Raw genomic sequence first — 51,955 nt, 5'->3', positions numbered from 1 at the left:
GCGTGCCAGACAACAAGAGGCACCCTGGAGAAAACAAATGCCTTTTTGCTCAAGAAATATTGTTAGCTGGAGGCTAAAAGGTCCAGGGTACCTCGGTGCTTTGGGAGACCCAGCAAGACAGCCTGGCCTCCTTGAAGCCCCAGTTCTAGCTACCAAGGTGAGCCCAAGCTTGGGAAAGGTCCACTTACAAGAAGGAGCTGGAAAGAATGAATCTGAGCATGGAATTCCCATGTAGGTTATCTGTAGTCCTTTGAAACGCTGATAAAACCCTTCATGAGCTACCTGTACTGCAGGCTGAGGGCACAGGTGATGCTGGAGCCCTTCTGTAGGTTTAGGGTAGGGTTGCAGTGTTACACCCACCAGAAGTGATGTAACAGCCCCACACAGACCACGTGAGCTGGAAGGAGAGAGTGCTGCCCTGTGGAGGGGCTCGTGAAGCCTCTGGAAGGGCAGCTGGTGCTTGGGTCCTTCAGATGGGGTTTTGGATAGCTCTGGCCTGGCTGTGCACGTGATGGGCGTTGTGCAGGGCACCAGAGATAGGTGCCATGAGTGGCTTTGATGCCCAGCTTGTCTGGGAAGCATCCTCACTCCCTGCTGCCTCCTGCGTGTCTCTGGAAGGAGAGTTGGGAACGGCTGTGGGACTGGCAGCAGAGGTACCCACCTCCTGGCGTGCCCACTTCAGCCAGCCCTTTGGGGGTGAGAGGGAGTGGTTTGGGGCTGGAGCCAACCCTGGGCATGTTGTGAAATGTCGTGTAGCAGCTCTGCTCAGGGCTCTGGATGTCCAGGAGAAATCCCCCATGGCTGAATATCCCTGAGACCTGCTTCCCCTTGGCAGCTGGGGAGCAGTCGGAGTGGTTCCTGGCCCTGAGCAGCTCCCAGCCCCGGTGCCACAGCCAGGGGGTGTGTATGTGTGTGTGTGTGTGTGTGTGGAGGGGACAGTGTCCCATGGAGGCCGTTCCCAGGCTGGGGCCAGCGCCCGGCCTCTCCTTCCAGCCGGGTTGCGGCGCTTCCGCCACCGTGTTCCGCAGCCGCCGGCCCCGGCAGCCGCAGGAAGGGCAGCGGGTCGTGGGAACCGGCCTGGGGACAGGCGGCCGAGCTGCTGCGGGAGGCGAAAGCGGCGCCCGGGGCCGCTGCCCCCGCTCCGGCGGGCCAGGGAACACGGAGTGACACGAGGGGCTGGGGTGCGCAGGGTGCACGTGCCACCGGCTCAGGGCATCCTGTGGGGACCCAGCCCACCGAAGTGTGGGTGCCCTGTTCCCTGCCCAGCCTCATCCATGACATTCCCAGGCTCCTGCTCAGGCAGATCTCTTTGTCTTCCAAGCATCAGCCCTGTTTAATATCTTCATCAACGACCTCGATGAGGGAATTGCATCCACCCTCAGCATCCACCCTCAGCATCCACCCTCAGCAAGTACCCGCTGAGCCAGAGCTGGGAGGAGTGGCTGACACGCAGGACACTGCGCTGCCGTCCAGAGAGACCTGGCCAGGCTGGAGAGCTGGGCAGGGAGAAACCAGATGGGGTTTGATAAAAGCCAGTGGAGAGTCTGGCACCTGGGAAGGAATAACTGCTGGAATCAGTACAGGCTGGGGGTGACCTGCTGGAGAGGAGCTCTGTGGAGAAGGACTTGGGGGTGCTGGTGGGTGACAGGGTGGCCATGAGCCAGCAGTGTGCCCTGGGGGCTGAGAGAGGCAATGGGATCCTGGAGGGCATCAGGAGGAGTGTGGGCAGCAGGTCACAGGAGGGGATCCTCCCCCTCTGCTCTGCCCTGGTCAGGCCCCACCTGGAGTGTTGTGTCCAGTGCTGGGCTCCCTGGGATAAAAAAGCCAGGGATCTCCTGGAGAGAGGCCAGATGAGGCTACAAAGATGAAGGGCCTGGAGCATCTCCCCTGTGAGGAAAGGCTGAGTGAGCTGGGGCTGTTCAGCCTGGGGAGAAGAAGACTAAGGGGGGACCTTATTAATGTTTATCAATATCTGAAGTATGGGATGCAGGGGGAACTGGCCAGCCCCTTTTCAGTGTCTGTGGGGACAGGACAAGGGGCAATGGCTGCAAATTGGAGCATAGGGAGTTCTGCACCAACATGGGGAAGAACTTTTCCCCAGTGAGGGTGAGGGAGCCCTGGGACAGGCTGCCCAGGGGGTGTGGAGTCTCCATCTCTGGAGATATTCCAGCCCCGTCTGGACACCGACCTGTGCAATATGAGCTGGGGAGCTGCTCTGGCAGGGGGTTGGACCCCATGGGCTCTGGAGGTCCCTCCCAACCCCTGTGATTCTATGATCCTCATTGTGATACCCAACAGCCAGCCACAGCTTGGATAAGTAGGAAGGTGTTTCCCACCCTTGCTCAGCCTCTTGTGTTGTTTTCTGAAGGCTCCTGATAGGCCCTTTGAATCGCTGCTCCAGCCATTGCTCCCACTGTCCGCACCGCTGTGAGCTGGTGCTGGTTGCTGTGTGAAGGGGCTACTCAGGACCCAGCGAAATGTCTTGTGCATTTGAGTATTTTCCACCTTTTTTTTTAAGCAAGGAGCCTCTCTGGAATGCTAAACATCCCCCTGAGCGCTTGGAAATGCCACTCTGGGCTCTGCCAGCGTTTCTCAAAGCGTTTTAAAAGCTATTTGCCAAGTTCTGCTTTCACTTGATCCAAAAAATGCCAGGTTATGGAGCTCCTCATCAGCCAAATCTCTCCCAGACCTTGCTAGTGCTGTCATCCTGCCTTAAGAACCCCAGGAATGTGGACACAGGAGTGCTCAGTCCTTGTCCCCAGGCACAACAGTGTTGTGTTTCCTTCCCCTCGTGGCCGTGTGTTGTTTTTTTGGGGGGGATATTCAGCTCAGCTGACGTCTCCCCCCTGTTTTGCTCAGTGTGTTTCCAGCTTACTTCTCTCTGTGGCTGGATGCATGCAGGGAGGGCAGTTTATTCAGGGTGGGAGTCTGGGGTTGCTCGGAAGCCGAAGGGAACAGCATTTCGGGGGGATGGGAGGGGGGGTGTTCAAAACAAAGGCAGAATGCAGGTACCTTTTTTCTGTTGGTGGCAGGGGAAAGAACAGCAGGTTTCTGACTGCCTTGGCTCCCCCTGCGCACCCTCAGCTGTGGGGTGGATGCAGCCACGGGATGGCAGTGTGCTCTCACGTTGTGGCACCGTCCGGCTGCGCTGCGGCTGGGTCCCTGGCCAGCTTCGCTGCGTGTCCTGCCTGTTGGGACCGTTGTCCCGCCTGTGGGACGGTGTCTGGTTGGCGTAGGGGGGGTTTCCAGGCGCTCCGGGGGTTTGTTGTTCTGCAGCGCTCCCAGTTCACTCCGTAGTTTCCCCAGCTTGAGTTGGTCGCTCAGGGCATCCGAACTGGGCTGGGCTGGAGCGAATGGAGGCGTGAGAGTGATGCTGAGGGGGCTGCACCCTGTCTGCCTCCCTGCCCGGCTTGGGGAGTGGGGGGACGGTGCAGGGTGGGGTGTCCCCAGGACCGAGCCATCTGCACCCAATGGCCACCCTGCTCCCGCTGCGCCCCAGCTCCTGGCAGCCTCTGTCACTGTCACTCCATCTGGGCACAGGAGTTCCCTGCTCCCTGTGTTCCCACCAGCGATGCCGTTTTCCTCCTGCTTGCAGGATTTATGTCCACTCCCACCTGATGGTCCCATGGCCGTGTAGGGGCACAGCTGCGGGGCTGGACAGCTCCTGGGGTTGGGGGGAGGTGTGTGTGGGTGTCTCACTGCTGCTGGCAGTGGAAATGGAGAGATCCTGCCAGCAAACCCCTGAAAGTTTGGGGGCACGTGTATTTTTAAGCATTTACATGCAAACCCAGGCAGTTCTCCTCTCCAGCCTCCTTTACCCACCCAGCGAAGTGCTGGAGAAGGACGCGGGGCTCCGTCCCCTGCAGCCCCACTAACTTTGGTGCCTGTCTTGCAGTGGGTTTAGGTGTTGCCCTGGAGCTGCCAGCTCTCCCCAGCAGCAGAGGTTTCCTCCCAGCACGACAGTTGGGGTCACTCTTTCCCAGCGAGCTGCTTTCTCCTGAGCACAAGGTGCACTTTCCAACAGGCCAGACTGAGCCCCGGTTGTGTCCTGCTAACGTGGCTCCGGATGGGATTCCAGGCCCTCAGGACTACGTGCTCTGGATGAACACAGGGTCAGTGATATCTTGCCTTTAAGTAACACAGCTGCACAGGAATGAGCTCTGTACGTGGTCTCAGAAGCTTGATAAAGGAGTGCTGGAGCTGCCTGGGCTTCTCTGGGTCTGGATCCAGCAAGAGAGCTGGGATCTGTTCATCGTCTGGCCGCTCCTGGCTGTCATCGGTGGGGAGGGAGTAATGTGGCTTAAGCTCCCAGAGTTATCCCTGGGTCTGGCACAGTGTTTGTCATGGTCACTGCAGCCCAAAACCTCTGTGGTCTTGGGACAGGGGGAGCTCTGATGTGGGGTGATGCTGGGACCCTGCTGTGATCCCCGTGCAGAGGGCTTATCCCATGTTTGGCTTTCTCCCCTGACCAACATGATTTCCAAACGGATCAGTGGAAAACAGAACCAGAAAGCAGCCAAAAAAAAGGTCACAGCTCTGTCCCTGGGCTGGCAGAAATGGGGGTGTCCCCCCAGCTTGCTTCCCAACCTGTTCCCTCGCTGCTTCCCCCACCCTGGGAGTCCCCACAACCCCTTCGTGGGGTGATCAGGGCACAGACCCCACCTCTAATTCCCCCTTGGCCTGCAGGCACCCTGGTGCAGCTGGGGAGAGGAGCTGCTGCCGCATCTGGGTCTGGCTTGCAGTGGACAAAGAGAGGTTTCCCCCTGACACCCCACCCCCCCTGGGCCGGGCTGAAGCCCACGGGCTCTTCCCTCCCAGCAAGGGGCCAGGGGTGGCCAGGCTGGAGCATCCTCAGGGGGTCTGGCCACGCTGCTGTCCCGTGTGAACACGGCCTCTCCCAGGGCACACGCGGCCACGTGGGAACGTCCTGTCCTGGCTGAGGGGGTGGGGGGAAACGCGGGGGTGGGAGTGAAGCGTGGCCCGGGGATGGGAACCGACTGCAACGAGGAGGGGTCTTAGGGACAAATGGAGTGGTGGCAAAAGAGCCCTCAGCTGGCTCTTCCCAGCCTTGCTGGAAAGCCCCACAGCAGCTGATGGGGGCTGGCATGGAGCAGGGCTGCCCTGGCTGGCGTGGCTGCGCCGAGACGGGGCTGGAGAGGCATGAGCTCCTCCTCCAGCCCTGCAGACCTGCCATCGGTGGGATGAAGCCACAGTGGCTTCTGTGGAGAGATGCATGGGGACCGGGAAGGTGGGAACATGGGTCCCCATCGGAGCGCAGGGATCAGCTGGGCCCTGTGATAGGGTGTGGCTGTGCCAGGGGATGTGCCAGCCTGGGGGCTGTGTCACAGGGGACGCGGTGTGTGCCGACGTGCGTGGCACTGGCAGGCTGCTCCCCTCGGCTTTGGGGCATGGCAGGGCATGCAAAGGGCCGTGTGTGCTGGGGCTAAGGTGTTTCTCCCTCTGGGTTTGCTCCTCTGGTGCGGGGTCAGCTCTGACTGGTGCTCCCATGGGATACAGTGCTTCAGGAAGCCTTTCATGCCGCAGTCCGTGTATTTCCATGGGGTGTATGGCATGCTGATCCTGGAAATGCCCTCCCCTGGCTTCTCCTTTGGCATTTACACCCCTGGGACAGGTGGAGTGATGGGTCACCCACTGCTGCCCTGCCTGTCCCATCCCTCTGCACTGACCCCACCCTTACATCCCCCTTCCTGCAGACGCCTGGACATCACCAGGCTCAGACCCACCCTTGCCCTGCACCCAGGGTGTTGGATAGGCTGTGGATAACCCTCCCCTTCCGATGGTGCCAGGTGAGCCAGGCACTGCTCCTTCTCCACACGATGTCCACTCCTTGGGGAGCTGGGAGGTGACATCCTGCTGGCCCCTCTGAGCTGAGTGGAATCGTTTGGTGCCTCTTCCCTGTGCTGGGGAATCGCCTGTCGTGTTACTCGTTAACCTGGTTGGTCAGGTAACCGTAGCGCTGGACTAAATACTGTTCAGCCCGGTGAACCCGAGCCTGGAGTCACCGGCTCCTCGCTCCTCTGAGGTGCTGCAGCTCCACAGGGGAGGAGGTTTGCCCCAGGAAGAGCTCAAACACAGCGGGAAGAGGAGGGTTTGCAGGAGGTGAAGGAGCCCTGGCACAGGAGCTTCCCAAAACCCAACCTTGGTTTGGGTTTGGACGTGGGCGGCTTTTGGGGCCGCTGCCACACGTGCCGGCCCTGCCCCGTGCCGGCAATGCCGCCGTTCCTTCCGCCTCGCCGAACGGCAGCCGGCCCGAGACAAGAGCCTGTTTAATTCAGCGAGTCATAAATTCATAATGCTGATTTACCACACAGGGCCATGAATATTTGATAGCGGCCGCTGGCCCGCCGCAGCGCGGCTCGTGGAGGAAAAGGGGGTGGCTGGCGGGGGGCTGGCACGGAGCAGGGCTGCCTGGGCTAGTGTGGCTGTGCCCGGACAGGGCTGGAGAGACACAGGCTCCTCCTCCTCTTCCTCTTCCAGCCCTGCAAACCTGCCATCGGTGGGATGAAGCCACGATGATGGCTTCTGTGTAGAGATACATGGGGGCCGGGCCGGCAGCTGGATGCTGTCAGGTTGAGGGAGGAATGAAGCAGGGAGCCGGGCACGAAGAGGGGAACCTTGGGAGATGGGGGTGGTGGGGGGAAATTCAGAGACTTTGCAGGGGCAGACGGGACTCGGGTGTCCCTGGGGTGTCCCGGGGGGTGATGGTGGGGGGCTGCCCTACGTGCAGTGCTCATTGGCGGCTCCGTTCAGCGCAGCGGTTGAGCGATTAGCGCCATGAACTCGGGAAGCCCCTTGACCCCCGACCCCGGCTCACTAATTGGCTGCTGGGAGGAACTGTTGTGCCGTTCCTTTGCGGAGGGGTAGGGAGGAAGGGAACCTTCTCCCCTAGAGCTGCCCACAGCTCAAGGAGAAGGCACAGCCGGGGGAGTTGAGCTGTGCAAAGACAGGATTTTGCAGCTCACTCCAAAAAAGCCTCTCCCTGCTTACAGATCTCCAGCGTTTTGCCCAGCGTAAGCAAAAGCTGTTGCAGGCAGCGGCCCCCCCGCAGCTCTTGCCGGGCCCCTGCTCCATGCTAGGGGGGCTGCTCTCTCCTGCCTTCCCTTCGCCCCTTGGGTGTGTGGTGGTGATGGAGGGAGCCAGGCACAAGGCGGTACCCCAGGAAACTCTGGGCTCACCCACACGCCAGCCCTGCTTCCCACCAAAGGAGGGAGGGGGCGCTGGTGTGTGGAGCCAGGGGCTGGGTGGCCATGGAAGCCCAATGGGATGTGGTGGCTGCAGCCGGGCTGCAGGTTGCCACCACGGGTGTGTGGGTGGTGGGACGGGGCTGCAGCAGGTCGGTGCTCCAGTGGGTCGGTGCCCCCCCTGGCTGGGGGCCGCGGCATGCGGCCGATAAGGTGTCCCTCACCCCCCGGAGCTGCGGTGGCAGCCGCTGGCTGAGTGCTTTGCCGCTCTCCCCACCGTGCTGAGACAAGCCAGGCCAGCCCCAGTGACAGGTCTCCCCTTTTACGGTAGCTTTTATCTGTCCCTGGGGAATGCGGCCCCAGCGCCAGCTCAGCCCGCGCCAGCACCTCCACCCGCCGTGCTGCCTTCCCTCCTGCTACCCCAAACTGCCCCAACCAGCTGCCTGCATCTGATCCGATGGCTCCTGGACCCGCCACTGCCACAGCCTGGGGAGGCAGTGGGAATTAAAGCCCCTTCCCAGCACTCTGGGGGTCCTGCCCCTCACCGGCTTCGCTGTGAGCATAGATGGTGCTCATCTGGTGGCGGTTTGCATCTCCGTGACCGGGAACGGCGGGGTGCCAGCGCGGTGCCCGTGCATCCCTGGGTGTTGCACCCCAAACCCCACAGCCTCTACCCTGCCCCTGAGGCTCCCCCAGCTCAGACACAAACTTCTCCCTCAGGACATGACTCCGGGTGCTCCCATGGTGCCGCTGTCATGGCTGAGGGGATCTGGGAGTGTGGCAGACAGGGGCACAATTTACATTTACAATTTGAATTTACAGTGACAGAATGTTGATGGGCTCCACGCTGGAGCCCGTGCATCCCCCTCCCCGGGGTTGGCTTCCTCCACTTGCAGCTGAGAAGGGACCAGACTGCCATGAACTGGTGCTGGCAGAGGGGCTTCCCATGACGGCGTTCACACCCTGTCACCTTCCCCCACTACAGTGAGCCCAAGACATGGGGCAACAGTGTAGGAGCACAGCATCCAAGCTGCTGGGGAGGGGTGAGCGAGATGGGGGTCAACTGGGAGGAACTGGGAAGATAGGGTCTGTGTGGTGGTTGCTGGGAAGCAGCTCAGAGGTGATGGAGGGTGACTGATGGGTGGGTGGACAGGTGTAGAGAACGGGCCCTTGTTGCTGTCACATCACTGGGAGGAGAGCAGGCACCTCCTGGAGAGGTGTCCTCCTCGGTCACCGCCCCAAATGGCTGCTGTGGGGCACCTCTGCTGGTGCAGCCTGATGCTCCCCCAGCACCCTGGCCGCCGTGGTCACAGGGTGGCTGTTGGGTGAAGCACTCTGTTAGCTCCCAACCCTCCCTTCTCCTCCTCCTCCTCTTCTTCCCACTGTTTCCAGAACACATCCCAGGCGCAGGGTCACCCAGGCCAGTCTCATGGGGATCTGGCAGATGGTCCCAGCTGGGACACCAGGAGCAGGGGTGGGGTGGGCTCTACCTGCCTGGTGGGTGCTGCCCAGGGTGGGCAGCAAGTGGTGGGACACACTCATCAGGGCTCCTTGGGGTGCAGGATCGAGCACACAGGGAGTGGCAGGCATTGGTTGCTGGGAGTTAGCAGGTGATGCAGGGCAGCGGGTGATGGATTGGGCAGGGGTGCTGGGGGAGATGTTGGGGGTGCAGGCAGTAGCAGCCACTTTGGGATTAGCAAAGAGTGCCAGGCTTTGCATGACGACTCTGCCGTTCAGTGTTCGCCTGTGGCTGCTCAGAGCTTCCAGGCACCCAAGTTACTCATTATTCTGATTAATTCGTCAGCGATTTTGACCAAATAAGTCAAGAAAGTGGAAAAATAGCTGAAGAGCTTCTTGCCCCTCACTGTCCTGCCCGGAGCGGGGCTGGGAGCCATCGTCACACTGCTGAGGCTGGTTGTCAGCCCCTCTGCTGATTTTGCTGGTCTTGGGGATGGGGGATAGAGGGAACCTGGGGCTGCTCACCCCAGGGACACGGAGAAACGTGTCTGGCCCCATCCAGCCTCCTCACCCTGCTCCTTAGGGGGGGTTCATTCTCCACCTCCCCACTCCAGGAGTTAAAAACCTTCCCTTCAGCCTGGCGTTGCTCATGGAAAGTTTATATATAGCCTTTTGTTTTTGCCAGCGTCCCCCTTGAGTTTAAATAGCTCTTCCCTGTCCCTGGTGGTGACCCCGGATGTATTTATAGAGAGCAATCAGATTTGTGCTCGGCATCGAGCAGCCCAAGCTCGTGTTGTGTCCCCGTTACCCCCACCTCTACCCCCAGGATGCTCTTACATCAGCCTGGCTTCACCTTCAGCCTTGCCCCTAAGGAGGACGCCTCAAGGGCTGGAGGGGGAGGGCGGGGGGGGCTGCACCATGCTGCAGGTGGGGTGGCTCACTGACTAGCTTTCAGGATTGCCATCAGTAGGCTTCAGAGTGAACGCTGGCTTGCAGGGCCCCGTTGCTGCCTCGGATCAGGCTGTCATTCCACGTTTCCCCATCGTGTTTGGGAAGACAGGCCCTGGCTGCGAGCGACCCCGCGGGGTGCTTTAACTCACTCCCCGCGGCTCATCGGGAGACTCCTGTCCCCTCTCCTTCCCAGCCAGGCAGCTCCCCCGGCGGGTGCCAGCTCCGCTCCCACCCTGGAGGTCCGGGCTGCTGGGCGGCCTCCCCTCCAATCTCAGCTCTTGACTATTTAAGGCAAATCTCCTCGCTGGACTTTTAAACAAAACCCGGGCTCCTCTCGCTCTCCTCGTTTTAAATAACTCGCCTGGCGTAAACACAGCGAGGCACAGGGCTATAAATCAGGCATTCCGGGACCTGCCTGGCAGGGCGTGCGCTCGGGGGGCTCGCCAGACCCCTCAGCTTCGTGGGGAGCAGCTTTTTGGTGCTGGAGGAGGGGGGTACGGGGGTGGGGGGGGGTGAGCGTACGCAAGGGAGCGATAAGAGGGCGAGGGGGGCTCTGGTGGGCCAGGCGTTCCCAAGGAGACTAATGAGATTACGGGGCGAGAGGCGCTGCTTGGGCTGCCGGCGTTTGGGGTAAAATCATTCCAGTTGCAGGAGAGTTTCCATCACAGCCCTTTGCTTGTCATTCCCCACCAAGGCTGGAATTTTCCAGGCCTTATTCCCTTCCTGAAGGTGAATTTTGCCTGGGAAGTTCATGCAGGTGACGGTCAGTGATGCAGTGGGTGTTTCACAGGGATTTTGGGGGGTGGAGGGGGAGTATTTAGACCGCAGGCACAAGCCCAGAGTGTCAGTCATGGCAACACAGGCACATCAGTTGAAGCCGTGGGCATGGGCAAGGTCTGGCCCTTGCTGCCATCGCTCCTCCGCGTCGACACGCCGTGGTCGAGGCAGAGCAGAAGGGATTCCAGCTTGTCCCGTGCTTCCCATGATAAAACTCCTTGTTTGCAGTGGTCTCAGGGCTGTGCCAAGCTCTAATCGTGAGCTGGAGGCTTTCATGCTGGGTGTCCAACATACCAACGGACGCGAATTCATCTAAACAGTCCAGTTTAAACAAGTCTGGGACTGAGAATTGGGAAGATAGATCGCCTTGGTTTGCTGCCAAGGCTTGGAACTCCGAGGGGTGAGACTTGGGGTGCCCTGGGTTGGGGACGGGTCACTAGCTGCGCCTCTTGGGAACCTTGGCTGAGCCAAGGAGCCCTCAAAAAATCCCACAGGTCCTGCAGGCTCCTTGGCTTTGCCCCTCTGAGCTGTGCTGAGCGTCCCCTGCATGGGGGTGGCACCCAAAAGGTTGTGGCACGGGGCTTTTCCCACCTGGGAGGGCAGGAGGGATGGTGGAGCCATGCCCTGCCAGCCCACTAGCGCTGTCCTCTGCCTGCCCTTCTCCACCCAAGCTCAGGCAGGATGGATGGAGCAGCCTCTTCTGAGGCAACGCTTCATTTAGCTCTCATCCTCCCCCAACTCGCTAATCCCTCTCGTTATCCACATGACCAAGGAGCAGCCTTCGAAATGCCGGCAGCGGCTTTCACACAGCAGGTTGCACCCTTGACCGGGAACTGTCATCTCCAGAAGCTGGGTGCAGGTCCTCCTTGACCAGAGGAGGCTGGAGGTAGCAGCAAGTCTCCTCCATGCCGTGCTTGGCAGGCTGGGCTCTCCCCCATGCAGGGTGTAACGATGGAGGTGTCCCAGGCTGCCCTCCATGGTGCTCTGTGCAGCCGGGCTTTACACTCGACTGGAGAACTGTGAGGAGGAGGAGGAAGGCTGCTCCACGGAGACATCTTCCCTACCCTTGAAGCCACCCAGGGGACTGGCCCAGGGGAACCTGTGGGAGCAGGCAATGTCCTGGGGAAGGACCTGGCAGATGGGAGCATAAAGGGCTTTTCCAGGCTGGTGGCTGTCATGGAGAAAGTGCCACCAGGTGGAGGCTGGAGTGACATCCCACATGTCCCCTCTCGCTCACTCGCTGGCTCTGACCGTGGTGCATCACGGCCTGTCAATGGCAGCAGCAGCGGTGGGGGAGCTGAGCCAGGCTGTGCCATGCTGTGCTGTGCCGGGCTGGGCCAGGCTGTGCTGTGCCGTGCCGTGCCATGCTGTGCTGTGCTGTGCTGTGCTGGGCTGGGCTGGGCTGGGCTGAGCTGGGCTGTGCTGGGCTGTGCTGGGCTGTGTTGGGCTGGGCTGGGCCAGGCCGTGCCATGCTGTGCTGTGCCGGGCTGGGCCAGGCCGTGCTGTGCTGTGCTATGCTGTGCTGTGCCGTGCCAGGCCAGGCCAGGCCAGGCCAGGCCATGCTGTGCTGTGCCATGCCATGCTGTGCTGTGCTGTACTGTGCTGTGCTGTGCCATGCCATGCTGTGCTGTACTGTGCGGTGCTATGCCATGCCAGGCCAGGCCAGGCCATGCTGTGCTGTGCTGTGCCATGCTGTGCTGTGCTGTGCCATGCTGTGCTGTGCCATGCTGTGCTGTGCTGTGCCGTGCCATGCTGTGCCATGCCATGCTGTGCCGTGTTGTAGCTGTGCTGTGCTGTGCCATGCCATGCTGTGCCGTGCTGTGCCATGCCATGCTGTGCTGTGCCGTGCCCTGCCATGCCGTGCTGTGCTGTGCCATGTTGTGCCATGCCATACTGTGCTGTGCCGTGCCATGCCGTGCTGTGCCATGCTGTGTTGTCCCATGCCATGCCATGCCGTGCTGTGCCATGCCATGCCAGGCCGTGCTGTGCCAGGCCATGCTGTGCCATGCTGTGCTGTGCCATGCCATGCCATGCCATGCTGTGCCATGCCATGCTGTGCTGTGCCATGCCATGCTAGGCCGTGCTGTGCCATGCTGTGCCATGCTGTGCCGTGCCGTGCCATGCCATGCTGTGCTGTGCTGTGCTGTGCCATGCCATGCCATGCCATGCCGTGCCATGCCATGCTGTGCTGTGCCATGCTGTGCTATGCCATGCCATGCCGTGCTGTGCCATGCCATGCTGCGCCGTGCCGTGCCTCCTGCGGTGGGATTGCTCGCTTGGATTTTTGGCTGTCTGTTTTCCAAGTCGGGAGGTCATGTGTATGTTGGTCCTGTTGCCAAGGATTCCTCCACAACAAGTCCTTTTGTTTTACTTGACAAGGTCTCCAGTGTGTGGAAGGGCTGGGTGGTAATAACTTCGGTACAAACGGGATGCTGCTTGTCCTGGGAGAGTTTGGGTCCTGCTTTCTGTGACGAGCAGGGAGCACGGCACGTGGAAGGTGGCCCTTCTTGACTGTCTAGATGCTTAATCATAGAATGCTTCGGGTTGGAAGGGACCTCAAAGCCCATCTAGCTCCAGCCCCCTGCCACAGGCAGGGACACCCCCCCAGCCCAGGGTGCCCCAAGCCCCATCCAACCCGGCCTTGAGCCCTGCCAGGGACCCCGGGGCTCCCACAGCCTCTCTGGGCACCCTGTGCTGGGGCCTCTCCCCCTCAGAGGGAAGAATTCCTTCCTCAGGTCTAACCTCCCCCTGCCCTCTGCCAGCCTGAAGCCATCGCCCCGTGTCCTGTCCCTGCACTCCCTGGTGACCAGCCCCTCTCCCACGGCCCTGTAGGACCCCTTTAAGGATTGGGGCACCGCAATGAGGTCCCCCCAGATCCTTGTCTTCTCCAGGCTGAGCCAGCCCAGCTCCCCCAGCCTGGCTTCACAAGAGAGGGGCTCCAGCTCCTGAGCATCTTTATGGCTCCTTTGGGCTCCCTCCAACAGCTCCATGTCCTTCCTGTTCTGGGGACCCCTGAGCTGGACACAGCGCTGTGGGGGAGTCTCATGAGAGTGGAACAGAGGGGCAGAATCCCCCCCAGACCTGCTGGACACACTGGTCTTGATGCATCCCAGGACACAGGTGGCCACCAGAGCTGCCAGCACACACTGGAGGCATGTCTACCCCCCACATGATCCCCAACGTCTGTTAGTGAGGTGTGAAGATAATTTAGCAGAGGATAAAGAGATCCCAGTCAGTAGAGGCCATGCTGGTGGTAAGAGGCGGATCTGCTGGGCAGGATAGGACATGGCTCCTCTCAAAACCTCGATCAATCAACCACAGAGGGTAGGAAGCAGCAGGATCTGGCCCGATGAGGGCATGTGTCACGGCACCCTGAGCCTTCTCTTTGCTAGCCAAAGTACCTCCATACAGCCTGCGTGGGACCACATCACCCTGGTAGCTCCCAGGGAAGAGGTGTCACGCTGGTCACATCACTGATGATGCCTGTCTGCACCATCCAGACCCCCTGAGAGCAGCACCACGGCCTCAGGTGCTCTGCTGGCATGGAGATGGACATGGAGGCACAGCCCCAGTGCTCCAGCGTTGGCCGCAGGGGCTGGGCGTGTCGCACCCCCTGCTTGGGGGTGTCTGCCTCTTGTTGAGGGCGATGCCAGTTGGGCACAGGATGAGTGCTGGAGCCGGGCTCGCACCCACGCTGTGCCTGGGACACACACCTCCCTGTGAGGTTCCCACTGGCTTCTTCCCCCATAATTAATAAGCCCGGATAGCGCGAACGACACATTAATTATGAAGCGAGAGAGAGAAGAGCCCGCTGTTTAAGCACCGAGCAAGCCCTTGGGAGGGCACTGCCCTTCTTTCCCTCCTGCATTTCACCTCCAAGGCAAAACCTCCCGGCAGTTTTGGGGCTCACTGAGGGGCCACCTTCATTGCCCAGGAGAAGAGATGGTGGGAGCCCTCCCTGCAGCAGCGCCTTCTCCCATGGGGGTGTTGCTGGCACGCTGTGGCTTCAACCCAGCAGAGGACAGCGCTGGGGTTTATTGTTCCCACTCCTGGCTCTGAACAGGCTTTTCAGCAGAACATATATATATATATATATATTCTTTTTTTTTAACTCAGATTTCCTAAACACAAGCTGTCCTCACCCCGTTTTGGTCGGAAGCCCACTCGGTGGGTTCACATCACGGGGTGAGGCGAGCGTCCTCAGAGCTCAGCTCGGCCGGCGCTGCCAGGAGCCGCTCCGAGATGCCCATAAAAGCAGCTTTGCAGCGTTGCAGTGTGTCTGAGCAGCCATGGGTGCACACCTCCGAGCCCTTGTCTGTCTCACTCAGCTTCAGCTCGTCCTCCTGGGGGAAGGCAGAGCCGGAGAAGACGAGCGGTGACGTATGGAAAGGAATTAAAGTTTGAAAGCGCTCGCTGCCGTCCCCCGAGCAGCTACTCTGGGTGTGTGATGGTGGAGAGAGAGCCAGACCTGCTGTTCCTCCCCCAACCCTGCTCGTCTCTGCCCAGTGCCCACCACGCTCTGCCCAGTGCCCGCCGTGCCACCCCAAAGCCTGTGCAGCTGGGATGGAGGGATTCACATCCCGCTGTTCAGTACCCACGTAGCCGTTCCCAGTCCCAGTTCTACTGGGGACATCGTGGGTTTTGGAGGGGAAAGGGACCAGTAGCACCTTGCCAACCTGATTGCTTTGGGGCAGGAGGGTGTCCTGGCCACTGAGGTGGGTGGCCTCCTGCTCTCCTGCCTTTGAGCATTGTCCCGTTGCTCCAGAGCCTCTTACAATGACCTTGCCTCTCAGTGCCCTGCACCCCAGGTGCAGCGATGTGTCCTGCAGCTCTTGCAGTTAAGTCCTGGGACCAGCAGGCATCTGGATGGCTCCACTGGGAAGGAACTGGGTCTGCCACCAGAACCTTTGTGGTGTTTAGGACTGGTGTAGCCATGTGTTGTATGGCACATCGCATGGAGGAGGTTGGGAGCTGCTCTTCAGCCTGGCCTTGGCAAAGCGCCGTCCCCGCTGTTTGGGGACAGGTGGTCCAAAGGAGGAATGGGTTGGCAGGCTTTGTGCTGGGCAGAGGTGGGGAGGGGGAGGTGGGGCAACCACAGTAGGGGATGGCAAATGGCATGGGTTGGAAGGGACCCCAAGGATCACAGAGTTCCAACCCCTTGCCACAGGCAGGGCCACCAGCCTCCAGGCCTGGAGCTACATAAGGTTGCCCGAAGGGTCACCAAGGAGCTGGGTTGAGGTAGTGTGGTCAAAAGGAGGTTGAAAGGGGATCCATTAGCAGCTTCCAACTCCAGATGGGTAGTTACAGTGATGGTGGAGCTGGGTGTTAGGGAAGACTCGCTACCTGCAGGGTGCTGCAGCCGTGGGGTGGACACCCAGAGAGGTGGGGTTGCTCTATCCTTGGGGGGTCCCAAGCCAGACCTGATCCAGTGCTGGTGAAGGTCTGTTGGATGAGAGACTGCAGAGGTTCCCTCCCACCATTGCTGTGTGATGCTAGAACATCCAGATGATTAGATGCCGGTCTGTAGGAAAAGAAGCACCTCAGCAGTGAACTCTCCTCCTGCCCATGGCCAGAAAGGTCTCCAAGAGCTCACCCGGGGGGCTGTAAAGAGCCTTCGGTGATGCCAGCCCCCGGGCTGTGGCCCATCCCTCCCACAGCGGCGCTGGCCACCCCCCAGTGCTGCAGGGTCAGCTGGAATTCATGGTTTGTCCATGTCCCAAGGTCAGCAGTCTCCTTCCAGCCGGTGCTGCTGGAATAATTAAGTGGAAAGACTTCAAGGGCATGAGACGAGTGCAGCTGGAAAGGGTGGAGAGGTGGAGAGAGATATCTCTGGGACAGGGTGAGGGAGAGCTGACGGGACTCCAGGGAGACGTGGGGCCTCCCAGGCAAGGACAGGAGGAGGAGAAGTTAGCAGCAGTGGTGAGTGGAGGAAATCCTTCCTTCACCATACCTGGGACGTGTTGGAAGTGGGACCAGAGGGAGCATCCTCTCTGCCCTGGGAGAAGCGTGGTGCCTTGGTGCTTCTCCAAGCAGTGAGAGACAGCAAAACAACCCAGCGCCTCGTCCGGAGCACGGCGCAGCCTGCGGTGGGGGTAGTGGGGACCCAAGGTACCCCCATGACAAGCCCTATGGTTTCCAAAAGGAAAATCATTGCCTCTCTACAGACAGACAAATGGGTCCTGGGGTCACAGAACCAACGGGCAGCAGATACAGGAGGTGGAGACCCAGCTAGGGAGAGGAAACGGTGCCGTTGTTACCCACGGCTGGCGTGCGGGCAGCTGCATCACGCTTCTGGCTGTCCTGGCGCCGCTGATCTGCTTGTTCCAGGGTGAGAAAGAGCCCTTGGAAAATGCAAAGCTGAGAAGCAGCACATAAAAACACTGGGCTGCTCCCAGGGCGGGGTGTGGGGGGGCTTCCTTTCAAGTCCCACCTCGATTTCTCAGCTGATGACAGCTGGTTTCTGTCTCAGGTCCCTGAGGAATCCCCTCCCCACGACCTCCCCCAGCTTCTACTGCTGTTCCTGGGTGAGGTCCCATCATTGACAGGCAGGACGGTGTGGTCAGAGCTGCTCACATAGCGTGTTGCAGCTGGGGATGTGCTGTTTCATCCCCACACATGAAGGAGCGCGGAGGAGACCTGGAAGTTGTTCTGGAGGTGAAGATGCTGATTTCCAGCCAGCAGCGACCTGGCTGGGACTCACAGCTCGGGGGTCACCCCAGCAATCTGCTTTCTGGGCCCTGCTGTGTGCTGGCAGCAGCACAGTTGGGTTTGGGTTGTTGTCACCATCTGCAAGGCAGGGTCAGGTCCATGTTGGAATGACCACGGGACACCACACAGCCTTGGGCATAGAAGTAATCTTTTGGCTTCTCATCAGCATGGATTTGGGTTTGCTGGCAGCTTATCCACCCCCATGGGAAAGGGCACGGGAGGTCACAGCATCACCTCTGTGTGGGGTTAGTGCAGGATGGGGGCTCTGGGGCAGACCTTGGCTGGGCTGCAGGGGTAGATGCTGCTGGGTGGTAGATACCTTGGTGTGAAAAGTGTTGGCATAAAAACATGTCACCATAGAACAGTCCAAGCTGGGGTGTCACACCGGCCCTGCGCTGGCGCAGCCCATGTAGGCTCAGGTAACATGCTGGCAGCTGAGCATCTCCACAGGGATGTGGAGACCACTCAAGCACCAACAAACCTCAGCCTGAAACTGCTGCAGAGGCAGTTGTGGTGGCCTGACCCACCTGCACGAGCCGGGAGCACCGGCTGCGGTACTTGCTCCACCTTTACACGCTCCCGGGGCAGGAGACACCTCCCTCCTGTGCAGTTGGTTGGACCATCAGCCATCACCATGGTGAAGCACATGCTGCATCAGCACAGCACTTTGGGAGGGGAGGTGCTGCTGGGGTGTGATGTTTGTGGGGATGCCAACGGGACTTGCGTGCTGTGGGATGCTGGGCCGTAGAGATGCTGCCGCCGCGCATGGCTCCGAGTGGGGGGGTCGGGCAAACGGGATGCTCCTCTCCCACCCAACAGCAACACGATGAGCCTGGCTGTGGAATGGGGTTGTCAGCCAGCAGCCTGGCAGCGCTGTGTCAGCCCTGCTGTCGTTTCAGCAGCATGATGGATGCAGCCACTCTTCCGCTCGCGGCGGGGGTTTTCCTGCTGTGGAAGCGCCGGGCGCGCTCCCTCCGTGGGTGCGTGCAGCGTGGCTTCCTTGGGGGGCTGACAAAAACCTGCCACTGCCTCTCACCTCCAACCCCTTTGCATCTCCCTCCTCTCACCTCAGGCTCTGCAGACCCCAAGTCTGGAGAAAGTAAAAGAAACCCAATCCCCAAAACACCCCCAAAACACTGAGAAGCCCCCGTAAGGTTGCGCTGGTTGTTGCTTAATTAGCACAGGAAGGGGCAGGTGCGCTCTGAGTCTGACTGGCGTGGCAAGTGATGTTGATTTTGGGGAGCTTGTCCTGCTCAGCCTGATGTCGTGGGTGAAGAAGGCTGTTGCTCTGGTGAGGCTCCAGCTATGCCGAGTGCTGTGGGAGGATCGGGGGCTCTCGCCGTGGTTTCACAGGGCCGGGTGTGAAAGGTCTCCAACAACCCGCCCCGTAGGACAACACTGTAAATAAACAACCCGGGGTTTGGGGGTTTTTTTAATTAAAAAGTGAGGTTTCCCCTCCCCTCCTTCCGGCAGGGCCTGGCAGGGGTCGGGCTCTCTGGCTCAGCGTCTCCTTACACACCCTTACGAAATGAAGCAGTTGCTCTGCTGCCGCCCGTCCGCGACTCCGAGGCACGGGCCCACTGTGCCACGAGCAACCAGCTGCTGCTGCTAAAAGCCCTAACCCAGAAAGCAAGGGAATGCTGAGCTGGTGCTCCCAGGAGGATGCCCATGTCTCCACCGCCCCGGCATCCCTCCCGCCCTGAAACAAGGCGCTTGCTTGACTGTGGGAACCAGCACGGCAACAGTGCTGGGCCTCACTGGTGCTGGACCCACCGCTCCGTGCGTGATGATGGGTCGCAAGTGGGGTTGGATGTGTTTGGGGTTAAATTCTTGGGAGGAGCCCAGCATAACCAGGTGTGAATGTTGGAGTGAGGGTGGCAATGAGCCCAGGTGTCAGCAGAGAAATCAGCTGGGGCTGCCCCCAGCCAGGCTCACCCCTGCACGTGAGGGAAACGTTCTCCCCAGGCTCGGAGCAGACGGGCTCGGAGCCGGTGGCTGACTGGGTTTGCTTCCCAAGTGACGCTCAGTGCAGGTGGGACCACCAGCTGTGCCCGAGCATCTCCAGCCAGGGCTGACCCCAGAGAGCCAAGGCCCAGGAGCATGCATTGCTTTGGCAGCTCATGGGGGCCACAGGACCACCAGGACAGGGTTGGGCTGATGCTTTCCCCCACTTTGGCCCAGCCTGGGTGCTGAAGGAGCAGTGAGGGCTGAGGGCGAGCGGCGCTCAAGCGAATGGGGCTCAGAACCCCTGACCATCTCCCACATGCCCAGCTGACCCCAAGCCCTTGGGATTCTCTGTTCCCGAGGGCATGGAGCAGTAGGATGAGGAGTGATGGTTTAAAACTCAGAAAGGGGAGATTTAGGTTGGATATTAGGAAAAAGCTCTTCCCTCTGAGGGTGGTGGATCCCTGGCCCAGGTTGCCAGGGGAAGGCCCCATCCCTGGGGACATTCAATGTCAGGGTGGATGGGGCTCTGAGCGACCTGCTCTAGTGCAGATGTCCCTGCTCACTGCAGGGTGGCACCAGATGGGCTCTGAAGGTCCCTGCCCACCTCACACATTTGGGGATTCTGTGACTTGACAAGTTTGCCTCACATGGTGACCAAGCCGTGGGACGCAGCGTTGCCCGAACTGCCTCATACCCCACTTTCTGCTCCCCTTACACATCCCAACTGCAAGCTGCCCTTTGGCACCACGGCGTGGGGTGAGGCAGGACCCACTTCATCCCCTCCAATGGCCACGGTGGAGATGGGGACGGGTCGGGCTGCTCCATGGGCACGGGTGGGATCTCTCGGTGGGTTGATGGGCGGCTGCATTAGGGAGCTGGGGGCCCTGCCAGATCCTGGCTCCCACCCACACCAACCTCCTGGCCTGCTTGGTTAGGGTGAGCTTGGTGAGGGCAAGAAGATGGATGTGCCTCACTCCTGCTCCTCCTCCCAGGCTGGAGAGTGGGGCTGTGCTGCCGGCACCCACTGGCTCCCTGCAGGGAGGAACTGGGCTGCTGCCCCACAGAACCCCGGGGGGTGCTGTCCGGGAGGATTTGGGGGACACTCTCCCGGAGCCTTGGGCTTACAGGACCTGTGTCCTGAGCTCCCAGGGCTGCTGTTCCCAGGGCTTTTGAGGGGTGTTGCTGAGTTGCCATCCCAGGCTAGTGGGGCTGCAATCGCGGGGCGCTGGGACCCCTGCGGGGTTCAGTAAGGCACCGTGTGTATCCCCGCACCCCGGGGGATCCCGGGCAGGAGCGGCCCCGGTCCCGCTGTGGGCGGAGATACCGGCGGCCCCTTTAAGAAAGCCGAAGCCCGAAAGTTCATCAAAGTTGAGGAAGTTTTTTCGTGGAAAGGAGCGGGGGGGGGGGGGGGGGGGGGAGAGGGAAAAGAGAGGAAAATAACTCCAGCCCAACAACAACAAAAAAAAAAGCATCCCCGCACCCCCCCGGGGGGAGGCGGGACGGGCCGGGATTGGCGGCGGGCGGCCCGGGGGCGGCCCCGGCCAAGCGGGGCGGGGGCGGGCGGGTCCCGGCCCCGCTGCTCGGTGCGCGGCGGCGGCACCGGGAGCGGCGGCGGCGGGGGCTGGGGCGCGTCGGCCCCGCAGCTGCGGCTCGTTGCGCTCCGCTCGGCCCCGCTCCGCCCCGCTCCGCTCCCGGCCCTTAACAGCGGCGCGGTCCGGTCCGGGAACTCCGCATGTGAACCGGGAGGGCAGCGCTCCCCCGCACCACCGCCCCCCCCGCACCGCCCCCGCGCACCGGCACCCCACCGGACACCCGCGGAGCTCCGGAGCTACCGGCATCACCCCCTCCTTCGTCCCCCGGCCGGCACCTCTTCCCACTGCCCCGGCACCTCACCATGAGCAACCTCAACAAGGACACCGAGCACACCAACGGCAGCGGCAACGTCGAGGAGGAGGTGCGGGGACGGGGCGGAGGGGACGCGGGCACCCGGCGGCGGGACGGGGCGGCTGCGGCGGCGGGGAGCCGGGCGCAGTGCGGTGCCGTGCTCGGGGAACCGGGGCGTCGGGGTTGGACCCTCGGGGGACCGGAGGCGGGATGCCGGGGCTCGGGCCGGCCGGTGGGAGCCGCGCTACGGGGCCGTCGGAGAGCCGGAGCTCCGCCACCTCGGGCGAGGCGCTGGGAGCGGCTCTGTGGGGGTTGAAGGAGCCCCGCGGGACGCCTCGGATGGGGGAGACCGGGACCGGGAAGGCTCGGCCCCGGCTGGGAGTGTCCCCACACCCGTCAGCCCGGCACACTCGCAGCCCGGTGGGGCGGGGCACCTGCAGGTCCCCCCAGGTTTGGGGCGGGGTGGGGGGTGCTGTCCTTAAGCCCCCATGGCAAGGGGACACCGGGCTCCCGTCTGGGCACTGCTGTGCCTGTGTGGGGTGCGCTTTGACCACAGAAGCAGAGACCTTGACCCACTCCCCATGTGTGGGCAGCCGGGCTGGGGCTGGAGGGTTGTAGCTGCCTCTCCATCCATCCCCTTCCCTTGGTGGCCATGGCAAGCTGGAGCCTAGATGTTAGGGGGGCTACCAAGGGTTGGTCATCTGTGGCCACATGCTGGGGCTGAGCTCCCAGCCCCCTGTGTGTCACAGCAGCTGGCTGGGCGTTAGCATCGCCGCTGGCTCGGCGTGTCCCTCGTTGCGCCCCTCGAGCGGGCGTTGGCGCAGTGGGTCACCAGCCACCCTCCATCTTGGAGGCAGCCCTGGAAGCCACCTGGCCTGGGTAGCTCTTTGCTGCAGTCCTCCGCACCCGGCCCTCGGGACCGGGGAGGTGCTCTGCCCCCTCCCCTCGCTCTCCTCCAGCGCCGTGCGCTCGCACCGCCGCAACATGGCGCCGGGCTTGCTCCGCCACCCGCTGGGGCTGGACGGTCCCCATGCACCAGCTGTCTTGGGGCCATCACACCTGCTGGTCTTCCAGTTTGATGTGGGGACCTGGGTAACGGGGTGGAATGGATTGGTGGGCGGTGGACGTGGTGTGTCCCTTCCCTGTGTGGAGCCAGGCTTAGGCGATGCGATGGGACTGGGATGCGATGCCGCTGGTGACACGTCCCAGCCTCGCTGGGTAGCACTGGAGTGGGTGGGTGGGTGAGGGATGGGGCACCCCAGGCCCTGTGCTGCTTCCTTGGGGTGGGGAGCCTCGGTACCAGGGGGTTTCGCGGGCTGCGCACGCGTGTGCGCGAGACTCAATGCGGCTCCTTGATCCAATTACTCACTGGCCTGCAAAGCTCCCGGGGCCGGTGCCGCATCCCGGCCGTGCTGCTCCAGCTGGGCTGGTGGCTGCTGGCCGGGCGAGCTCTCGGCACCAGGGCTGAGCTGTCCTGTCCCCCGCTGCTGGGTGGTGGCTTGGCCATGTGGGCACTGGAAGCGCTTGTTTTGGGAGCCCTTTGGGGAAGCTGGTTCTGCCCACAATGGTGCTGGAGTTCCCGATGGCATCCCTGGGGATTGAACGGAAGCGGCCCCTTCCTCCCCATCAAGCTGGGCCTGTGGGAGGGGACGTGACGCTGCAGTCCCTCCTGTCAGTGTCACTGGGCACGTTTGTTGTCCTGCACCCAGGGGTGCAGCAAAGGACCGACCACCCTCAGGGTGGCTGAGGATGCTTGGGTGGCGGTGGGCTGGTACCAGTGCAGGGGGTGTTCCCATCCCTGGGAATGGGGGTTGCTGTTGGATAGCCCTCCCTGTGCCAAGACCCGTAACGCTGTGGGTGGTGAGCTGCAGGTTGGGCTCCATGGTGGCAGCTCTGAGCCTGTGGAAGTCCCCCTGAAGAACTGCTTATCCTGTGTGTCCTCCTGGCTCATTGGGAGCCATTCCTCACTAGGGGAGCAGCTCATGAGAAGTGACCTCATGTTCAGGGTCCTACTGTGGTCTGGGCATCCTAATCCCACATCCCCCAGGCCCCCCAAAATCTTGCCCAGGGTGAGAAATAGGTTTGGTGTGAGGCAGGATCCTTGGGTGCTGACACACACAGGAGGGAGCGCTGGCGGATCTTCCCACACTGCGTGGAGAACGCCAGCAGATCCTGGTGCCACGGACACTCCAGTTCCCCCCCCCTCTCCCTACCCCCCCCCCCAGCCTCTCCCCGAGCACTTGCAGAAGGGTGCTGTGTGCCCCAGATACAGCTGGGGGTGAAGCTCCCAAATTGAGCCTTTCCCTTTATCTTATCTGTGAGCCCCTGGGTCTCGCAGCCCCTTCCTGCCCGGTGACACGCCGGAGGACAGGGATGGGAGGACAGGAATGCCTCTCGCTCCTCTCGAGGTCGTTAAGGGGAATGTTAAACAAACAGGGCCTGATGTCAGTCCCTGCTGTTCCTCACCAGACACCTCCCCAAACTCAGTCCCTCCCCGCTCGCCGCTATCTCCTCTTTAGCTTTTTCCGGGTGGCCGCTGAGCTGTGTGACATCCCGTGTCCCGGTGCTCCCGAGGGGGAGAGCAATTTGGGGAGCTGCCTGGGTGCTGTGCGCCCCCACTGCAGGCAGAGCTCTTCCCAACGGCCCCAGGAGGCTTCTTGCTTGGTGTGGAGACTGTATGTTGTGTCAGTGGCAATAAGGACATTGCATGTTGACTCTGCTGCTGTGGGTGTTGCTCCTGCTCTGGAAGGTCGCCTGTGCTTGCCCAGGAGGTCACTGGGAAGATGGAGGTGGCTGGGGAGATCTGGAACTGGGTGCCCAAAGCAATCTAGGGTTGTCCCTTGGGTTCTCTTGGCCTCTTCTGTCCAGGTGATGCCTGGAGCTCCTGCAGCTCTATGGGTGGTGGCTGCTGCTGCTGTTGTGGTGCTCAAATGTTGTGAGCTGTGGGAAGTATCAGACCTGAGGTTGTGTCGGGTGGGCAGAGCACAGGTGAGAACCAGGAGAAGCTGCCTGACCACAGTGTGCTGGGAGACAATCATCTTCCCTGGTGGTCCACAGCAAGGTGGTGGTGTAATTCCTTGGTTAGAAAATGCCCTGTTAGGGGAGGTGGAAGGCTTTCTGCTCCCAGGAGGCTTCCTGGTCAGCAAGGATTTCATCCCTGGTACTTCAGCCATCCAGACCCACCCTGGAACACCAATGGCTGGCAGCTGGTGTTATGTGATGGGTGTCTGTAGCTCTCTGTGGATGGGTGCCAGGCATCTCTTGATTCCTGTAATCTCTGCTTGAGTGGACCTGGATGCCTCTGGCATGCCTGGGCTCTGGCACTCTGACTCGAAACAAATAAGGCTCGTGTGGTTTCTGGAGTCAGATGACTCTGGTGGGGCTCCTTGCTGCAGAGACCTCATGGGTGCAGCAGCTGGGGTCACCACTTGCTAATCTTCCTGTACTTGGTATGGTGGAACCAAGATGGTGCTGCAGAGCTGGCTTTGTGCATTGTAGGAATCTCCTTTCTGTTAGACTGTGGGCTGAGCAGATAGCCTGAAGTCACCAGGTATGTGTGGCTCTGGGAACTGGAGTGTCTTTAGGCCTCTTCCTGGTCTTTCAATGAGTTGGTCTCTCTAGGGGAGGGATGCAGGACCTTCCCTGCCATGTCCTTATGCCATGGTGGCTCTGTAAATACCCTGTGAGGGAGCTTCCTTCTCCTTTGTCACTCTTTGAGATCCCAGTTTATTAGACATGAGTCTAAATCACTCTGAGCTTCAGCATCCCACCCCCATGGTCTTCAGCCATGAGTCTCCCTCCTCAGCTGGCCTGAGGAGCTGCTGAGCAGAGGTTTCCCCACCTGCTGCCAGAACAGAGGGCTTTCTGGTGATGCCTGTAGGAGCTACAAAGGGCTGAACCCAAAGGCTCCCTTGGTAGCCAGGGGATCTGCTCTCCCCTCTCCAAGGTGGGTGAAGAAGGAAGGATGCCCTTGGAGAGGTCTGGAAGGTAGAGAAGAGGGTTTCAGGCTTTGCTGTCCTCTGTGCCTCTGCTAGAGGATCATCTGGCACTGTAAAGTGAAGCATGACTCTTGCTGAAGTGGGTATGGAAGGCTTCTGGAGCTCAAAGATCCCCTGGGCTTGCCAAGTCATGGAGGTTGAGCTGCTTGGGTCACAGCAATGCCACTGCCTGTCCTGGCCTTCTGGGTAGCTGAGGGAAAGGCTTGAAGCCTCACCAAGGGACCAGTGTGGATGCAAAGTGCCTAGCACCCCACCTGAAGGTGCCAAGCACTGCTCTGAGTACCAGGCTCCAGCTGGGACACAGTGGCTTTCATGGACTTGGAGGAAAATGGTCTCACAATCCTGTTCCTGGGGTGCCTGTGGATCATAGACCACCTGGAGCAGGGGAGTACCTTCTGCAGTGACCTCCTGAAGGTGGCTGATGTGGCAGAGGGGAAAGAATCCACCCATGGGGAGGGCTGTGAGGGAGCTTCTCCTGATGCTGAGCTGTCAGACCTGCTGGGCAGCAGGACAGGGGGATGCAGCACCAGCACTGGGGATGCCCAACCTGGGCCATGCTGAGGAGCATCAGCAGGCACATGGGCCTGGCTCAGGATGAGGAGGAGCCCTGGGGTGGGTGGTGGGGCTGGTGACATGAGGGGATGTGTGCCAGGTGACCATGACCTCAGCGTGGTGGAAGCAGCTGCTGCAGACTCAGCAAGGGCACACTGACCACCGTGGTGGGGCTGAGAAGCTGCCTGTCCCACCACCTGCTGCGTCCCCTTGGCTCAGCCCTGCTGGGTGGGGGTGCTTTGGGTGGTGGCTCAATGGCAGGCAAGGGGTAGTGAGGCTTCCTTGGCCCCAGGGCTCCCTGCTAGCTGTTGCCTGGAGGCAGGAATGTGGATGGTGCTGAGTCTTGCTCCATCCATCCATCCATCCATCCATCCATCCATCCATCCATCCAAGATCATCTCCTCTGCCTGGCCCTGAGAGCAGGGGCAGGATGCTGACCTCTGTGCCCCATGGCCAGGAACGCTGGAGCCCAGTGGCCAAGTGTTACCCCTGTGGCAGGGCAGGGTGGCAGCACGTGGTGTGGGGTCTGCCTGCAGCCTTGCTGTGATGTGCCCTGGGGCAGCTGGAGTGGCTTTCTGTAGAGGACAGTGACACAGGGTCGTATACCCTGGCCCTGCACACCCTTGCTGGATCTCTGAGCCCAAGCCTCCCCAGCTCCAGACTGCACTTGCTGGAAACCTGAGGACCCAGCAGAGCAGCCTGACCTGTGGGAAGGGTCTCCAGCCCAGAGGAGGCTATGGAAGTGTCACACCTTCTGATTTGGGTGCTGGGGTGTGGTGATGGGGTCTTGCCTGAGTGTGGGTTGGGTCTTGGTATGTGGCTGGGCATTGGCAGCTGCAGCCTGCAGTGTGTCCCTCCTGTCTCCTAGCAGGAGGTTGATACCTGCCTGAGAGGTCACCTATGGCAGAGCAAGCCATGGACTTCCAGAGAGCACCCAGCTCCTCCAGGAGATAGTGGAGGACTGGAGAAAGCTTTGCTTCCTGGAGCTCCTTGGGCACAGGAGGATGCTGGTGGGGAGCTGAGTGGGACATGGCCTAAGTGGTCTCAGAGTTTGGACTGTGTGACACATCTGCTCTTGCTGGGCATCTGCCCCGTTCTGCTGGGCTGGTGGGCTTAGCTCTGCCTGGCCCTGTGTGCTGAGCAGGCCCAGTGCTCACTTGGGGTCTTGTGGGGAGAGCACCCTGGGGTGCAGGGGGAGATGGGGCTTGTCAGGTTCATGGTCCTGCCCCATGTTTTGGTGTCACAGCCCATCCCCACTTGGACTCTGTGGAAGGCTTGCTGGGCCTGATGTGCTGGGTGTGCTCCTGGGGCTGTGGGGTGCCCAGCAGCATGTTGGTTTGAGGGGAGGTCCGTGTCCTTCTGGGGATGTGTCTGGCTCTGTGGGCAGCACCTCAGGACCACAAGGTGCCTTGGATCTCCTTGAGGTGGGACGAAGCAGAGAGATGGATTTGCTTTAGGACCTGAGGTGAGAAGGTGCCTCCTGAGGGTCCTGCATCCAAGCCAATGTCGTCTTCTGAGGGCAGAGCCTGGCAGGATCATGCCTTGACTCCTGCCAGGAGAACCAACGCCTGGGTGTGGGTCTGCAGCAGGTTCCCTGGTGTGAGAGCTGTGGGCAAGGTCCACCCGTGGCTCAAGCCCCCTCCCTGGGGGTGCCAGGAGGTCCTGTGGAGATGCAGGGGTGGGGACTGGGGAAAGTCTCCCTTGCAGAGCTTCCCTCCCCCCACCATGGGGCCACAGGCTATTCTGGGGTGCCCAGACTTATCAGCATCCATGTGCTTCCTGCTCCCTTGGGTGGGGGCTGGTGCCCCAGCTCCAACGCCTTCCTGCCCTAACCGCAGGGGTGGCTGCACCCTGCTCATGTCCCCCCTGCCCAATGTAGGAGCAGCTCCTGGTTCCATCCTGTGCTGGGGCTCAGCTCTACCCTGCCTGAGGACATCAGAGCTCTGCCAGTGCTGGAGCTGCACGCAGGGAGATGGGGAAACTGAGGCACAGAGCAGAGAAGGAGCCTGTTAGCAAGCCCACTGCCCTGGGGAGGGTCAAGGCTGCTCTGTCCCTCTCCCCCAGCTTCCCCCTCTCTGGAAGCTTGATGTGCTGAGGACCAAAACTGCTCACTGCTGGGTCCATCAGCAGCCACCCCTGTGTTGGGTGTGGGATGAGGGTGCTGTCCCATGCCTGGGCTCCCCAGCATTTTGTGAGCTCTCCTCCCTGCCCTTTGGTGCTGTGCATTATGAGTCCTGGCTCCTGGGGCAGCCAGCAGCCTCCCAGTGTCCTCATGTCCTCATGGCCATGTCGTGGTGGCCAGGACCAGGGCTCTGCATGTTCTCCACCCTCCCTGCGTGCTGGAACCTCGTGGTGGGTGCCCAGAGCAGGGACTGCCTTTGGGGTGGTGGTGAAGGAAGAAGACCCTGGGGATGTACTGGTGTGAACAAGTTGGGAGCTGATGGCTTGTCTTCAGGGAAAGAGAAGTGGCACAGAGCTGGGGTGGCTTTCTGGAGAAGGGGGATGTACAGTGGCACTGGGATTGACCTCAGGTGCCTTCTGCCCACTGTTGGGAAAGGCTTTGTGTGCTCTGGAAGTGACCCTGCTTGGGGAGGGCTGGGAGCAGCCTCTGAACAAAAGCCCAGCACTGGAGCCCCCCACGTGAAAGGGTGGGGGGGGGGGGGGGGCATCACAGCACCTACTGCTTGTGAAGCACCGTGGCCCTTGCTGGGCTGTGGGGCAGCACCCAGCTCCCTTTTGAGGAGCTCCTGTTGAAAAGCTGAGGTGGCCAGGAGATGTGGGTGCTGCAGGGCCTGTGGAGACCTCCCAGCAGCGCTGGAGCTCTGGCAGGACGAGGCAGGTGTTGCTGCTCAGCTGCTTTAAAGCCTCAGTGAGAAGGACCTGGGTGTGCTCACACCAGGGGTGCATCCCTTCCTGCCAAAGGGGCTGCTCTAAAGCCACCAAGGACTCCAGGCTTGTCCTTGTCCCTCCCTCTTCCTGCCTGGGAAGCTCTGCTGGGATCCTCCGTCTCTAAGAGATGACCTGGGTCTTGTCCCTCCTGGCACAGATCCTGTTTTCCATGGCTCTCCTCCATCTCTGCCGGGTGTTTGGACTGGGGACATCCCCAGAGGGGGCAGGGATGGGGAAGGGAAAGCATTTTGAGGGCCTCCAGCAGCACGGCCATGCTGGGCTGGCCTAGGCCAGAGCTGCTCCTGGCCCTGCTGCTCCCTCTGTGTGTCTCCAGCCAAGGTCAGCCTTCCTGGGTGAGGTGGGGCAGCTCTCACCTGGGATCTCACCTTGGAGGGGGTGGGGGCAGCAGCAGGGCCTGGGAGCCAAGAACAAGGCATTGCTGCTTCTGCTCTGTCTTCTCTGAGCTCCTGTGGGACTCCTGGGTTGGCCCAGATGCTTCAGCCCTGGGTGGGTGTTTTTCTTTGTCCTGTGGCTTTTCCAGCTGCTCTCTGGGGAGCTGGATATCTACACGTGGGACAAAGACACTTGAGCAGAAGCCTGTGCTGCTGGGTGTGAGGGCTGGAACCCTGCATTCACCAGCCCTGGGTGGTCCTAGTGGCCTCCCAAGGATTGGGTGGCAGATGGGTGCCTGGGGAGCCCTGGTTTGGTTAATCCACTGGGAGATGCTGTCAGGACCCTGCTGCCCTCATCTGCAGCTTGGTGGTTTTGGGAGCAGGGTGGGGAGGCTGGGCTGGGGGTGCCCACTGAGCATGAGGTGCTCAGACTGGCATGTTGCTTCCTCCCTTCCTCCCATGGGACAGCCCAGATCCCCCTGGCTTTGAGTGCTGCTGACCTCGTGTCTCAGCCTGGTCTCAGAGTGATCCCACAATTGTCCTGCTCCAGTCTCTCACCAGCCTCACCCTCCCTTCCCTGAATATCTTGGTCTTGCTCTCCCCTTCCCCTTTTCCAGATCTCTTGTTTGCAGAGGCTTTGGAGAACCAGCTGCTTGGCCTCCATCACTTAGAACAAGGTTTTCAGAGTGGGGAACCTTCCTTGGTCTGTTGAGACCCTTGGGGGAGCCTTGTTTGAAGATGCTAGCTTCACCTGGGCTTCCTCTGGGGCAGTGCCAGCCCTGGGCAGGTGCTGTGGGGTTCTGTGAGCCCCCTTCCCATGCCACATACGGTGACAGGCTGGTTCTGGAGGCCAAGGGAAGCTCTTGGTCTGCAGGAGAAGGTATCTCGCTCCCATCCTTGGCAGCGACTCGTGGGGCTGGCATGAGGGGCTTGTCACCTCAGACAAAGAGCTTTCCCAGGCATCCCTGTTGCTGTGGGCTCTGCCTTCTCCTCCTTCCCTCAGCAGCTGCTCCTCTCCCACCCTCTCACGCCTGTCGCAAGGACTTAGGGAGCGACACGTCACGGGGCCACTTAGAGACCCGGCGGGGCTGCGGGTTCCTGTCTGCTCAGAAGGAACAGCCACTCTGGGGGCTGAGCACGCCCAGGCCCTGAAATATTGAGCAGTGGGGGAGCTTCCACATGGCTGAGGCACACGTGTGCTGCCACGCTCTGCACCCCCCTGCCCTGCAAGGGATGGCTGGGTGTCTCCTGGGAATGCACCACAGGAGCTGCCTGAAGCTCGCGGTGAAGCGCTGGAGCCTTTGAGGAGCAAACCAAGAGGTGGTGCCCTCACCTGCTCTGTCTGGGCTTGAGGTGGCCCTGGAGTGAGGAATCAAATTGAGGGGCCAGGCTGGGAGACTGGAGAGTGTTTCCTCAGACATGGCAGAGAAGAATCTGGGGTGTGAGGTAGAGGTGCCCATGCTGAGGGGTCAGGGGAGGGAAGGGTGTTCTGTGGTTACCTTCTGCAGCAGCCTCAAGATGGGCCAGGCTGGGGAAGTGCCCCATGTGCTGGTTGGGGTGGTATTGAGCACCCACTGGGTGATGGCAGCCCTTTGTCTCAGCGTCCATGGGGAGCAGGAGGGGCAGAGGGCCCCAGACTTCCATGGCTCCTCTCCATCCTGGAGGGCTGGAGCTGCCTTGAGTTGATGCAGAGGACATCTTTCAGGACTGTCTGGGGTGCAGGAGCCTAAGGAAGTTTGTGTTTCCTATAAATAGAAGCTCCCTTGCTTGGAGGGTTGTGAATCTGGCTGTCCCCACAGTGTCACAGGGTGTGGAGGCTCCACTCCCATGTCTCCAGGTGGCTGCTGTCACAGCCCAGGCACACATGTGCTGCTCACTTGGCAGCAAGAGGGGTTTAAGGAGGGGATGGATCCAACCCCCTTCTGGGGAAGGGGAAACAAAAAAACATGGGAGCAGAGGGCTTCTGCCCTGCAGATGTAATGGGGTCACTCCAGACTGGAAACCAGCCAGGAGATGGGCACTGGGTTGAGGCTACTGGTCTTGCTGTGTAGTTTGCAGCCCGACAGCATCTGGCACTCTTGGGTGCTTTGAGCATCACTGCTGTTGTGGGACCTTCTCCTGGGGACTTGCTGGGTGGGTGACACCCCCATATGATGAAAAGTGAGGAGCACAGAGCTCCCTCTTCTCCTCTAGCCTACCTGTGAGTGCTGGGCAAGCTGTGCTTGCAGTCTCCTGGTCCTTCTTAACAGTGCCCAGAGTCTTGGTGACCTCTCTAATTTACAAGAAGCCTTGGCAGCTTCATGGGGATGCTTCCTGTGGAAACAAGCTGCCAGCCAACAAATGTTCCCCAGTTCCTGGAGAAGGTGGCCAGGATGGTCTGGCTGTTGAGCAGAGTTCTCCCAGGCTTTCAGTGCTGGTTCTCCCTGGCTATTGATGTGTTGTGGATAACTCTGATGTGCTGTCTACTGAAGCCTTCCTCTGGTACTGCAGTAGCTTAAACATGTTGAGTTTGTTTGGATGTGGCATGTGACTTCTACAGCTTGGGAAGACCACCAGCCTGTGTGGGTTTGGTGCAGCAGAGTTGGTGTTTGCTGTAAGAGCTGGTTTGGGAGCAGCTTCCAAAGGGTCTGGTGTGTGTCGGTGGAGGAGCTGGGATGGACTTGAGCATCATCATCCCAACAATGTCGTGGGGCTTCTGCACTGTGTATGGTGGTGAGGTGTCTTTCAAACCTGAGCTCCAGTCAGGCACTGTGGGGTTGGTGTCCACTCAACCTTGGCTCTTCTGCTGGAGCCTGAGCTCCACATTCTCAGAGAGAGGGAGGAAAGGGCTGGGTGTGCTGTACCCTGGACAATGTTCCTCTAACCTAGAGAAGGGTCTGTGGCTGTGAGGCCACCTCTGGTGCAAGGTGTCCTACTGTTACATGTAGCTTCTGAACAGTGTGCCCCTGCTCTTGGTGCTCAGGGTTGCCTCTCAGCAGACCTGGCTGGCTTCTCTCCTAGGTACGGACGCTGTTTGTCAGTGGCCTTCCTGTGGATATCAAGCCCAGAGAGCTCTACCTGCTCTTCCGACCGTTCAAGGTGAGGGGGGTCTTCAGGGTTGGCCTTTGGTGGGAAAGATGCTGTCTTGTGGCCAACCTTGCAGCAAGGAGCTCTGTGGGAGGGAAGCAAGAAGGAAGTGGGGAGGCAGGGCCTCCTGTGAAAGCTGGAGGAACCTGGTTTGAAACCAGAATGGTGTCTGACCTCCCCTGGAACCTGCTGACATCATGCCACCTCCAAGCTTGATGAAGGCTCCTTGGTCAGTCCTGCAGCCCATCCCTTCCTCAAGGATGCATCCTGATCCCCCAGCTGCCTGTCCTTCACTAGATCACCTCAGGGGGCTGTCCTTGGGACAAGTGGGGTGCCCTCCTTGGTGGTCTCTTAGTGTGGGGTGCTCGAGGCATGAGCCAGGCAGGCTGCTGTCCTGGTCATGTGGTGAAGAGCTAGAAACCATGGTGCCTTCCCCAAGGGCTAGAGTTGGCTGTCAGAGATACCTGCTGCCCTCAGACCCATCTCCTCCTCCTTTGGTGGCAAAGAGGATACCTGTTAATGTACCTACCACCACAAACCCTGGCTTGGCAAGGGCTTGATGCTGCACCAGCAGCTGGAGCTGCCATGTTGTGGTTGCAGCCCTTCAGGAACCTGACACTGACCTTGCTTTCTTCCCTTTTGCAGGGATATGAAGGGTCACTGATCAAGCTAACTTCAAAGCAGGTACCTTCTTCTCCAGGGTTGGGTATTTCTTGGCTTTTGTGGAAAAACAAGTGTTCCAGGAGGAGAGGGGGGCCAGAAACCACTTTGAGGTTCAGCACTGTTAACAGAGCTGGGTTCTGCTCACCCCTACCTTCCTGATGGCCTCAGCATGTGCTGTAGGGGCTCAGTGTCTTCTATTGCTGCCCAGGGCCATGTGGGTGAGACCTGATGCTTCACCCTCAAACCATGTGCTGCCAGAAGCCTTTCCCACCCCCATCCTAGTCAAGGCAGTAGTGTCCCTTATGGGCAAGGACCACCCTTGCTGGGGGTTACCTGGGTGAGCTGTACCCCCAGGTGTAGGAATGTCAAAGCATTTTTGGGGTGTGGTGGGTGCAGACATGGAGTGGGGATCTTGGAAGGATGGCTTCAAGCTCTACTTGAAGGTTCCTCTGCAGCTTTAGGCCACCTCTTCTGCTTGCTGTAAGCTGTCTGGGCAGGAGAAGGTGGCAGGGGAGCCTGAGGAGCTGGAAGAAGCTTCTGAACTGAAACCAGTGTTCTTTCTTTCAGCCAGTTGGGTTTGTGACCTTCGACAGCCGGGCTGGTGCTGAAGCAGCCAAGAATGCCTTGAACGTGAGTACCTGGTGGGACTGGGGGGCTGGGGGCCAGACACCCTGCTGGGGCTGGGGGCTAGGGTGACTCTGTCCTTGGCCATAGTGTGGGAAGGGTTGGGGTGTCTCAGCTGTGCCCCTCAGTATGGAAGCATCCCACCCTGGAATGGGAGAGCTGCTCAAGGCTGTCTCAGCACATGGATGCCAAAGGTGCAGGTTGTGACCACTGGAAGATTGTCCCAGGGCCTCTGAGGGTGTGGGGAGAGAGCAGACACTTCTCCTGGAGTTCTCTGCTCCTCCTTACCCAGCAGTTGGCCTCTGGTAGCAGGATCCAGGCTGTGATGCCTGTTCCTTAGCCACTGAGTGGTCCCCCTGTGTGCACAAGAGCTGTGGGCTAAGAGGACCCCCTGGGTCATTCTCCAGGTGTGCCAGAGCCATTCTTTGAGGAGCTTTTCCTCCTGCAAGCACAGAGGTGGGGGCTCAGCGTAGCTTGACTTGAGCTTGGCTTGGAGGACCTAAAGCAGGCAGGTCTTCTCTGGGGAACCAAGCCTTAGCAACCAGAGGAGGAGAGAGGTGTTGGGGGCCACAAGTGGTTCCTAAACATCTGCAGACACAGGGCAATAGCTGGTTGACACACTGCCATCCTCTCATGGGGTATGTAGTGCTCAACTTGTGTTCAGAATCAGCTTCTTGAGGCTCCAAGTTGAGAAACCAGGCCAGTGTGGTAGTGAAGCAGGCTCCTTGTGAAGCTGGTCTGTCATGTGGCTGTCATTCCTTGGTGCTGGTGGCCTTGTTAAAGCCTCACTTTACCCAGTGCCCTGATGGGAAGCACGTGGTAGGTCAGCAGAGCTGGTCCTTGTCCTGGACTTTGGCCTGCCAGGATCCCTGCAGCCAGAAGGTACCTGCTTTGAGAAAGAAGGAAACCAGTTCTCCCCATGCTGCTGTTCCCATGGGAGGACAAGAGGCCACTCAAAGCCAGGAGGATGATCAGCGTGGCAGGCACAGCCTGAGCCTGTCTCCATCCCATGTGGCCCTGCAGAAGTTTGTGGGATGGAGGCAGTAGGACATGCTGATCTGGCTTTGCCCTGCTGTAGACCTGGCCTTAGACAGCTGGGCATGTGCTGAGTGCCTCTGCCCAGGCTGGCAGCAAGTGTAGCAGCACCACAGAGAGAAGCTCTGGTATAGAAGGGACAATCCCAGCTTCAAGCAGGCAGATTTTTCTTGATCACTGATGTGCTGGTCAGTGAAGAAACCCATCCCTGCTGCTGGAAGCAGTGGTCCTAGGCCAGCTAGTATGGGAATAGGAGCTTGTGGGAGCTCCAGGGCTGCAGTGAGGTGACAGAAACCTGGGCAGGTGACTGCAGCTTGGTGGCCTTTGTTCCCTGGCTGGGCTTGGCTCCATGTGTAGATGCAGCCTGTGTGGAGACTGGAAACCTCACCCCTGAGATGCCTGTGCTGCCTCCTTCTGTGGCAGGGCATCCGCTTTGACCCGGAGAACCCCCAGACCTTGCGGTTAGAGTTTGCTAAAGCCAACACCAAGATGGCCAAGAGCAAGCTGATGGCCACACCGAACCCCACCAACATCCACCCCGCCCTGGGCGCACACTTCATCGCACGGGACCCCTGTGAGTATCTTGGGAGGCACTTTGAGGTCATGGCTGGTCCAACCTGGGAGGTGCCCAACACTGTATGGGAAGGGAACTGTACCCGCTTGTGCTCTGGCAATGTGGCTGGTGGAGGAAGACCAGCATCTTGGGGTTGCGGGTCAGTCAGAGGCTCTGGGTGCTGACCTGTGGGACCTGTCCTAGGGACCCTGCTTTGGCAGGGGGGTTGGACCTGATGATCTCTTGAGGTCCCTTCCAACCCCTGTGGTTCTGTGATTCTGGAAGTGTTGTGAGAGCAGAGTTTGTTTTGGTAGCTCAACTGATACAGAAAGGACCAGTCCTGCTCCATCTGCATGTAACCTGGTGGGATGAGCAGCCCTGCAGTTGGATGGCCTGTGGTGTGGTCCCCAGAGCCCCATCTTCTGCCGTGCCCCCCTGTGTCACCAGCCCTGTGCTGTGTGTATGAGCCAGCCTGCCCAAAGCCCCTCTGTGGCCCTGAGCAGTAATGGAGAGCGGCCCTGGCCTCTCCTGGCAGGGCTGGGAGGGAGGATGGAGGAGCAGCTGGTCAGAGCTGCTCTGGCTGCGCACCCCTTTGCGGTGGGGTTGGAGCTATGGGGTCAGCTACTGAGATGCCCTCTCTCCTTGTCTCCTGGCTAGATGACCTGACCGGAGCAGCTCTGATCCCGGCCTCCCCGGAAGCGTGGGCTCCGTACCCGCTGTACACCACGGAGCTCACCCCTGCCATCCCCCACGCTGCCTTCACCTACCCGGCAGCCGCCGCCGCCGCCGCTGCTCTTCACGCTCAGGTGAGTCCCTCCCCGTGTCCCGTGCTGGGAACCGGGCTCTCCTCACTCCTCTGGGTCTCTGCTTGGCTGGTTCGACCCTTGGCTCCTGGGCAAAGCCTCCCCCAGCCCTGAGCAGAGGTCTGTGTGTCTGAGTGTGGAGCTGGGTGATGCCTTCTGACCCTGCAGGTCCAGCCCTGCTTCTCTGGGAGAGCCAGGCAGGTGTGGGGTGTAGGGGGGGGGGGCAGCTTTGTGGGTCCCTGTGGCCAGGTAACAGTGCTGGGGGCAAACACTGTGTGCCAGGAAGTAAAACAGCCATGAAAGGTCCTCCTGGGAGTCTCAGCATAAGGCAGCAGGGTCAGCTGGGTGCTGAAGCTGAGGGGCTCATCTGGAACCCCCTTGGGCTGAGCAACATGAATACTTTTAGAGCTGGAGAGAAATGTCCTGCAGGAGCTGAGGAGGAACTCTGATGGGGTGTAGGCTAGAGGCTGGTCACACTGGGTACCAGCCTGTGGAAATGGGTTGTACTAAACCCCAGTGTATTTCAGAGGGGAACTTAAACCACCTGGGCAGGGGTGCACCAGCTGCCCAGTGTCCTGGGGTGCCCTCACTGGCAGCTGGAGGGGTTGGGGTGCTGGACTGGTCTGAAGCTGGAAGGTGTTAATGTACTGAGACCAACACCCCCGCTGAGCATGAAGCCCCTGATGCCATGGGAATGTGAGGAGAAAGCCAAGATAGAGTAGTGTCCCTGGCCCAGGTTAAGGTGCTCTGTGTGGAGCACTGGCACAGGCAAGCCTGGAGCCACCATCCCTGCCCTGATCCATGTCCCCAACCAGGGATGCTCTGCCTGCATTGGTCTGTACCATGGGGGGCCCTGAGCTTAGACCCCCACAGCATCGGGGCTTAACCCTGCCCTGCCAAGCAGGGGGCTTGGCTCTACTCCTGCCTCTTTAAACTGAAGAGAGGCCATGTCCCATCACCTTGTCCATGTGTGGCCAGCCCAGTTGGCCTTAGGACATCCTCTTGCAAGTGTCTTGACTGTAACTGCCCAGCTTCAAGCCGAGCTTGTTTCCCAAATGTGCTGTGGAGGCGCTGGATGGATGCAGGGCTCTGGCCTGTGTTGGATTGTCCATCCTGACCCTCACATGCTTGCAGGCCTCTGCTGCTGTAGCCCTCCTGCTGGCTAGCTAGCATGGGGCTGAAGCTCCTGCAGAGTAGGTAAGAATGGCCAATGTTTGTGTGGGCAAGGGCAGCACCAGGCCCTGGCTTGTTCTTCCAAGGTCCTCCAGAGCCAGGCTGCTCTTCCAAGTAGGTTGGTCCTTCACCAGGAAGGTTGTGCTTGCTGGTGTTCTCCAGAAGTTATTAATGGTGCCCATAGCTACAGGAGCATCAGGGGTGTGCTCTGCTCCTGGGCAGCCCAGGAGAGCAGATGTCTTCCCTTCCCTACCCCTTGTGTGCAGGGTGGTGGGGCCAAGGGCTGTTGCCAGTTGCATTGCCCCTGGCAGGGAGGCCCAGGAAGGAAAAAACCCAACAAACCTCTGGCCTGGTTGAGGGAGCTGAAACCATGACTGCAGGTCACTCAGAGATGGTCATCAGTGGGGTAACCTGAGCCTAAGGGGTAGGTGCCAGAACTGTATGGCTTACAGTGGGGGAGAAAAAGCTTTGCTCCCTTGAACCAGAGGGTATCAAGGAGGCCTTCAGCCAGATCTACCTCTGGGGCCTAAAGGTTCCTGCTCTCTGACTAGCAAGCTACTTCTGGACAGACAGCTTAGCTTTTGAAGAGGTCCTGTGGTCTGAAGAACGATGCTGAGGCTCCAGGGTGCTCCCTGCATAGGCAGGGCTCCCAGCCCAAGTGATGTGCCCCCATTCCCCAGGGAGCCAGCCCCTAAGGCTGTGTCCATGTCAGGACCCAGCTCTCCTCAGAGGAAGAGCAGGCTGGCTGAGCAGTTAGAGCTGCTCCTTGCTGCGTCGCGCTGGGGCCGGCGGTGACCTCGCAGGAGACATTCCAGTGCAGGATATGTTACCAATAAAGTTTTATGGGGTTAAACATTACTCAGGCTGGCAGGCTGGAGTGGCCCACTCTCCCCGAGCCAGGGCCATGTCCCTTGCAGAGCCAGGGCAGGGTGGAGTGAGTCCCTGAGGTGACTTTTGCTCACAACCCAGGCTAGAAGCTGTAACCTTGGTCTTGGTGCGCTGAGCCCTCCCCTCGCTGGCAGGGGGCTGGTTTGCTGTGGTGGGCATGAGGGTTGTTCTCCAGGGCAGCTGCAGCTCTTCCTCCTGAGGCTGGTGTTGGCTGGAGGATGTTCATGGGGGAGGGCTGGAGCTGCAGCAGCTTTGGTAGCCTGGAGCTGGCATGAAGTTGGAGCTGAGAGCTCCTTGCAAAAGGTTTAAGCCCGAAGCGCTCGTCCTGTTGCAGCTCTGTGTTCAAGCCCAGTAGCAGGTGGGAGAGGAGGAGGCCACCTTCTGCAGTGTCCTCAGCAACCTCCTCTGAAGAGCTGCCCAGAGGGTGGCAGGAGCGATGAGATGGCGTGGGGCTGGCCTGGCCTCTGCTCGTGCTGGGAGCCACTGGTAAGCTGCTGGCAGTGGAGGCCGATGCCTGCTGCTCCCAGCACGGCCCAGTTGCTGTGCTGCGGGGGATGCTCCTGGCAGGCACCAGGCTGCTGTTGTAGAAGAGCCTGTGGCCTCCCCCTGCCCCAAGAGCCTCTGGGGGCCTCTGCTGATGTTAAGATTGTCCCGTGTGCCTTCCATCCCTCCCACCCTCTCTCAACCCCCTCCTTTGATGTCCGTAGTGAACTCCAGCCATGATGCCAGCCCAGGCTAGCCCTGAAGCTCAGAGCTGTCCCTGGCGATGGGACGCCCTAGCGATGCCTTATTGCAGCTAGTGGAGTGGCTGTCCCACAGCTCCATTCCTACAAGTGTTAAGCATGATGGCAGCCACGTCTGGAAAGACTGGTAAGGTAACCATCTCTCCTCCAAGGTGCACCATGGGATTTGCAAGCTTCTGCCCATCTCTGTAGCCCATATCTCCTTGGCAACCCAGTGCATGGGCCTCACGCTACCCACCCACCAGAGCCTGGGGAATGAGATACCAGGCCTTCTTTCTAACCCACGTCTCCAACTTGGCAGCACATGACATGGCGCACACAGCATGGCACCGTCTTACATCGGCTCCTCCCGGCTGAGCCGGGCTCGGCCAGGCCCTGCCGGTGGGAGGGGAGCAGCCTGGTTGAGCCAGGGCAGAGCCAACCCTGCCGCTCGGCGTGAAAGGAACCTGGTTTCTCCCCGACCACGACCCTTCGAGGGCAGCCAGAAATACACCTTGACCTCACTTCCTGGCACACTGTGGGGGAGGTGAGTGACGTGGTAGCGACAGCACACGACTAAATTCTAGTGGGCACCTTAGACAACACCACTTGCCGGTCACTTTGTTCCAGAAACGCCTATCGGGACAGACCCCACCTTCCCGTGGGTCTAATCTCACCTCTTTCCTCTCCAGTGGACTGGACATGGAGTGAGTTCCTACCTGGAGCAAGTTCCTACCTGGAGCTTGGCTCCTGTCTTACAGCCTGAGATCGCAGGCAGGACGCGGGTCTCGTGAGCTGTAACCGAGGGACTCGGCAGCCTGGGAGTGATGGGAGGGGTGTAGGAAACTGGGAGCTTGGGAAGGTGGCCTGGGGCTGGGCTGGCAGGGAGGATGGCTGCTGGGGTCACCTCCTGAAGATGCCATGTCCTGGTACACTCCTTGCAGTGGTTCTGGTGGTAGTGTTGGGGAAAGGAGTGGTGAGAGGTCCCACACCTGGCTTTCCCTGTGGAGGACTCTGAGGTGCAGAGATGAGGGTCTCCTGGGGAGATGGGGAGGGCTTGGTGCCAGCAGAGTGACAGTGATACAGCTCTTCTCGTTCCCCTTGGACCTGGTGAACAGTTTGGTCTGGTGCTTGTGTGATGGAGTTGGGTTGTGCTGCCTGATGGCAAACTACTGGATTTGGAGTGCCCCTGAGCACTGTGGGTGGTAGGAGGTACCAGGGGCTGCAGGTGTTCCTGGAGCTCTTCTGCAGAGAGATGCTCCCAGCTGAAGGCAGGATGCTGCTGTGGGAAGCAGGGGCTGGGTGCAGGCTCACATAGACATGGGTGAGGCTGGTGGTGTCCTGTGGTGCTTGTAGAAGACTCGGTGGATGTGTTGGATACCCAGAGTCCAGGAGACTGATAGATGCCTCCAAGGCAAGGAGTTCACAGATACCACTTGTTTTGGGGATGGGCTGCCCAAGGTGCACTCAGAGCCTCCGTGTTGTTGCTGCTGTGGCTCTGTCTGGAGGCTCTGAGGAGATGGTGGAGGATGTGGACCTTGGAAACCAGGACCTGTCCCAGCAAGTAGTGGGTGGAAGAAGCAGCCCTGGATTATGGCTATGGTGGTACAAGAGCCCATCAGGACCCTGAGGCTTCTCAGCCCTGAGTTGAGGCAGAGCCCATGGATGGAAGGGGAGGTCACTGCTCCAAAAACCCCTCTCCCTCCCACTTGCTGCCTGGGCTGGCTTGGAGCAAGCTGGATCTCCTGAGCTATGGTGGTGGTTGGGATGGATGCAAGGCAGATACTGGTGGTTGTGACCTGGTGCTAGAGATCTGGGGATGTGGGAGGATCTGCTGGGGTGGGCTCAGGTGCTGTGCCTCTCCTCAAACACTACCCCTCCTTGGGATGCTACTGTTTGTCAGGGGTGTGACCACGTGGGTGCCATGAGCTTGGCTGAGCCCTGGAGATCTGCTGGATCAGGAGGGATCCTGCCTTTGTGCACTGCTTCCCATCTCTAAAACCTCCTCCTGGGCTTCATGGTGCAGCAGCTGAGCTGTGACAGACCCTCCCTGAGACAGGAGGCTGGAGGGTAATGATGGGTACCTGTGACCAGTGTTGTCTTGTCTGGTGGGAATCTTATCCAGGAGTTGCTGGAGTTACATTTTCTGGCCAGTCCCAGGCTTCCTGGAGGTGTGGAACACTCCTCAAGACCTGTGTGGCTCTGAGGTTGTCCCAAAGTCTGTGCTGGTGAGCTCTCCAAGCTGCCCATTCCCTTCTAGCCAGAGAAGAGGGCAGGAGATGCTCTTCCAGGCACCTGCCAAGCAGCCATCTCCCCAAATCCCACCTGCTGAGTGACCTGGACAGAGGTGGTGTCACAAGTGACTTCCTGACTGCCTCAAGGTTTGGGGACATGGGGTGAAGGATGGATCCCTGCTGAAATGCCCCTTCTGGGCACCAGGGTGGATCAGTGCCTGGTGTTTTCTGCCTGGTCTTCAACATGGTGTGATGCTGTCCTTGTTCCCCAGCTCTCTGTTGTGGCTGTGTGGGGAGAGGTGTGCAGTGAGGCTTTCTGGGTGGTGGACCAAGCTGCTTGTAGAGCACAGTGTTGTTGGGATGCTTGTGCCCTCACCCAGCCTTCTGAGGGACCCTGGGAATGAGTGGCTTGGGTGAAGCACCTGCTGCTGGGGCTGGAAGTGTGTCCAAAGGGTGCTCCTGGATGATGTTGGTGTCCTCAGGCTGTCCCTGGGTCCATGTTCCCATCAGCTGCGATTCCATCAGCCAGGGGGGATGGTGGCTGTGACCAGCTTGGGGCTTCCCAGGGTGAGAGGGGCTCAGCAGTGCTGTTGATGATGCACATCAGCAGCTGGTGACTAGATGCAGCTCTTGGAAGTGCTGGTTGAGGTCCTACCAGCTGCTGGGAGCACGCAGGGGTTCTCTGTCCCTGCCTGCACCAGGAGCCTTGCTGGTGCCCTGGGCGGTGGCTGGGCCACCACCAGTTGTGGAGAAGGTTGTGAGCTGCACGAGGTGCTGGGGCTGACTGGAGAACACAGATAAGCAGACAAGGTGGGTTTGGGTGCTGCTGGCCTCGTGCTGCTGCAGGGGAGAAGCTTTTCCCTTCTGTGTGTCTCACCTGGGGCAGGTGGAGACACGGATTTCTCTTCACCTGAAGTCCAGGATGACCACGGAGCCCAGCAGCACAAGGATGGCTGCAGATGGCTGGTGATTCCCAGCTTGTCCCTGTGGGCTGGTGAACAGCAGATGTTTGTGGTAGTGTGGCCAGAGTCCCTTCCAACTGTGAGCTAATGCAGGCCTGGAAACAACCCTGTCTCTTCCAGTAAAAGCCTCCTTTGCTCCACTTCCCTCACCCAGTGCTGGACATCTCCATCCACTCCTCCTCAGCTTCCTCCACCACAGACACTGTGTTTTGGATGAGAATGGATCCTCCAAAAGCCCTCTGAGAAACCTCCTCCCTATGGGGAACTGCTCTGACTTGGCTGGTTGGGCTGCAGTCCTCCTGGGACACCCCTCCACGGGGCCTTGTGGACCTGGTCTCCTCTTCCAGACGTCTCTGTGAGAGCCCATCTCCATCTGCAGAGCCTCTCTGCTCCCTGGCAGAAGCAACGTGCCTGAGACACTGTGAGGGGCTGAAGAAAACTGCCTTGGCAGGTGCCACTGTCCCAAGAAGGTGGTCCTCTTGGCTAGCTGCTACCTCTCCTGGTTCTTCCCTTGCCTTCTCCTGGTTTTGGAACCATCCCTCCGAGCTGGGGGTTGTTCCTGCCTCATCCCATCAAGCCCTTGATCTTTCCATGTGCTGAAAGACCTGGAGTGTCGTTCCCTGAGCATGTCAGAGCATCTACATGAGGTCCCACCAGTCTCCAGGCTGGGCTGCTTTGGCTGCAGAGCTGGGTGACTTCCAGGTGGGACTGTGACATGTTGGGCTTGTGGGGTTTGCACCTGGGAGGGTGAGGAGAGGTGGTCCCTGGGAGGCTGCCCAGTGACTGAGCATGACCAGACTGTGTTTTGGGAGGAACAGCCAGGACTTGTGTTGATGCTGGAGGTGCTGGAGGGTCTGGCCTGGCTTGGGGTGTAGTGTGTGTGTGGGGCAGACCCCTGAGGAGGGGAGGAAGAGCCACCAGACATAGGGAAGTGGAATGGGAGGGGTGTTTGTCCTGTGCAGCTGCTGCACCAGCCTGTGCGCAGCCGGGATGAGCCCGGCGTGGGCTGGAGGCGGCTCCAACGAGGGGGAGTTTCCTGTGGAGGAAACTACTTCCAGCTGTGGAGGGGAGGGGTGCTGGAGTGGGAGACTCTGCCTGGGAAGAGGACTGCTGGCTGCTGAGGGGATGTGGCTCTGCTGAGCCAGCACCTCCTGGCTAGGGGGCTGGGGGGTGGTGAGTAACCCCCATCCCTGCGTGGCAGCTGTGGTGGTGGTGGCTGCAGGAGGTGTGGGTGATGCCACTGCCCCATGGTGGGCTGTCCTGGCTGGGGTCAGTGCCAGGAGGCAGCTGTGCCCCAGAGCAGTGTGGAGGCTCCAGGCTGAGGAGCTGGGTGCAGCTGAGTTTGGGTCCCTTGGGCACAGGGTGTGTGGCACCCAGGTTGCTCTTCAGTCGTGGCACAAGATGGGTCCCAGTAAGGCCTCTGCCCAAGTGTGGGCTGAGCGGGGGGGGGGACCAGGCTGCTGGGTCCTGGAGAGAGCTGTGGGGCTAGCTGGGAGCTGGTGTGACCACCTTGGAGTGTGAAGGTGTCTGGCAAGGAGCCTGGGCATGGCCATGGGCAGGGACCTGGGGTGTGGTGCTGGTGCCTGAGCAGGAGCCTGGGATCCAGCAGATCCCACCTGATGGGAACCCCCTGTCAGCAGAGGCTTCTGCAGGCGTGTGGGGCTCCTCCCCACAGGAGACATCACAAGAGGAGGGAGCTGAGGTCCCTGAGCTCTTGCTTGGGGCTGCTCAGTGGCATGGCTCCAGTGCTGGTGGAGGGAGGACTTGGCTTTCTGGGAGGTGTGTGCTCCTGGGAGGAGGCTGCAGCATCAGGCTCTTGGCTGTTTGCTGAGGAGGAGTCAGCACCAAGCCTCTGGCTCTGCACCCTGGTGGGGTGTCACCCTTCTTCTGGGGGTGAGGGGAGTAGGGTTCTGAGGCACCTCTGAGGATGGGCTTAGCTTAGAGTAGCTGCTGAGCTTCTGGGCATCCTGGTCTTCATCTCTGTCTCCACTGAAGACCTGTGTGGAGCTAGTGGGGGCCTTGTGCAGCTGAGGCTGGGGACATGGGTCTGTGTCCCCACTCCTGGGTAACTCCCCAGCAAGGCTCCTGTTGTGTGTGTCACCAGCGTGTCAGCCTGTGTAGGTGGGTGGAGAACACCCAGCTCCTGTTCCTCCCCATTGCCAGCCATCATCTCACCCTGGAACTCCTTCCTTGGTGTCTCCTATGTGCTTGCAGAGTTCCATAAAGCCTCTACCAAGGGAGCTCCTCTGGCTGCAGCTCTTCCTCTGCCAGCTGATGTGGGACGTGGCTTCCAGGGGCTGGAGCTGGTCTGGGAATACTGAGGTCTTTCCTTCTGGCCTTGGAGCGGTGCAGGTGCTTGGGAGGGGGGCACCTGGCCAGGCATGAGGACAACACTGCTGGGATGCTCTGGTGAGGGGAGTGAGCAGCTCATGCTGGGCTGGAGGAGCCTTTCTGCCTCTTCTGTGCCCACCTTGGAGCAAAGTGGTACCCAGAGCCCTGAGTGCACTGGCTGCTCTGGGGTCCTGCCCATGCTGGGCTGGTGCTCTCCTCCCACCAGTTCCCTTCTGGTTCCCAGTATGAATGGTGGCAAGATGGAGCTCTGCTCACTCCTGGCTCTGTGCTCAGTGAGGTGGCACAAACTCCCCTCCCACCGCTCCCAGGTGTGAAGCTGGTAATTCAGCCCAGCCCCATGTACCTGTCCTGCAGGCCAAGCAGCAGCACCTGGGTGTCTGATGCTGTTCTACCAGAGGCTGCCAGTTTGCTGCCTCCACTGGCAGGCTGGGAAGTGTCTGCTCAGTTCCCATATCTGCTCATTGGGTCCTTCCTCAGCAAGGAGCACGTAGCTGTGTAATGACCTGCCAAGGAAACCCCCCAGGCCTTGTTAGTTTGCAGCTCCACTAAGTTCTCCCCATGGTGTGGTCTGCCCAGAGCCTCTTCTGATGGCAGGCTTGTGGCTTAGAGAACTTTGTTGGTCTCTTCTGTGGTGAGTGAGGTCTTGAGATGCCTCCTCCTGCTGGCTGAGGGCAAGGCTGGCTGCCACCTTGGGGTGCTGCGTGCCCAAAGTGAGCCCCCTCCACCCTGCCAGAGCCTGAGCAGGGGGAAGGATGTAAACCTGGGGTGTGCAGGTGAGTGGGAGCATGTTTTGGGGGGGCAGACATCGCCTCCCCATCTCCTCCCTGAGCACAGGCTGGTGCAGTGGTGAGCTTCATAGGCAGCTGGGTGGTGAGGGTCTCCCCTAGCTTGAGGGGTGGGGGTCTGTGTGTGGCAGTGAGGGGGTGCCAGGCATGGGTGTGGATTTTGGGACCATTGTCTTGTTACGCCAGTGGGCAGACAGTACTTGAGATGTCCAGGTGAGACCTGAGGTGGGGTCTGCAGGGATGTGGGGTCCTGCTGTGCTCCTTCAGGGGGGGGACCTGGTGAGCCTGAGCCTGTCCTTGCCGGCCAGCGTGGCGCTGGCGTGCCGGGCAGCGCCGGCACAGCGTGGCCTGAAGTCGGGGTGCTACCTGAGTGGTATTTGGGGCTCACCTTGGAGCCTCCTTTCCCACACTGGAGGTGTCTTTGCTCCGTGGACCTTGTACACAGCCCAGAGGAGCTGCAGGTCCGGATCTGGCTGAGGTGATCCCGGATCACAGACCTCTGGCGTGACTTTCTCTTCCAGATGCGCTGGTATCCTCCCTCTGAAGCCACCCAGCAAGGATGGAAGTCTCGTCAGTTTTGTTAGTTCGTTAGTAAGTAATTAATTACTCTGAGCTGGGCCCTTGTCTTGTCCTTGTCCTCTTGTGGGGAGGAGGGCTGGGAGTTAGGGCTCCGTACCCCACGTCCCCCCGGGGATGTGGTTGGGTGATGTCGATGGGTGATGGGGAGCCCCATGGAGCCCTTGGGGGGTTGGGAAGGGCTGTGGGTGTTGCTGGGTGCCCCTCTCACCCCCACTCTTCTCCTGCAGCCTTTCTCCTGGGCTTGTGTTCCTCCTCCCTGCCTCTCCACGGAGGGATGTGCCAGGGACGATCGCTCGGACTCCCCTTGGTTTGGTTTCTGGCCGGCGGATGAGGCGCCCAGCCCGCTGCCCCGGGGCTGCCAGCACCATCCCCACCCCCCTGGACTGTGAACCCTCCACGGCCCCTCACTGCAGGCCGTGTGCTGCCTCCCTCCATCCCTCCATCCTTCCCTCCCTCCTTCCCCAGGACATCCTCCCTGGCTGAGTTTCACCCCTGGGACCCTGTGGAAGCCCAGCCAGGGGCTGGGTGCTGGGTGCTGGGCTTCCCCGGGCTCGCCCTGCCCCGGCGGCTCGGCCGAAGGAAGCGGAAGGCGATGGGGTTTGCATGTTTTCTGGCATGAATTAAAACACTTAACTTGTGTCTGTGAGTGTAAGTTTGTTTGTTCTAGCGTTTGTGTAACCCTTAGCAACAGGTCTTGGCCCAGCCCATCCACCCGGCGAGGTTTTCACCCCGCTTCGGTGAGGACTTGGCTCTGAGAAGTACTAAACTGTCCTTGTCTCACCCTCCTCCCACCCACCTCCACCCCCCACTTCCCAGGATGACCAGAAGAATTTGAAAAATGTTTCCTTTTTTCCTTTTTTTTTCCCTTTTTCCTTTTTTCTTTTCCTCTTTCCCCCTTTTTTCCTGCTCCCTCTCTCTCCCCCTCCCCTTTTCCCTTCTCCCTCTTTCTCTCTCTCTCTCTCCCTCCCCTTTTTTCCTTCTCCCTCTCTCTCCCCCCTCCCCTTTTTCCCTTCTCCCTCTTTCTCTCTCTCTCTCCTTCCCCTTTTTCCTTTTTTTTCCCTTTTCCTTTATTTTCCCAAGTCCAATGCACTGGGTTTCTGTTCTCAGCCATTCTTCTCTAGTTTTAAAGTCAGGGTTTGTTAGATTTTTATTTTCCTCCCACCCCCTTTTCTCTATCTAGATTGGCTGTAAAATACCTAACTTTTTTTCTTTTCCTTTCTTTTCTCCTCTCCCACATCCTTCTGATTGGAGAGCATCCAGTCCTGCCAAATACTCACCCATCCTTCTGGGAATTAATACCCAAGGAAAAAAAAAGAAAACCCTAATAAATAAAGCTACAAGTATTTTTGTACCATGTGTAATAAGGAAATATTTATGCATCATAAAGAATTTCTTGTGTGGTTTTGTGTGCAATTAATTAATTATTATTATTATTAAAGAGGAAAAAAAAAAAACCCTTGTAATCCTGTAAGATAAGTTTAATGTTTAGTTGGAAGCTTGAACAGAGAAGGGTTGTTCTGTGCTGATGATTCGGGCAGGCAGAGTGAGGAGCAAGAAATTGTGCAATTTTTGGTTGTTTTTAGCATCTTTATTGCTTGGTATTTGAAGTGCTTTGGAGTTCCCTGCGCCCGTGGCTGTCCTGCTTGTGTTCCAAGGTTGGAGAAGAAGTTGTTGCTCGATCATTGCTGATCCTTTTGAGAATGTGAAACTGGATAATATATGAAATGCAACAAAAAAAAAAAGTAAGGAAAAAAAAAGTAATAATAATAAATATACCCAGAGGCTGCTGTGATTCTTTGTCTGCTCTTTTGTTGTGTTTTCTGTTGGGGCTGGGATGCTCGAGGGGTGGTGGGAGGGATGGGGGATGCTCTGGGAGGGTGCTGCTGCTGCTGCTGCTGGGGACCATGTGTGGTTTACTGAAAGAGTTGTGGGGCTGTGGCCCAGGCTGCCCAGGGAGGGGCTGAGTCCCCACCCCTGGGTGTGTTTAACAGAGGGGAGATGAGGTGCTCAGGGATCTGGGTCAGCACAGGACAGGGACAGTTGGACTCGATGATCTCCAAGGTCTTTTCCAACCTTGTGCTTCTGTGGGGTTGGGGCATCCTCACCACCCCTCCATTGGGAGAAGCCCTCACCTCCATGAGGCCAGCCATCAGCTCCTTAGTTCTGGGGACTTTTGGGGTGCTTGAGGGGGTGGTTTCTTTCCCTGACCTTCCCTCCCCCCAGCCTGAGGCTGCTGAGGGCCTCTCCTGCGTGCCAGCACCGCTCTCCCTGCCAGCGGTGCAGCGAGGAGAGATGTCCATAGAAGGCAAAGGGCCTCTGCAGCTGCAGCATGGCCCAGCTCCTCCTCCAGCCTCGCACACCCTGGCAGCCCCTGCCCATGTGTTTTGGGGTGGGGGGTGGGGGTTGAGCCTTGTACCTGCTCAAACAGCCGTGGGAAGCGCAGGGCAGGGGGTGGCTGTCCTGGCGTGATGGCAGCGGTGATGGGTGGATGTCACAGCGTGAGCTGCCTCCTGATGTGCTGGAGGCAGCTCCCTCCAGCCCTGGGGGGATGGTCTGGGATGTCCCTGGGTGAGTCCCTGCCTTGAGGGGCTCCCAAAACCCTCCCACGCACCTTCCTACCCAGGGGATCGGTGTTTTCCTTGCTCCTCAAGGCTTTAAGGGCAGCGCTGCTCAAAGGCACAGAGCAGGGAACAGCAGCACCAAAAAAACCAGAAGAAAAAGCAAAAGTCAGGTCTAAAAATAGCCCCACTGGCCCCTGTGCCTGGGAACCGGCTCGTCTGAGCTCCACCGCCCCGGGAAGGGACTTGCCATGGGCTGCCCGAGCAGCCCCGCCAGCCCCTTCCCCGTGTGATCCCCAGCTCGTGGTCCAGGCAAAGGTTCCCAGCTCCTGCCCCCATCCCCCCTCCTTGCCCTCCACTCCTGCCCCCATCCCCCCTCCTTGCCCCCCACTCCCACTCCTGCCCCCATCCCTGCTCCTGCCTGCATCCCCCCTCCTGCCCACATCCCCGTTCCTGCACCCCATTCCCAGTCCTGCCTCCCATACCTGCTCCTACCCCCATCCCACCCCTGCCTCCATCCCCACTCCTGCCCCCCATCCCCACTCTTGATCTCCATTCCCACTCCTGCCCCCATCCCTACTCCTACCCCCAATCCCCTCTCCTGCCCCCATTCCCCCTCTTGCCCCCATCCCCCCTCCTGCCCGTATCTCACTCCTACCCCATCCCCTCTCCTTGCCCCCATGCCTCCTCCTGCTCCCCATCCCTCCTCCTACCCACATCCCCCTCTTGCCTCCAATCCCTGCTCCTGCCTCCATCCCCACTCCTGCCCCCCATCCCCACTCTTGACCTTCATTCCCACTCCTGCCCCCATCCCCCCTCCTGCCCCCATCCCTACTCCAACCCTCATCCCCCCTCCTGCCCCCATCCCACTCCTGTCCCCAACCTGCTCCTGACCCCAATCCCCCCTCCTGCCCCCATCCCTTCTCCTTGCCCCCCATCCCCCCTCCTGCCCCCCATCCCCACTCCTGCCCGCATCCCCCTCCTCCTGCCCGCATCCCGCTCCTGCCCAGCCGCCTCTCCCCTGCCAGGTCCATCCTCATCTCGCAGCTTTGCTCACCTAAGCGGAAACACCCCGGGAGAGCATCCAGGGCCGGTGCTGGGAGTGTGGAGGCTTTCAATTATAGAGGAGGGGGGGGGGGGGGTTGGGGGGGGGGGTTTTCCCCTAAAAAAGCAGCAGGCAGAGCCTTCAGCACGCGCATTAACACGGGCAGGAGATGAATAATTTACACCCAGCTCTATTAAGCTTTTACACTGGGACGCGCGTCGCGCCGCTCGCTCGGAGCTAAAGTAGGTCACGTCTGCTCCCAGGGTCCCTGGGCGTCCCCCTCCCCAGCCTGGGTGAGCGTGGTGCAAGAGTGTGTGTGTGTGTGTGTGTGTGTGTGTGTGTGGTGCTACTCCCCACTCGTGCCCTACTCAAAGGGACACGGGGAAGGGATTTGAGGGTGGGGAAGGTCCTCGGTCTGAGGGTGGAGAGCTGCTCTGGGTGGGGGATGTTGTGGGGAGAGGGGTGCTGGCACCCAGGTCCTTCAGGCCTTGGGTGGTGAGCACAGGAGGGGAGGTGGGCACACTGGGGCTGGGTGGAGAAGGAATAGTGGGAAAAGGCTGGTTTGGGCACACGGTTAGTTACGTTTTCCTGGGAAAAAAATCTCTCTTCTTCCTCATCTTGAAGGTGAAGGGTGTGGGAGCCTAACTAACTAACTAACTAACTAACCAACCAACACAGGGAGCTTCTGGCCCACCTTTCCAGGCAGCGCTGTGCTGCACGTGGCTGCAGCAGGGAGCACTTTGGAGCTGCAAGTCCAGCTGCTCCGATGCAGAAAGGGCCTCTGCAGAGCTGGCTGGGGCGCCCGGCTGTGCCAGTCAGACACACTCACAGTGACCGGGGTGTCTTGGGGGGAGCCCAGCAGGAAGCCCAGGAGCAAAAGCTCCATTCTTGAAACCAGGGAAAGGAGGAAGGTCCTTTAGTGGCCCCGTTCATCCAGGGACACGAGGGCCAGCACAGCTCCTGTCCCCGGGGTCGGGCGCTCTCCCACTGCAGCCAGATGCAGCTCTGTCCCACCGGCTGCACGACCTGGTGCCTCCAGCCCCTTTCCACAGCCAAGGTGGATGAAAAGCGACTCAAGCAGCTTCTGCAAAGGATCAAAACGGCTCCTGAGAAGCCCAGCAACTTCCATCTGCTGGTCTGCACCGGCAGCGCAGGGAGAAGGGCCTCTGTCACCTTGCTGGGGTCAGAGTCCTTCATGGTTGAAGACCATCGTGTCCTCAGGCTGGAGGACAGCTCCTGTGAGTCTCCAAGGGGAGAGGAGCCTCCAAACCCCAGTTCTACCTTCAGTGCTGTTTCTCCATCTCCCTCTCCAGCCCTGTTGACAGCCACCTCCCTGCAGCTACACCCAGCCCATCACACAGCCACACTCCACAGGACCACCGCTGCCCTCCCCGTTTGGCAGAGACCCCTGGCCCCAACCAACCAGGAGGAGATGCCTCAGGTGGCTCCCAGCTCCGTGCTGCCTTAGGAACCACCACCACTGCTGCCTTCCCACAGCCACCGCTCCCAGATGACTCCCAAGAAGCTGCAGCTCACATAAGGTTACTGGGATGCCCCTGGCGCCGTGGGGACGAGGAGCAGCCAGGGAGCATCACATCCACCAGCTCCACCCTGGCACGGGGCCAACCCAAACGACTGGCCAAGCTGGCTGGTGATGGATGAAGGTGGTAGCACAGCTCCAGGGGCCACAGGCTGGTGAGTGTACAGACTTACCCAGCCCAGAAACATCACATGGGGGGGGAAAAGAGACCTGGGAAAGCGCTGGAGAACATGCAGGGAGGAGAGGGCACGCTGTCTGCTCCACGCTGTGTGTCCCACAGGGCCCCCACCCAGGAGTTTCACTTACCCATGGGGCTGGGGCATCCCCACCCTGCCTCACAGCTCCAAAAATACCTCCCCACCCCCACCGAGCACCCGCTTAAATTACTCCCCAGTCCAGCAAGAAATCTGTAGGGACTTGGAAACAGCATCCCCGACCCCCCACACATCCCCTTCCCACCCACCCCTCCCAAAAAAAAGCCCTGAGAGATGTGTAAGAAACCTCACAGGGGTCACATAAGTTTGTAGGGACACAATGCACCCTGTGCAAGAGCTGCTGGGGTACTTACCCCCACACACACCCAAAGTGAAGGGACTCAAGGTGCTGCTGTGATGGGCTCCTGCCCAGACACACCACTCACAGGTGGCTGGAGGGCTGTTAGCTGGAGGAGTTACCTCCATCCTGAGTCCATACATGGGATGGTGGGGGCAGCTCCTCAAAGGGTAGAGCCTGCTCCAGGCTTTGTTATTACTCCCAGTGTGATGGGGAAGGTCCTCCCGGTCCAGGCTGGGAGATGCACAGTGCAGGGGGAAAGCCAGGAGGTGGCATCCGAGACCTGAGCACACCAAACCTGGATGCTTTTCCCAAGCAAGGAGCTCCCAGCAGGAGCTCGTGGCTTGGGATGGTGGGGGAAAAGGGGGGAGATTTTTGTCCTGCGCCTTCCTCTCCCCCCTGGGCTGCCAAGAGCGTCGGTCCTGTAGACAAAGGCTCTTTGTATGTAGGTAATGAAGGGAAACCTCCCTTCTCCAGGCAGCTGTAGCATCACCACCACGGATTCAGTGTATCTCAGAGGGCTTGCTGCCACGGTGGGGGGTCCAGAGCCCAGTGTGGCCGTGGTGGGACCATCACCAACGCTGACTCAGGCCAGCTGAGACTGGGAAACCCCCCCCAAGCTGGAGAAGTCCCTCTCCTGGGTGCCTCTGGGCAGCGCCTGGTGTTAGTCCTTGGGCTGAGACATGGGCAATACCCAGAGTCTGGTCTGAGGGCAGCTGGGTCAGGCGTGGGGCAGAGGGGCCCAGCCAGGCTCAGCAGCCCACGGGCTGCTTGGTCCAGCTCTGGGCACGTGAGGTTGGGGACTGAGATGCCAGCAGCATCCTCACCACTCGGTGACAGCTGACAGCAGATGGCACTCAGAGACCAGCTCAGGAAGGGCCGAGCGGGTGGCACGGCTGGAGGGAGCAGGTGGCACGGCTGGAGGGAGCAGGGGCCACCACTGGACTTGCAGATCGAGCTGCTGAGCAGGAGACCAAGGGGGGTGAAACAGCTTCAGCGACCCAAGCCCCTGGGGCAGGGATACACCAGCCCCCAATAAAAACCAGGGAGTGTCTCCAGATGC

General features: G+C 59.9%; 1 protein-coding gene across 2 annotated transcripts; it reads left to right on the top strand.

Annotated features, from left to right (window-relative positions):
* Positions 1 to 20,937: 20,937 nt before the first annotated feature.
* On the top strand, positions 20,938 to 46,233 carry RBPMS2 (RNA binding protein, mRNA processing factor 2; the record flags this gene model as incomplete). Of its 2 annotated transcripts, none has more annotated exons than XM_084268051.1 (8): positions 20,938 to 20,997; positions 31,759 to 31,836; positions 32,470 to 32,508; positions 33,055 to 33,117; positions 34,570 to 34,720; positions 35,357 to 35,505; positions 45,140 to 45,205; positions 45,425 to 46,233. In XM_084268051.1, the coding sequence occupies 7 exons, from the start codon at positions 20,938 to 20,940 to the stop codon at positions 45,200 to 45,202; spliced, it is 603 nt and encodes a 200-aa protein (XP_084124177.1). In that variant the 3' UTR covers positions 45,203 to 45,205; positions 45,425 to 46,233. The 2 variants fall into 2 exon arrangements, with proteins under 2 accessions (XP_084124177.1, XP_084124176.1); XM_084268050.1 differs by having other exon boundaries at positions 45,140 to 45,209.
* Between the last annotated feature and the right edge of the window lie 5,722 nt (positions 46,234 to 51,955).

Source organism: Gallinula chloropus (assembly GCF_964237585.1).
Source record: "Gallinula chloropus genome assembly, chromosome: 9".
Taxonomy (NCBI): domain Eukaryota; kingdom Metazoa; phylum Chordata; class Aves; order Gruiformes; family Rallidae; genus Gallinula; species Gallinula chloropus.
This window is presented reverse-complemented; position numbering and strand designations above follow the sequence as displayed.